Raw genomic sequence first — 56,236 nt, forward strand, 5'->3', positions numbered from 1 at the left:
GGCACGTGGGCAGCGCTGCCCTCCCTGTCTCTGGCACACACACCCTCGTTAAGCCCTTAATCTCCCAGCAGTGACAAGCCGGGGACCGCAGGACGAGCCGTGGGAAGGGCCTGGGAGCTACCCCAGCACCCACAGACCCCCCTAAACACCCCTAAACTCCCCCTAAATACCCCCAAACCCTCTTAACTATCCCACCCCCCCAAATACCCACACCCTCCCCAAGTACACCCTATATACCCCCTAAATGCTCCTAAACCGTAACAGATCCCCGAAATCCCCTTGAGAGTCTCTCAAGACCATCCAAACACCCCCCCCCAGACCTTGTAGGTACCCTCAGAATACCCCAACCCTATCGGACACCCCTAAAATAATCCCTCCCTGACCCCCTTTGATGCCCTACAGGTTTTCCCAGACTTCTGGAAAGACCCCTCACCATGTCGGAGTCGGAAGAGAACGGAGAGGGTGAGTCCGGTGGTGTCTCAGAGGGGATAGCGGGGTCCTTGGGAAGAAGTGCGGGGTCCCCAATGAGATGGGGGGGTCCCCGAGGGTACGGGGAGGTCCCTGATCTACGGGATGTGGTGTTCACAGCTGGTCCCTGTGTGTCCAGGGGGTCCTGGAGTTGGAGGGCTTTGCAGGGGGGAGGGTCCAGGAGGGCTTGGGGAGGTCCAGGAAAGTTGGGGGGGGGTCCTTGCCCCCTCCCTTGACCATCCCCCCCCACCCTCAGGACCCCCCAAGGGGCTGCCATCTTTCGCCGAAGCCATGGGACAGCCCCTGGGGTGGCCGATAGGCGAAGCCAACGGGGGTCCGGCGGGCGGAGGGACCCCCCCGGGTCAGCGTCACCGACGTCCCCCCCACACCAAGCACAAGGGTCAGGGCACCGGGGGGGTCCACCGTTCCCCCCGTGCCCTCTTCTGCCTCCGCCTCAACAACCCCATCCGCCGGGCAGCCATCAGCATCGTTGAGTGGAAGTGAGTGGGGGTTTTTTTGGGGAGGGGGGCGGTCACAGGGAGACACGGCGATGGGGACAGGGTCAGCCATGAGACCATGGGGATGGGGGGCTGCAGGGATGGCGGGGTGTAGGTTTGGGGGGCACCCCCCTCCACCCGCTGCCCACCTTCCTCCCACCCTTACCCCCAGGCCCTTCGACATCCTCATCCTCGCCACCATCTTCGCCAACTGCGTGGCTCTGGGGGTCTACATCCCCTTCCCCGAGGATGACTCCAACGCTGCCAACCACAACCTAGTGAGGACCCCTAATCCCCCCCCCAACCCCCCAAAAATAAAGGGGTGCACCCCCCCACTTTCACTGGGGCCAGCGTCCTCATCTGGTCGCAGTCAGGCACTGGTTTAGCTCGTTAAGGGATAACACCACCGCTTAACGAAGCCGCTTTGGGCGCTGGACAGAATCGGGAATGTGGGGGTCCGCCCCAACAGCAGAGTTCCCCCCCCCGGGTGGGGATGGGGGGGACAGGGAGGGTCTATGGGGGGGATGCCCAGACGCTTTTTGGGGGGGGGGTTAGGTAGGTGTCTGTGGGGTGGCAGAGGGCTGCCCGGACGCCTGGGTCCCCTGAAGCGCGTGCCACACGTGTTCCCTTCGCACACGCGTGTGCCGTTGCCTTAAGCCGCTTACGCGGCGCCTGGGTGGGTGCTAATCCCGGCTTAGCCGTCCCGGACGCCTGGGTCCAGGGAGAAAGGGATGATGGGAAGGGTGGTGGGTTGAGGGGTGGGGGGTGTCCCCCAAATAATACTGTCCCTTGTCCCCCAAGAGAAGGTGGGGGGCCATCTTGGGGGGGTGGGGGTGTCCCCAAATGCCCTTGTTCCCTGGGAGAAGGGGGTGCTGGGCCACCCCACCGAGCCCCTGAGAGGGGGTGTTATGGGGGTGGGACATCCCCGGATGCCTTGTGTCCCCCCAACTTCCCCCCCCACCCCCCCAGGAGCAAGTGGAGTACGTCTTCCTCATCATCTTCACGGTGGAGACCTTCCTGAAGATCATCGCTTACGGGCTGGTCCTGCACCCCAGCGCCTACATCCGCAACGGCTGGAACCTCCTCGATTTCGTCATCGTCATCGTGGGGTGAGGAATTGTCCCCAAGGGAGGGGAACAGGCAAGGGGGGGGGGGGGGCATGTGCAAATAACCCCCCTCCCCAAAATCTCCCTCAGGCTTTTCAGCGTCATCCTGGAGCAGGTGTCCCACAAACCCGGCGAAGCCCACCACATGAGCGGGAAACCGGGGGGCTTCGACGTCAAAGCCCTGCGCGCCTTCCGCGTCCTCCGGCCCCTCCGCCTCGTCTCCGGCGTCCCCAGTGAGATTGGTTTTGGGGCGATAACGTCTGGCGCAGCTTTTTTGGGGATGGGGGGGCAGGTGGCTGCCCCCCATCTCCAGCCTCCTGCCAGCCCCTCCCACCCCCCCCCCCAACTTCTTCCCCGCAGGTCTCCACATCGTCCTCAACTCCATCATGAAGGCCATGGTGCCACTGCTGCACATCGCCCTCCTCGTCCTCTTCGTCATCATCATCTACGCCATCATCGGCCTCGAGCTCTTCATCGGCCGCATGCACAAGACCTGCTTCTTCATCGGATCTGGTAAGGGGGGGGGCGGGCGGGGGGTGTCACTGCACCCACCTCCTGCACCCCAATTTTGCTCCCAGCCTGCCGGGGGGGTTCCCAGCCCTCCTTACTCTGTCGCTCTGCACACCAGTCCCCCGCACCCCCCCATAACACCCTGTGGACCTGCCCAAACACCATTTTGGGGGTGCTAAACCCCCACCTTACCCCCCCCCCAGACCTAGAATCGGAGGAGGACCCCTCCCCTTGCGCTTTTTCGGGCCACGGCCGCGCCTGCCTGCAGAACAACACCGAGTGCCGGGGCCGCTGGGAGGGTCCCAACGGCGGCATCACCAACTTCGACAACTTCTTCTTCGCCATGCTCACCGTCTTCCAGTGCATCACCATGGAGGGTTGGACCGACGTTCTCTACTGGGTAAGCCCCCCCAAAATCCTTACATCCGTCCCCCCCCCCGCCCCCCCTGCACTCCCTGAGCCCCCCAAAATCCTCCACGGGGCCAGGGCAGATCCCACTGACCAGCGCCTGAGTGTCGATCGCATCACTCCCTGCGCCACTGAGGGGTGGATTTGGGGTCCCCCAACCGCCCCCCCTTAACAGTGTGTCACCCCAAAACCTGCCCCCCCGACCCCATCGCCCCCCCCCCTCCAGATGCAGGACGCGATGGGCCATGAGCTACCCTGGATTTACTTCGTCAGCCTCGTCATCTTCGGCTCCTTCTTCGTCCTCAACTTGGTGCTGGGGGTGCTGAGCGGGTGAGGGCATCGTTAGCGTGTCGTTAGCGTGTCGTTAGCGTGTCTGGGGGGGGGTGTCACATATTTCTCCACCTCCAAGGGAATTCTCCAAGGAGCGTGAGAAGGCCAAAGCCCGCGGAGACTTCCAGAAGCTGAGGGAGAAGCAGCAGCTGGAGGAAGATCTCCGGGGTTACATGGACTGGATCACCCAGGCCGAAGACCTGGAGGGTGACGAGGACGAGCACGAGAAGCACCGTAAGTGGGCTTGGGGGTGGGGTTCCCCCCCCCCCCAAATCCTCAGCACCCCAAAAACCTCCGTGGACTACCCCCCACACCCCAACCCGCAGGCCTGACCGCCGAGGACCTGATGGGGAAGCGGAAACCGCGGCTGAAGTGGCTCCGGCACGCCAGTCACTCCACCGACACCCACGGTAACGACGTCCCCCCCTATCCCGGGGTGCTCCCCCCCCCCACGACTTTTCCCCGGATGCCGGGGTCCCCTGCACGCCGCTGACCTTTGACCCCCACCCCAGCCAGCCTTCCCGGCAGCGAGACGACGTCGGTGAACACCGAGACGGTGGGCGAGGAGGAGGCGCAGCCCACCGCCTGCGACCGTTGCCTGTGAGCGCCGAAACGGGGGGGCTCGGGAAGTCTCCTGCAACTCTGCGAGGACCCTCTGGGACCCCCCCCGACCCCTCCTGGCCCCCCCATGGCCCCCCAGTACCTCCCAGAGCCTCTGGGACCCCCCACAGGTTCCTGTGCCCCCCACCCCGGGACCCCAAAACCGACCCCCACAGCTCCTCAAGGCCATCTGGGACCCCCCCCAATAGCCCCAGGGACCCTCTAAGCCCCCCCCCCAGGACCCCAAAACTGACCCTAGCACCCCACCCCCAGGTACCCCATCCCCCCTCCCCCCTTAGTGGCCACAGGGACCCCCCCAAATTTTGGGGTAACTCTGCACTTTTCCCTCCCCAGGGGCAAAATTACGAAAACGAAATTCTGGTGAGTGGGGGGGAAAAGTGGAGGCTCAAAAAAAAGCGAGGGGGGCCACACAGTGGGGCCCCCCCACCTCAACACCTCCCTCCTGACGGGCTGTTCTCTGTAACCCCAACACCTCCCCTCCGTCCCCAAAACGCCACCGCCTCCCACGTCCCCCTGTCCCCTCCCAACCCCCCCCCCCGTACCCCCAAATTCCCCCCCCCAGGCGCCGCCTGCGCCGCCTGAACCGCCTGTGGCGCCGACGGTGCCGCGGGGCGGTGAAATCCGTCTCCTTCTACTGGATGGTCTTACTCTTGGTGTTCCTCAACACCCTCACCATCGCCTCCGAGCACCACGGGCAACCCCCTTGGCTCACCCAAACGCAAGGTACGACCCCCTACCCCGCCAAAAACCCCCAGATTTTTTTTGGGGGGGGCGGGGTATGGGCGTCTCCTCAACCCCCGCCCCCCAAAAAGCTTACGCCAACAAGGCGCTGCTGTCGTTGTTCGCCGCCGAGATGGTGTTGAAGCTGTACGCCTTGGGCCCCGCCTGTTACTTCGCCAGTTTTTTCAACCGGTTCGATTGTTTCGTGGTGTGCGGCGGGGTGTTGGAAACGGCTTTGGTGGAACGAGGGGCCATGGAACCCCTGGGAATCTCCGTCCTCCGCTGCGTCCGTCTCCTCCGCGTCTTTAAAGTCACCAGGTCGAGGAGTTGGGGGGGGACGCGACGACAACGCGCGGCAAACGCGGTTGACGACCCCCCTCCCCCCTCCCGGGGCTCCGTCAGCCGCCCCCCGCCGTGTCGGTGGCGGGGTGGATCTAGTTGAGGCGGGGAAACGGTCCCTTTCCCAGTTCTCCCAGTAACCCCGGCGTCCCGTAGGCACTGGGCGTCGCTGAGCAACCTGGTGGGTTCCTTGCTGAACTCCATGAAGTCCATCGCTTCCCTCCTGCTCCTCCTCTTCCTCTTCATCATCATCTTCGCCCTGTTGGGCATGCAGCTTTTCGGGGGACGCTTCAGCTTCGACGAGACCCAGACCAAGCGCAGCACCTTCGATACCTTCCCTCAGGCGCTGCTCACCGTCTTCCAGGTACCCCCAAAATCCCGGGGGGTGGGGGGGACGCCCCCAAATCCTGGGGGAGGGGAGGGTTGGGGGACAGACACGACCCCCAAAAACCTGTGGGAAGACCCCAAAACCCATGGGATGACCCCAAAACCCATGGGGAAGATCCCAAAACCTTTGGGGAGACCCTGAACCCTCTAGGGGACCCCAAAACCCATGGGGAGATCCCAAAACCTGTGGGGAGACCCTGAACCCCCTAGGGGATCCCAAAACCCATGGGGAGATCCCAAAACCTGTGGGGAGACCCCAAAAACCATGAGGTGACCCCCCCGAACGGGTCCCCTCACCACCCTGTAGTCACTCTGGGGTGACGTTGCGCCCTGACGGAGGAGAACTGGGAGGTGGCAGTGTACTGGGAGCACTGGGAGTACTGGGAGGGGGTGCACTGGGGAGGGATGCCGAGGTTTTGGGGTGACCCCGGTGTTTGGGTCCCAGATCCTGACGGGAGAGGACTGGAACGCGGTGATGTATGACGGGATCATGGCCTACGGTGGCCCCGTCTTCCCCGGAATGCTTGTCTGCGTCTACTTTGTCATCCTCTTCATCTGCGGCAACTGTGCGTGGGCATACTGGGAGCACTGGGACGGGCTGGGAGCGGGGAACCGGCTAACTGGGAGGGACTGGGGAAGGCAGCACGGCCTAACTGGGGAGCTGGTGTGGGAGACACTGGGGTTGGGAAATGAGAGGCAGAGAGCCCGGAGGATGACGACTGGGGAGTGGGAACAAACCCAGTAAGAGCGGCACGTACTGGGAGGATACTGGGAGGACGGGTTTAACCCTTTCCTCCCCACAGACATCCTCCTCAACGTCTTCTTGGCCATCGCGGTCGACAACTTGGCCGACGGTGACAACATCAATTCGGGGGCCGATAAAAAGTGAGTCCGGACCCCTGGGTCCCTTCTTTGGGGGGGGGGGGGGCACCCAGACCCCTGGGTCCCTTCTCAGGGGGGGCACCCAGATCCCTGGGTGCTCTGGCTGAGCACACACCCCCCCCCAAATTCCCCCCCTCCAAAAAAACCCCACAGGGACAAGGCCGGGGAAGTGGAAGCCGGCGCAGGGAGCCAGGACGTGAGCGTGAAGGTGAGTGTGAGCTGAGGGTGAGCCCCCCCCCAAAGTGTGCATGGCCCTCGCACGCTCAGCGTGTGCCCCCCCCCCCCCCCCAGGTTGAGGGGGAGCAGGAGGAGGAAGAAGAGGAGGAGGAGGGCAGCGAGGAAGGTGAGTGTCACCCGCCGGGGGGTGGGTTTTGGGGCGACAGCGTCCGGACGCCTGGGTCCCTTCCAGGTGATGAGGAGGCCGGGGGGGAGCGGGACAGTCTGGGGGGGGCCCGGCTGGAATCCCTGGAGGAGCCCCCCAAATCCAAGGTGGTGCCGATCCCCGAGGGCAGCGCCTTCTTCCTGCTGAGCAGCACCAACCCGTAAGAGAGGAGACTGGGAGCACTGGGGGCACTGGGAGGACTGGGGCTGGGGACACTAAGAACACTGCGGGGCTGGGAGTGGGGGCGCAAAGGACATGGGGGGACTGGGAACACAAACTGGAGGTACTGGGAGCACTGGGGGCACTGGGAGGACTGGGAGCACTGGGACTGGGGACACGAGTGGCATGGGGTCTGGGAATGGGGACACAAACTGGGAGCACTGGGAGAGGGGCTCTGGGAGCACTGGGTGGCATACGGTGAGGACTGGGGACACTTGCGGGGCAACTGGAGGGAATTGGGACTAACTGGAAGGGGGGAACCCGCTGGGGGATGGGCGCCCAGTAAAATGGGACGGGGGGCAGAGGGGGAGCACTGGGAGTAACTGGGAGTAACTGGTGCTGACGCGTGCTCGGCGCAGGCTGCGGGTGCGGTGCCACGCCCTCATCCACCACCACGTCTTCACCAACCTCATCCTCGTCTTCATCATCCTCAGCAGCGTCTCGCTGGCCGCCGAGGACCCCGTCCGCGCCCACTCGCCCCGCAACCACGTGGGATACTGGGCGAACTGGGGGGAACTGGGGGGGCGGGGACTAATTCACCCCATCACCATGTGCAAGACTAGGGATCCGCTCGCCCGGTGTTGGGGGGGGGGGGCAGAAATGTGGGGTGCTGGGAAGAGCTGGGGGGCTTGGGGCAATTTGGGGGGGCCCTGGGGGTGTTTGGGGGGGCCCGGGGGGGGAGAGGGGGCACTGGGGGGGAGGGGTCACCCCATTTCCCCCCCCCCAGATCCTGGGCTACTTCGACTATGCCTTCACCTCCATCTTCACCGTGGAGATCCTGCTCAAGGTACGCCGGGGGGTGTCCCCAGGGTTTCGGGGGGGTCCCAAGGGTTTTGGGGGGGTCCCTAACGTCGGGATTCACGGCCTCCCCCAGATGACGGCCTTCGGCGCCTTCCTGCACAAAGGCTCCTTCTGCCGCAACTGGTTCAACCTCCTCGACCTGCTGGTGGTCGGAGTCTCCCTCATCTCCTTTGGAATCCAGTGAGCTGGGGTGGGAACTGGGAGGCACTGGGAATGCCGCTGGGGGCACCGGGAGGCACTGGGAGCACTGCTGGGGCCACTGGGAGCACCTTTGAGGGCACTGGAGGCACTGGGAGGCACTGGGAGTGCCACTGGGAGGCACTGGGAGCACTGCTGGGGGCATTGGAAAGCACTGGGAGTGCCACTGGATGAAGTGGGGGCACTGGGAATGTCACTGGGGGTACTGGGAGGCACTGGGACCACCATTGGGCAGACTGGGAGTGCCACTGGGAGCACTGCTGGGGCCAGCAGGGAAACTGGGAATGGAGCTGGGGGCACTGGGAGGGTACAAGGAATGCCACTGGGAGTACTGGGAGCAGTGCTGGAAACACTGGGAGGCAGTAGAGGCATTGCTGGGGGCACTGGGAGCATTACTGGGAAGCACTGGGAATGTTAATGGGAGCACTGGTGTCCCCTGACGCCCGCGGCAGCTCCAGCGCCATCTCGGTGGTGAAGATCCTGCGGGTCCTGCGCGTCCTGCGGCCCCTGCGAGCCATCAACCGCGCCAAGGGCCTCAAGGTGTGGCACTGGGAGCACTGGGAGGCACTGGGGGACACCCAGCAGCGCCTGTGGCGTGCCGCAGGCTGTACCGGTGGGACTGGGAGCGCTGGGGCTCCCGTGTGGGGTGTTACTGGTGTCACTGGGGCGATGGGACTGGGAGCACGGGTGTCTCCGGCACACGGTGCTGCTGGTGGCGCGGGTGACGTTGGTGGCACGGGTGTCCCCAGTGTCCCTGGCATCCAGGTGTCCGGCTGTCCCTGACGTCCGGCTGTCCCTGACGTCCCCCTGTCCCGGGTGTCCCCGTTGTCCGGCTGTCCCTGACGTCCCCCTGTCCCTCTGTCCCCAGCACGTGGTGCAGTGCGTCTTCGTGGCCATCCGCACCATCGGGAACATCATGATCGTGACCACGCTGCTCCAGTTCATGTTCGCCTGCATCGGGGTGCAGCTCTTCAAGGTGTGTGTGGGGGGGAACCCCCCCAACCCCCCCACCCCTGGGGGTCCCCCTGACCCCTCCAGGGCCCCGGGGTCTCCCTGACGCCCCCCATTTCCCCAGGGCAAGTTCTACAGCTGCACCGACGAGGCCAAGCACACGCCAGGAGAGTGCAAGTGGGTGCCAGCCCCCCCTTGACTGACCCCCTCCCCCCCAAACTGACACCCCTCCCCCTGAACCCCCCCACTGCCCTGGTGGTCCCCGACCAAGGGTGAGTGCGGGGTGAGTGTGACGTGATTGTGGGCTGGAGGTACACTCTGAGTGTGCAGTGAGAGTGAGTGTGGGCTGAGTGTGCACTGAGTGTGAGTGCAGTTTCAGTGTAACTTGAGTGTGAGTGTTGGCTGAGCGTGAGTGCAAGTGTAGCTTGCGTGCGAGTGTACGCTGAGTGTGAGCGTAGCTTGAGTGTGAGTTTAAATGTGAGCGTAGGCTGAGTGTGAGTGTAGGCTGAGTGAGTGTAAACCTCAGTGGCACGTGAGCGTAGGCTGTGTCAGTGTAAACGTGGGTGTAAGTGGAGTGTGAGGGTATGCTGAGTGTGAGCACAGCTGGAGTGTGAGTGTAGCGTGACTGCGCCTGTAGACGTGTGCGTAGGCTGTGACCTCAGCTTGGGTGCGAGTGTAGGTTGCGCGTACGTGGCGTGTGATTGTAGGGTGTGAACCGAGCGTGAGCACGGGCCGTCCCTGTGTCCGTGTCCCCTGCCCAGCTGACGGCCGCGGGCAGGGGCTCATTCGCGGTGCCGTGGCGGTGTCACCCCCCCTGCGGCGTGGGTGTCCCCTACCCACGGTGTCTGTGTCCCCCCCCCACAGGGGCACCTTCCTGGTGTACAAGGACGGGGACGTCTCCCACCCCTCGGTGCGGGAGCGCCTCTGGCACAACAGCGACTTCAACTTCGACAACGTGCTGGCGGGGATGATGGCGCTCTTCACCGTCTCCACCTTCGAGGGCTGGCCCGCGTGAGTCACCGGGGGCAGGGCTGGGACCATGACACCCGGACCCCGCGCCGGGGGGTACCTTGCGGACGACCGCTGGCTGCTGTTTGTGTGTGTGTGTGTGTCCCCACCCCCAGGCTGCTGTACAAGGCCATCGACGCCAACGCCGAGGACCAAGGTCCCATCTACAACTACCGGGTGGAGATCTCCATCTTCTTCATCGTCTACATCATCGTCATCGCCTTCTTCATGATGAACATCTTCGTCGGCTTCGTCATCATCACCTTCCGGGCGCAGGGGGAGAGCGAGTACCGCAACTGCGAGCTGGACAAGAACCAGGTGCCCCGGGGGACGCCGCGGCGTCGCCTCCTCGCCCCGCTCCCCGCAGGCGGCGGCATCCCCCGTGGCAGCCGGCTGTGTGTGTGTGTGTCCCCCCGCAGCGGCAGTGCGTGGAGTACGCCCTGAAGGCGCAGCCGCTGCGGCGCTACATCCCCAAGAACCGCACCCAGTACCGCGTCTGGGCCATGGTCAACTCCACCGCCTTCGAGTACATCATGTTCGTCCTCATCCTCCTCAACACCATCGCCCTGGCCGTCCAGGTGGGGCACCCGGGGGGGTGGGGGGGTTGGTTGGGGACACTTGGGGACCCTCGGGGGTCTTGAGGGGGGGGCAGCTAAGGACACCCCCCCTCCCTTAAAGCACTATGAGCAGTCCAAGCCCTTCAACTACGTGATGGACCTGCTCAACATGGTGTTCACGGGGCTCTTCACCATCGAGATGGTGCTCAAGATCATCGCCTTCAAACCCCGGGTAGGCTCGTGCGAGGGGTTGGGGCGGGGGGTGTGTGTGCGTCGCACGAGGAGGTGAGGGGTGTCGCACGAGGAGGGGGGACGACCCTCACCATTCCCCCCCCCGCCCCGTATGCAGCACTACTTCTGCGACGCCTGGAACACCTTTGACGCCCTCATCGTGGTGGGCAGCGTGGTGGACATCGCCGTCACCGAGGTCAACGTGAGTCACACACACCCTCCCTTTTTTCCCGGGGGGGGGTCCCTGAATCTGGGATTGGGTTTTTTTTTTGGGGGGGTGGCCAGTCCTGGACACCTGCATCCTGTCGTCCCCCCCGCCATGTCCGTGGTGCTCGCGTACATCTGTCTGTCTCCATCCATCTCCATCTGTGGTTCCTCACGCCTGTGTGCGACAGAACGGGGGTCACGTTGGTGAGGTACGGGGGTGTCCTCCAGCGTGGGGGGGGGGGCGGTGCAGGAGTTTTGGGGTCCCCTCACCCCCCCGCCGCCCTCTCCCCCCCCCCCCCCCCCCCCCCCAGAGCTCGGAGGACAGCTCCCGCATCTCCATCACCTTCTTCCGGCTCTTCCGGGTGATGCGGTTGGTGAAGCTGCTCTCCAAGGGCGAGGGCATCCGCACCCTGCTCTGGACCTTCGTCAAGTCCTTCCAGGTGGGACGTCGCGGTGTGGGGGGGGGGACGGGGACACTGGGGGGGGGGCGGGCATGACACCTCACCCCCCCACTTCGCCCCCCCCTCCTCCAGGCCCTGCCCTACGTCGCCCTCCTCATCGCCATGATCTTCTTCATCTACGCCGTCATCGGCATGCAGGTGAGGGGCCTCCTGCGAAAGACGCGCTCCCCCTGCCCCGGCCCCGCCGTGCGAGGGGGGGGTCCCGCAAGCCCCCAGCCCCCCCCCCCACCATGTCCTCCCCCCCCCCCCCCCCCAAGACCTTCGGGAAGGTGGCGCTGCAGGACGGGACCCAGATCAACCGCAACAACAACTTCCAGACCTTCCCCCAGGCCGTGCTGCTGCTCTTCAGGTGGGGTCGCGCCCTATGGGGTTCCTATGGGATCTGGGGGGGGGGTCTCGACTTCCTATGGGATCTGTGGGGGGCTCTGGGCTTCCTATGGGATCGGGGGGGGCCTCTAAGCTCCCGGCTGGCTCCCTATGGGGTTCCCGTAGGCGCTCCTGGGGCCTGCGCGTCCCTGCAGGGTTGCTCTATAGGGCACCTCTACCCCATCTATAGGGGAGGCGTGGCGGGAGGGCACACCAGGGGTCGGAGGGGGTCCTGCGGGGGCCCTATAGGGTCCGGAGGGGCCCTATAGGGTCACGCCGGGCGTGTGGGGCGCAGGTGCGCCACAGGGGAGGCCTGGCAGGAGATCATGCTGGCCAGCCTGCCGGGCAAGCGCTGCGACCCCGAGTCGGACGCGGGACCGGGCGAGGAGTTCACCTGCGGCAGCAACTTCGCCATCGCCTACTTCATCAGCTTCTTCATGCTCTGCGCCTTCCTGGTGAGCCCCACGGCTCCCCGGTGGGCCGCCACACGGCGCCGCTTGGCCCCTCGCAACGACAACAGCGACAAGAGTCCCTGGGGGGGGGGTCCTGACCGCCTCCCCCCCCCCCAGATCATCAACCTCTTCGTGGCTGTGATCATGGACAACTTTGACTACCTGACGCGCGACTGGTCCATCCTGGGCCCCCACCACCTGGACGAGTTCAAGCGGGTCTGGTCCGAGTACGACCCCGCTGCCAGGTCTGTCACTGTCACAGCGTCACCGTGTCCCCCCCCCACCGAGCCATCCGGGGCTCCCTGTGACCCCCCCCAGTCTCGCAGGGGCCGCATCAAGCACCTGGACGTGGTGACGCTGCTGCGCCGGATCCAGCCCCCCCTGGGCTTTGGGAAGCTCTGCCCCCACCGGGTCGCCTGCAAGGTCAGCCTCCGGAGGGGACTGGGGGGGGGGCTGGATGCCTGGGTCCACATTCCCCCCCCCCCCCATCACCCTCTCCCCCCCCAGCGCCTGGTGGCCATGAACATGCCTCTCAACTCGGATGGGACCGTGACCTTCAACGCCACCCTCTTTGCCCTGGTGCGCACTTCCCTCAAGATCAAGACGGAAGGTTGGGAACTGGGGGGGGCCCGAGGTCCCCCATGGGACAGTGGGGTGTGACGAGTCAGGGTGGGGGCACCCCTGGATTCCCCGCTGTGTGTTGTCGTCTCCCCCTCCCCATCCCCCTCCCCGCCAGGGAACCTGGACGTGGCCAACAAAGAGCTGCGCGCTGTCATCAAGAAGATTTGGAAGAGGACGAAGCCCAAGCTGCTGGACGAGGTCATCCCCCCGCCCGAGGGTGAGCGAGTGTCCCCGTGTGTGTGTGTATCCCAGACACCCTTGGGGGGGGGGTGTCACCCCTGACGCTGCCCTGCCTCCCCCCTCCGCTCCCCCAGAGGAAGAGGTCACCGTGGGCAAGTTCTACGCCACCTTCCTGATCCAGGACTATTTCCGCAAATTCCGTCGGCGGAAGGAGCGGGGGATGCTGGGCCCCAACGCTGGCCCCAGCAACGAGTGTGCGCTCCAGGTGTGGGGGGCACCCCCCTGGGGGTGGGGCCGTGGGGAGGGGTGGGGGTGGTCGCGGTGACACCCCCCCCCCCATTCCTCCCCCCCAGGCCGGGCTGCAGACGCTGCAGGCGCTGGGCCCCGAAATGCGGCGGGCGCTGAGCTGCGACCTCGAGGGCGACGACGACGAGGGACCGGCCGCCACCGAGGAGGAGCAGCTGACCTACGCCGTAAGCCCCGCCCCCGGCCTCCGGGCCACGCCCACCGACCCCACCCCTGCCTCGGTGGCCACGCCCGCCAAGACTAAGCTCCGCCCCTCTGCCCGCAGGCTCCTGAGACCCTGTACGGCTCCGCCCCCAGCCCCCCCCTCCTGGGGGAGCCCCCCCCCCCGGCCGGCAGCCCGGCCCCCACCGAGGGGGAGGACCCCGCGCCCCTTCCCCACATCGTCCCCAATCGCCTCGGCGGCAGGTAGGGCAGCGGTGGGGCAGAGGGACCCTGGGGGTCCCCGTGGGGAAGGGAGAAGGGGGTCCCCGGGGGGGCAACAGGGGTCCTGACGGCCCTGCGTGGCAGGCGGCGCTCGGAGGCGGGGGGCCAGGAAGAGCCAGCCCCCCCCGAGGACGGGGAAGAGCCGGGGGGGGAACCGGGCGACATCAGCCACGAAGAGGACCTGGAGGGCGCGGCCCCCCGCCACCGGTGGGGCGGGGACAGGTATCGCCACGCCCGAGTCCCCCGAAACACCTGGGGGGGACACCCCCCCCCCAACTCCCCAACCCTTGGGGAGGGGGGTCCCTATAACTTGGGGAAATGCCCCCAACCTCCTCCTGTGTCCCCGTCCCCAGACCGCTGGGGACCGTTCCCGCCCCCCTGCCCCCGCGCTGGGCGGGAGAGGGGCCGCGGGGGGGGTCGCTGCCGCTGCCCTCCCGGCACTTCGCCCTCCGCAACGGGACCCTCGAAGGGCAGCAGCTCAAGCGGCGCCGGCTCCTGCCTCCCACCCCCGCAGGTAAGGGCGGGGCCGGGCCGGGCGGGGGCGGGGCTTCCCGCGAGGGGGGCGGGGTCTCCACCGAGACGCCCCGCCCCCCTTCCCCAGGCCGGAAGCCCTCCTTCACCATCCAGTGCCTGCGGCGCCAGGGCAGCTGCGAGGACGAGCCCATCCCGGGCACCTACAACCCCTCGGGCCCCCCCGGCCCCGCGCGGCCCCAGGTACCACCACGCGTGACGCGCACACACGCGTGTCACGCACAGAGCACCGACCTCCTCCTCCTCCTCTCCCCGCCAGGGCTACGGCAGCTCCGAGACTTGGCGCCTGGGGGGCTCCTCGCACGCCTGGGCCACGGCCCCCACCCGCGGCCACGTCCTCTACGCGCCCCTCATCCTGGTGGAGGGAGGACCGGCGCCGGCGGGAGGAGGCGGGGGGAGCCTCCCGCCGCTCTCCCGCTGGTTCGTGGGGGACCGCGGTCCCCCCGGCCCCCTCCGCCTGCGACCCTGCGGACCTCGGGACGGGCTGGGCCGCGGCTCCGCGGACAGCCTGGTGGAAGCCGTGAGTGCGGGGTGGAAGAGGGGAGCTGGGAAGGGACGACGGACGGGAAGGGGATCCCGCCACCAGCAGCCCCGCCGCCCCGCTGCCAGCTCTGCCTCCCGCCCCGCAGGTGCTCATCTCGGAGGGGTTGGGGCTGTTCGCCCGCGACCCCAAATTCGTGGCGGTGGCCAAACGAGAGATCGCCGACGCTTGCGACATGACGATGGACGAGATGGAAAGCGCCGCCACCGACCTCCTCACCCGCCGCCGTCCCACGCCCCCCGCCGCCGCCACCGCCGCCGTTTACAGCGACGAGGAGCCGCTGCGGCCGCCGGCGGAGGAGGAGCTGGCCGACGAGATGGCGTGTGTGGGCGGCGGGCTCTAGGACGCCGCAGCTGCCGGACGGAGGCGCTTGCGAGGGGTCACTGGGGACGGGACGCGGGGTTTACCTCGAAAAGAGGAGGGTTTTCCTCCAAAAAGAGGACTGTTCTCCTCAAAAGAAGAGATTTACCTCAAAAAAAGGAGGGGTTTACCTCAAAAAAGGGAGGGTTTCCTCAAATAAAGGAGGGGTTTACCTCCAAAAAAAGGAGGGTTTTCCTCAAAAAAAGGAGGGTTTTACCTCAAAAAGAGGGTTTTACCTCAGAAAAAAGGAGGGATTTGCCTCAGAAAAAAAGGAGGGCTTTCCTCAAAAAAAAGGATGGTTTTTACCTCAAAAGGAGGGGGTTCCTCAAAAAAAGGAGGGGTTTACGTCAAAAAAGGGGAAGGTTTTCCTCAAAAAAGGAGGGGGTTACCTAAAAAAAAGTTTTCCTCAAAAAAAGGGAGGGTTTTTCACTCAAAAGGGGGAGGAGTTTACATTAAAAAAAAAGGGGGTTTACTTCAAAAAAGGGAGGGGCTTTCCTCAGGAAAAGGGATATTTACCTCAGGGTGGGGATCCTCAAAAGAGGAGGGGTTTTCCTCAAAAAAAGGCATATTTACCTCACAGAGGGGGATTTTACCTCAGAAAAGGGGTTTTTACCTCAGAAAAGGTACACTTTACCCCACAGAGGAGCATTTTACCTCAAAAAAATAAGGGTTTTACCTCAAAAAAAAAACACAAAATGGTGTATTTACCTCAGGGAAGGGGATTTTACCTCACCGAGTATAGTTTTACCTCAGGAAATGTAGATTTTTACCTCACAGAGGAGGGTTTTACCTCAGGGAGGTGATCTTACCTCAGAAAAGGGGATTTTTACCTCAGGAAAGGTAGAGTTTACCTCACAGAAGAGATTTTTACCTCGGTGCCCGGGCCCTCGCCCTTCCTCGTTCGCCCATTGGCGGAGACCGCGGCCAATGGGAAAGCGCCTCAGCTCCCACCGCCAGCCCACCCGCCCCGGCGCATGCGCAGTGCGAATTCTCCCCACGTGTCCCCGCAGGCACTTCTTGGGGGGGGGCCAAACCCGCCGCCCCCCCCCCCAAAACACCCAAATGCCTTTTAGCCTCCAAAGTTTAATAATAATAAAAAAAATCATAATACAATAAAATAAGGCCCCCCGTCCCCGTCCCGCTACAAAGAGCCCAAGACTGTTAGTGTCGGCGGGGGGGGGCAGGGGGGCCCCAAATCCGCCCCCCCCCCCTCTCCCCCACCCCCCCCCAACCCTATAAAAAACCCGGTGCGAGGAGGGGGGGGGGCTGGCCCTGCTGTGCTGGTTGGGGTCCCCCCCCCGGTTTGGGGGGGGGGGAAACCCCCGGACCCCCATCTGTGTGTGTGGCCCCCCCCCGGGGCTTAAGGATACAAAAGAAATCAACTCAAATAATTACATCGCGGGGGGGGGGAGGGGGGGAAGGGAGGAAGGGGGGGGAGCCCCCCCCCCAGTCCGAGGGGGGGGTGGGGGGCCCCAGGGTGGGGTGGGGGGGCCCAGTATGGCCCCCCCCAATCCCTCCCGGCCGCTGGCAGGTGTGTCCGTCCGAGCTGGGGGCTCCACGTCACGAGTCCTGGGGGGGGGGGGGGGCAAAAGGGGGGGGTTTGTTGGGGAGGGGGGAGAGGGGTCACCCCATAACTGCACCCTGAAATGCCATGGGGAGACCACCCCCCCCTTGGTTGTGGGGGGGGTGCCTTGCCCTGCGCCCCATAACCCCACACCCCGTCACTCACCTCCCAGGACACGGGGGTCCCGCACCCCTAAGACCCCCATGACACTGTGCCCCCCCCCCCATAACCCCTCCCACGCTCCCCCTGGGAGCCCCCCACCCCATAACCCACCCCCCCATGTACCCCTACAAGTCCCTCACCCCATAACTCCCCCCGCTTCACCCCACAACCCGCCCCCAGCCCGAATTCGGAGTTGTTCCCCACCCCGGCACTGCCTCCCCTACTCACCCCCGGGGCATGGGGGCCAGGCGGGGGGCTGTCCCGGGGGGTCCCCCCCTCGGGACCCCGACTCCTCTTTGGCTCCAGCTCCTCCTTGGCCAGGGGGGGGAGGTCGCCCCGTTCCGCCCGGCGTTTCCGACGTCTTTCGGGGTCCCGGCCACGGGCGCGAGCACCCCGCCGCTCCGCCTGCTCCAGCTGGGAAGAGAAAGGGGGGGGGGGGACACACACCCACCCCATCGGTCACACACAGCCCCCCTCCCCAAAATTGGGGGGGGGAAACACCCCTGGAAGGGGAGTTTGGGGTCCCCAGGGAGCTCTGAGGTCATTTTGAGGACCCCCATCTTGAGGAGAAGGTGGAAGAGGGCAAGGGGACCAATGTAGGGATGGTTTTGGGGTCCCCGGGGTGATTTTGGGGTCCCCAGAGGAATTTCAGGGTCCCGGGGAGGGGGTTTGGGGACGCTAACTTGAGGAGGAGGTGGAAGAGGGTCACGGGAGGAGTGTGGGGCCGGTTTTGGGGTGCCCGGGACAGTTTGGGGGGGTCACCAGCAGACTTAAGAGATGGTTGGGAGGGTTTCTGGGATAAAAGGGGATGGTTTGGGGTGGCTGTAAGGTGAGGGGGCACTTCTGGGGTGCCAAGAGTGGTTTGGGGCAGTTTTGGGGTCCTGGGGATGCTTTAGGGTTTTTTTTGGGGGGGGGGGGGGTTCAAGTATGGTTTGGGGCAGTTTTGGGGTCCTGAGAACACTTTGGGGTGGTTTTAAGGTCCTGACAGTGGTCGGAGTGAGTTTTTGGGTCCTGGGGAGACTTTGGGTTTGTTCCAGGATCCCGAGAGTAGTTTTGGACAGTTTTTGGGATGCTTTGAGGTAGTTCTAGGGTCCTGAATATGATTTAGGGTAGTTTTGGGGTCCTGGGGATGCTTTGGTGTGGGGTGGGGGTCCCAAGCATGGTTTGGGGCAGTTTTGGGATCCCGGGGAGAATTTGGGGTAGTTCTGGAGTCCTAAGAACGGTTTGTGGGTTTTGTGGATGCCTTGAGGAGGTTCTGTGGTCCCTGAGAATGGTCTGGGGCAATTTTGGGGTCCTGGGGACACTTTAGTGTGGGTTTGGGGTCCTGAGATTGGTTAGAGGCAGTTTTGGGGACCTGGGGAGACTTTGGGGGTGTTCTGGGATCCCAAGAGAGGATTGGGGCAGTTTTGGAGATGCTTCGATGTGGTTCTGTGGTCCTGAGTGTAATTCAGGGTAGTTTTGGGGTCCTGGGGACCTTTTGGAATGGTTTTAGGGTTCCAAGGATGGTTTGGGGCAGTTTTGGGGTCCTCAGGAGACTTTGGGGGGGGATGTTGGCATCCCAAGAATGGTTTGGGGCAGTTTTGGCATTCTGAGAAAACTTTATTGTGGTTCTGGGGTCCTGAGAGTGGTTTGGGGAAGTTTTGGGGTCCTGGGGGACACTTTGAGGTGGGTTTGGGGTCCTGAGATTGGTTAGAGGAAGTTTGGGGTCTTAGGGAGAATTTGGTCTTGTTCTGGCGTCCTGAGAGTAATTTAGAGTACTTTTGGGGTCCTGGAAACACTTTGGGATCCAAAGGACAGTTTATTGCAATTTTGGGGATGCTTTGAAGTGGGTCTGGGTCCCAAGGGTGGGTTGACAGTTTTGGTATCCTAGGGACAATTTAGGGTTTTTTTTCGGGGGTTCCAATGGTATTTTGGGGAAGTTCTGGGGTCCTGAGGATGCTTTGCAGTGGTTTTGGGATCCCAAGGATGGTTTGGGGCAGTTTTGGGGATGCTTTCAGATGGTTCTGGGGTCCTGAGCGCAGTTTAGGACAGTTTTGCGGTCCGAGGTATGCTCTGGTTTGGTTTGGGGGTCCCGAGAGTGGTTTGGGGCAGTTCTGATGTCCTGGGGACACTTTAGGCATTTCTGGGGAGTTCCAAGGATGGTTTGGGGCAGTTTTGGGGTCCTGGGCAAACTCTGGGGTGGTTTTGGGGTCCTGAGAGTGGTTTGAGGCAGTTTTGGATACTGGGGAAGACTTTGGAGTGTTTTTAGGGACCCAGGGATGGTTCGGGGCAATTTTGGGGATGCTTTCAGAGGGTTCTGTGATCCTGACAGCAGTTTACGGTAGTTTTGGGGTCCTGGGGAGACTTTGGGCTGGTTTTAGGGTCTCAAGGGTGGTTTAGTGCAGTTTGGGGGTCCTGAGGATGTTTTGGGGTGGACTTGGTGTCCAGAGAGTGCTTTGACGCAGTTTTTGGCTCCTCAGGAGACTTTGAGGTCGTTCTGGGGTTCCAAGAGTGGTTAAGGGCAGTTTTGGGGTCCTCAGGAGACTTTGGGGGGGTTCCGGGGTCTTGAGAGTGGTTTGGGGCAGTTCAGGTGTCCTGGGGACTCTCTAGGGTTTTTTTGGAATTTCCAAGGATGGTTTGCAGCAGTTTTGGGGTACTTGCATATCTTGGATGGTTTTCATGGCCTAAGTGTGGTTAGAGACAGTTTGGGGGATGCTCTGAGGTGGTTCTAGGGTTTCAAGAGTGGCTTGGGGCACTTTTGGGGTCCTGGGGAGACTCTGCGGTCTTTCTGGTGTCCCAAGAATTGTTTGCAGCATTTTTGGGGAAGCTTTAAGGTGGTTCTGGGGTCCCCAAGAGTGTTTTAGGCTGTTCTGGGGTGCTGTGGAGACTTTGGGGTGGTTTGGGGGTCCCAAGGATTGTTTGGGGCAGTTTTGGGGTCCTTACATTAGTTTGGGACAGTTTTGTGGTCTAGTGGACATGCTTTGGGGGGAGTTGCGGGCGCTCTGCGTTTCTCTGGGGATGTTTTGGGGTCCTGGGAACGCTCTGCAGCCCTGGACAAGGTTTGGGAGGGGTTCTGGGTCTGCGCTGGTCATTGAGGGGAGTTTTGGGGTTCAGGGGTTTCCCCCGTACCTCAAGGAGGAGGCGGAAGAGGGGGAGGGGGGGCGGGCGGGCAGCCTGCAGCAGACGCCAGATGCTCTGGGCCTCGTCCAGCGTCACCTCCAGCAGGTCCCCCTCCATCATCAGCTCCTCCAGCGGCCGCCGCGCCCCCTCCGCCAGCTCCAGCACCGGGCCCTGCAGCCGCGGCAGCACCGCGCTCAGCGCTTCCAGCTCTGCGGGGACACCGCGTCACCAGGGGAGGGGGGGGGAAAAACACACACCACAGCGTGGGGATGTGCTGGACCCACGCCCCCCCAGGACACCCACAGGGCTCCCAGGGGAGCTGTACAGGCCCTCCCGCACTCACACGGGATCCACAGGGTCCCCACTGTACCCCCGTGGGATCCCCAGGGCTGCCGCCGGGGGATCCACCGGATCCCAGCACCACAGGGGAATCCAGAGGGTTCACGTGGGATTCCTGGAGCCCCATGTAGTCCTAGGGCTCCCGGGGGAGCGCACTCACACGGGATCCCTGGAGTCCCGCACTATCCCTGCGACTCACATGGGATCCACAGGGTCCCGCAGCATCACCGCGCTCACACGAGATCTACTGGGTCCCACTGTGCTCCCACGGGATCCACTGGGACCCAGGGACATACGGGATCCCTGGAATCCCACAATGGCCCCTGTACTCAGGTGGGATCTACAGGACTCACACAAGGATCCCTAGAGACCCAGTGTCCCCTGCACTGATACGGGATCCGATGGATCCCAGCGTTACACTGGATCTACAGGGCTCACATAGGATCTCTGGAGTCCCACAGTGCCTCCCACACTGAAAGGGGAGCCACTGGATCCCACAGCATCCCCTGTGCTCACACAGGATCCACAGGGCTCATGTGGGATCCACTAGGTCCCCCAGAATCACATGGGATCCACAGGGCTGGCAGAGGATCCCTCAAGTCCCACAGCGTCCCCTGCATTCCCATGGAATCCCTGCAGTTGCACCTTGTCCCTATACTCACAGGGATCTTATGTGAGTCCTATAGATCCAGAGTCCTGCAACAGCCCCTGTACTCCCACGTTATCCACAGGGCTCACACAGGATCCCTAGAGTCCCACAGGATCCACCGGGCTCACACGGACTCCTTAGAGTCCTGCAGTGTCACCCATGCTCAGATGGGATCCATAGGATCCGCGCGGGATCCAGTTGATCCCCTAGTGACCCCTGTGCTCATCCTGGATCTATAGGGCTAGCGCAGGATCCCTGGTGTCCCATACTGTGCCCTGCACTCAGACGGGATCCCCAGAATCCCACATTTTCCCTGTACTCACAGAGGATCCTACAGGAACCCTATAGATCAGAGTCCCACAGGATCCCCTGTATTCACAAAGGATCCTCTGGATCTTGCTGTCTCCCCTGCGCTCACATGGGATCCCTGGAGTCCAACAGCTTTCCCCGGGGCTCACAGGGAAGCCATAGGGCCCACGTGGGATCCAATAGATCCCAACATCCCTGCTGCTCACAGGGAATCCTAGGGGATCCACCAAAGCCCCTAAAAGCCCCCCAAGATCCCACTCACCTGAGGGCAGGGGGCCGTTCTTCTCCGGGCTGGGGGCATCGCCGTTCTCCACCGACACCTGGAGGTGGGAGGACACGGTGTTGGGGGGGAGGGCGGGACACAGCCTCCCCCAGCCCCAAAATCTGCCCCACGCCTCCCTCAGCCCCAATACCCACCCCATAGCGCTGCCCTACATCTCTTCCAGCCCCAATAACTGCCCCCCAACCCCCAAAATACCCACCCGAGCCAGCCCCACACCCCCCTCCAGCCCCAATACCCACCCCACAACCCCGAAACCTTCCCCTCCAGCCCCACATCCAGCCCCCCCAAACCCTCCAGCCCCCATTGCACCCCCTCCCCACCCCTCCTCAACCTTGGTCTGCTCGTTGCGGCTGGCCTCCCGCAAGGCGCCGGCCCCGTCCCCGTGCAGGCGATGCCGCAGAGCCGCCAACCGCTCCAAAGGCCCGGCTACGTCGGGAGAAGCGAGGAGCTGACGGGCACGATCCTGCCAAGTGATGGCTCGTTCGGTCAAACACTGCAAGGCTTCGCCCTCCGGCAACCGCACCGGCAGCTTCTGCAGAGCCACCAGCAACGCCAAGATGGTTTCCAACCGGGGACGCCGCGATCGTTGGCAAAGAGGGCAGAGAAATTTGGCGTCCCACTCCCACCAAGCCGGAGAGGGCTTTTGAGAGCCTAAGCGGGGCCAGGCGACGCAAGCACCATGAAACCAGTCCCGGCAGAGCTGGCACTGCAGCATGCCGAGGCTCGCCGGTTGCCCACAGACGCAGGAGGGTGGTCCGGGACCCGGGAGGGGCGGCGCAGCTTTTTGAGCGTTGGCGTGGCGTAGCCGGAGCATCCCCTCTTTTTCTTTCTGCTCTCCTTCTTTAAACGCCACGATCTGGGGGGGTGGAAGAGGGAAGTGAGTGGTGGGGGGGATGCAGGGTGCCCCACAGCTCTGCTCCCCTACCCCCAGCCAAAAAAACCCTGCTCACCACAGCACCGGGGTCACGGAGATCCTGCGCCGAGAGCCCCAAGCTCTCGGCATCCAGTTTGTAAAGCCCCGGCTCCTGCCGCCATTTGAGCCGCTTGCTGCTATCGGAGCCGGCGTCGGCACAGGGACACAGCACCTACAGGGATGTAAAGGGGGTCACAGCACGGTCCCCGGGACCCGCACCCCCCCCGCCACGTCCTCGTCACCCACCTCCAACAAGGTGTAGCAGGAATTTTTCTTCAGGAAGGTACGGGAAGCTTTATCCCGCCAGGAATGAGCTGTGCCAACCTGCACCTCCAGCTGCCGCAGCTCCTCTAGCCGCACCGGTAGATCCCGGCCCACCGCCACCAGCCCCTCCAGGTCATCCAGGCAGGGGTAGTGGTCACCGTTCTGGGGTGGGGGGGGGGAAGAGGGGACAGAGGTGAAGTGGGGGGGGTTTAAGAGACCCCCCACTCCAGCCCAGGGCAAAAAGGGCGTCCCCAGAGCCAACCTGGATCTCCTCCACGTCGGCGATCCAGGCACGGGCCTTGGCCAGGGCTTCTTTCAGTGCTTGGATGTTGGGCAGGAGAGCCGGGATGTTTTCTGCTTCTTTGATGATGGCAGCCAACGTGGCCGGGGGGTGTTTCTGCCTGCAGGAAGGGGGTGAGAATCCAGGCGTCCGACCGCTCGACTCCCCCACCCCTGAGATCCCAGAGACCCCCAAAAACCCAGGTCTGGTCCCCACAAGGGTCTGGCCCCAGCCTGGCTCCCCTTGGGAAGAGAGGCAGCCAAACCCCAACCCTTTATCCCACCTCCTCACGGGGGGCAGCCCCAAGCCCCTTTATCCGCACCTAGAGATAAAACAAGCAACCCGCAGCCCCTTTTCCCCACGGGGCCGCATCCTGACCTGGCCTCCAGGCACATCTGAGCTTTCTCCTCCCAACGCTGAGCGATTGTGAGCAACTCCTGCAGCTCTGCCATGGCCACATCGACGGCCGGACTGGGAGCGACGGTACGACCGGCCCGGATGAGACCCCTCATGACGGGGAGGGGGACACGAGCGCGAGGGGACCGCAGGGTGGCCGTCACCTCCTCTAACCAAGCGGCCTGGGCCAACTGCCGTTCCAACCGACGGCTCTCCGGCACCTCTACACCCAACCGGGTCCCTCGTTCCAGCAGCCCCCGCAGAACCGATGGCCCCGGGGGGGCCGACTCCAGTGCTGCCCGTGCTTCTGCTTGGAAAGCCTCCACACGCTCCAGCAAGGCCTGGAAGGGGCAAGGACAGCATCAGTAACACCGTGTCCCCCTCACGAAAGAGGTGGGGGGGATAAGGAAGGGCCCCCCCCAGCTCACCTGGACCTCCCCGATCTGGTGCATGACGCAGGGCAGCTGGTTCATCTGCTCCAGGAAGGCACGGAGCTCCTCCACAGTCAGCGAGGGTGCTGGTACCCTGCCGTCCCAAGGTGGGGGGGTACGTCACTCCCGGGGTGACCACGGGGACAGGGTTGGGGATATGGGGGTGGCTGGGACCCAGGGGGACAGAGGAGGACCGGGACAGGGACATGGGGGTCGATGGGGTCCACAGGGGATGGGAGGGGGACACGGGGGTGGCTGGAGTACAAAGGGGACAGGACGGGGTCCATGCGGGATGGGACAGGGACACGAAGGTGGCTGGGGGGCATAGGGGACAGGATGGGACAGGGGTGGCTGGGGTCTACGAGGACAGGACGGAGACACGGGGCACGGGATGGTGACACGGGGGTGGCTGGGGCCCACGGGGGACAGGATGGGGACATGGGGAAGCAGAAGAGGGACACGGAACTGGCAGTAGACCAAGACAACGGAACAGGGGCACGGGGAAGAGGAGGAAGAACGAGTACGGTGACATGGAGCTGCCAGGGACACAGAGGGAAGGCTGGGGACACTGTGGGGGGACACGGGGGACACTCACCCCGTCTCCTGGGAGCTGATGAGCCCCAGGGCCTCGGAGACGCAACGCTCGGCCTGACTCAGGCAGCCCTTGAGCCGATGCAGCAGCTCGTTCTCAGGGAACTTGCGCTCCCGTGCCTCTGACTCCAACGCCCGCAGCTCCTCCAGCGCTGGCCGGGAACAGCCGGGGAGGGTCAGGGCTGCGCCCCAAAACCTCCCTGAGCCACCCCCCCGCCCCCAATCCTCCCGGCCCCCCAACTCACTCCGCTTGCGGCCGTCTTCCACCTCCAGGGCGATGCGGACTTTGTTGGCCCAGGTGTCGAAGGACTCGGCTCGCACCTTCAGCTTGTGCAGCATGGCTGGCAGCTCGTCCAGCGTGTAGCGGTACCTGGGGGGCAGTCAGCAAGAGTTTTTGGGGGGGGTCAGCAAGGGTTTTGGGGCGATCGTCACCACCCTACGGGCATTAGAAGGTCATTGGGAGCCCCTGGTTGTGCCCATGGCCTACCCCAAGGGTACGGTAGAAGCAAATAGGACCCCCAAACGGTGCCCATGTCCTCCCCACAGGGTACGGTGGGGCTGCTGGGGTGGCTGGGGGCCTCCATGTCCCCCCCTCCACCAACAAGAGGTGGGGGGGGCAATCGAATCCCCAGGCCATGCCCTTGTAACCCCCCCAGAGACACACCAAGGCCTGCAACACCCCCAAACCATCCCCATGTGTCCCCCCAGGGGTACACCAAGACCCCCAGCACCCCCAAATGACACCTACATTCCCCCCAGGGGCACATCAAGGTCCACAGTCCCCCCAAACTTTACCCACACCCCCCCAGGAGTAAACCAAGACGACCAGCACCCCCAAACCCTACCCACATGTCCCCACCAGGGGCACACTAAGACTGTCAGCATGCCCAAACCCTACCCAAGTCCCCTTCCAGGGGCACACCAAGGCCCAGGGCACCCCCAAACCCTACCCCCAATCCCCCCCAGGGGCACATCAAGGCCCCCAGCACCCCCAAACCCTACCCCCAATCCCCCCCAGGGGCACATCAAGGCCCCCAGCACCCCCAAACCCTAACCACATCCCCTCTTGCAGAGCCACCGAGTCCCAAAGCACCCCAAGACCGTGCCCACATCCCCCCCAAATCACGGGGGACCCCCCCCTCCACACCTGAGGTACTGCTTGCTGCGGGGGCACTTGCAGAGATCGTCCATGTGGTAGAGGCAGACGAGGCACTGGGGACAGTCGTAACAAGCCAGCGCCGAGAGGAAACATGTCGTCTTGCATTTATCGCACTGCCGCTCGTCGTCCGGCAGCAGCTCGAAAGCCTCCCGCTCCGCCTCCGTGATACCCTGGGGCGGGGAGAAGCCATAAAACATGATCATTGGCCCCCATGTAGCCCCCCCCCCCAATTTTTGCGGGGTTCCACCGATGTTCCCCCACCTTTTCCAGCAGCGCTTTGCGGAGTTTACGCTCCTCCTGCACCAGCACGAACATCTCTTTGTGAACGGCGGCCGCCAAGTTGAGGTCCAGCTTTTCGGGGCAAGCCGCCATCTTGCAGATGAGTTCCTCGTGGGAGAAGACGCAGTAACGTCGCAAACGTCGGTAGTGCTCGATGCACTGCCTGCCAGCGGGCAGCTGCGGGTGATACCGGGTGTTACGGGGGACCCCCAAATTCGGGGGAACCCCAAAACGCATTCCCCAATGGAGCCAGGCATCCCCAGCTCAAACCGTGGCGATGGATCCCCCAAAATCCCAGCTCAACACTCCGAGCTCCCCAAGCATCCTCCCCGAGGAGCACCCAGACCAAATTCAGGGTTCTCACCCCAGATTCTGGGGTTTGTCCTGGATTTTTGGGTTCACCCCCAGGTTTTTGGGGGTGCAGGGGCTCACCCAGTCAGCGGTACAGAAGTTCACGGCCTCGGCAAAGTTGTAACCCTGGTTGAAACCGCTGTGGTATGCCCGGGGGAAGGTGATGACAAATTCGCCGGCGCACTGGTTGGTCCTTACGACCTAAAAGAGACACAAAATTCGGGGTAAGGGGGGGAGATAAGGAGTTTTGGGGGGGCTCTGAGGGGATCCTGATACTCACGGGCACACCGTGGGCCATGAGAGTGTTGGGGTTCATGAGGGTGACGAGTTGGTGGAGCAGGTCGGGCTGGCTCTCGAAGAGCTCCGGCGTCAGCTTCTTCATCACCTCTTCCAGGTGCTCGGCCGCGAAGGAGGGGACCCCGTACCACGTCTTGGGCTCACCCCTGGAGGGGGAGCAGTACGGGGTCAGGGGCACCCCAAAAACCCTCCTCCCACCCCATACCATGGCTTGGGGGCACCCTAAAGGCTTCCCTCCCACCCTGTACCATGTATAGGGCTTGCCTCTGGAGCGAGGAATAAGGTCGGGGGCACCCCAAAAACCCTCTCCCCTGCCCCATACCACATCTTGGGCTTGCAGCACCCCAAAAACCTCTTCTCATTCCATACTGCAGCTTCAGCTTGCCCCAGGTGGGGGATGAGGTCAGGGCACCCCAAAAAACCTCCACCTGCCCCAAACCACATCTCCTTGCCCCGAGGAAGTTGTGACACCCCAAAAAAACCCCTCCTGCCCCATACCACATCGTCTGCCTGCCCCTGAGTAGGGGGGCAAGGTCGGGGCACCCCAAAACCTCTCCTTCCACCTCCTACGATCACCCCCCCCACCCAAACACCCCCCCCCAAGCTTCCCACCAGTGGAGGTAGTTGATGGAGTAGCTCCAGTGGTCCTCGATGTGCCAGCAGAAGGCGGAGAAGACCATCCCCACGTAGAGCCAGGGCACCTTCATTCCCGAAATATCAGCGTTGATGTGGCACAGCACCGACTGCTTCAACACCGGCATCACGTTCAGGTTCCAACCGCTGCCGGCGTACTCCTTCGAGGGACGTAAAGACAATGTCACCCCCGCCACGGGTGACGGTGACACCCCCGTGTTGTTGGGGTCTCCCTCACCTCTTCCTCTGGCGAGAGCTTCCTTTTGCCGTCGCTGATGGGGAAACCGCTGCCGAATTCCTTGGAGTGGATGTCGGCGCCATACTCCACCGTCACGTCCTCCTCGATGCTGTTCACCAGCCGCCAAAATTCCTTCTCTACCAGCTCTGTGGGGACCATCTGGGGAGAAAGTGGGAGGGATGTTAGAGACCTGGAGGGGCTCACGGGGGTCCCAGCAGGGTCCCAAGAATACTCACATGGACGGGCATGTTGAAATAGTCGGCTTTGAAGGAGTCGGCCATCTCCCCGAAGCTCTGCAGGGTGTATTCCCGCGTCGCCTGCTCGAAACCAAAAGCCTCCGGCGGTCGCTTGCATTCCTGAAGAAGAAGGATGGGGGGGGGGGGGCGGTCAGGGTGGGGGTCCCCAGCCCCACAGACATGACGTGGCGGTCCCTAACAACATAGATGGGATGGGATGTGAGGCACTGGGTTGGTGTGCAGGTCCCCAGCCCCACAGATCGGATAAGATATTGAGTCGGGGGTCCCTAACCCCACAGACAGGGGTCCCCAGCCCCACAGACAGGACTGGATGCAATTCAGGGGGGTCCCAGTCCCTCAGATAGGACAGGCCACGAGTTGGGGGTCCCCATCTCCACAGCTAAGACGAGACATGACACAGGGGGTCCCCAGCCCTGCAGCCAGGACACAATGCAAAACGGGGGTGTGCAGGGCACGACGTGGGTGTTTGGGGAGGGGTCCCCACGTCCCTCCCAACATCCTCACCGCCATGACGCATTTGGGGCAGCGCCAGATGCCCTTGGGGATTTCGGGCAGGGGCGGGAGGAGGCAGAAAATGTGGTAGTTGTCGTCGCAGCCGTCGCAGAGCAGCAGCTTGTCATCCTCGTCCCCTCGCGAGCAGATCCGACAGATGTAAGAATCGACCTGGAGAGAAGCAGAAGGGGTTGGGGTGAGGCTCTGCCCCACGGCGTTGTGTCCTCCCCGGCCCCATGGCACGGGGTACTTACGAACTGGCTGTTGCTGTGGCTGCGGCGCAGACGCATGGTCATTTTGGTGCAGGGCTCGGGGCTGTGCCGCAGCTCCTCCTTCCCCTCCAGGTAAGCACGGGGAGACGCTGGCTCCACCTTGGCCTCGGGTCCCACCGGTTCCTCCTTCACCACCACCGTGGGGGGACACTCGGGACCATCTTTATCTGGGGAGCAAAGAATTAGGAGGGGGGAGTGTCACAGCTACTCTCCTGTGCCCCCCAAGTCACCCCAGAGAGGTTCCCCCCATACCTTTCTTACGTAGGGTCTTGTCTTTGGCCACCAGCCCCAACCCCAACATTTTGGGGCCAGCCCCATAGATCTGCAGCTTTTTCAGCTCCGGGTTTTTCTCAATGTCTTCCTCCGTTGGCTCCGGCTGCAGGATGGCAGAGTCACGGGGCGGGGGGGGTCCCCTAAAAACATGGGGGGGGGGCGGGGGGGGGATATTTTTTGGGGGTGCTCACCTCCTGCTGCAGGCGTTTAGCCCGACGGCCATAGCTGTTGAACTTGGAGGGCTGGACGGACTGGCGCAGCGGGATGCTGTGGGGTTTGTACTCCCGGTCCTTCTCCTCGCTCTCAAAGGGCCGCGTGTTGCACTGCTGAAGGGAAGAGACCCTCAGAGTGGTGGGCGGCACCCCATAGCCCCCCCCATCCCATTTTCCCCACTAAATCACCCCGTTTTCTCACCACCAGGTTGGCCCCCGACTGGTACATCTCGTAGGGATAGATGATGCGCTCGTAGTGGGCGCGCAGCAGCGAGCCGATGTTCTTTCCCGAGGGGTAAGCGAGGCGTTGGGCCACCCGAGCCCACCGCCGGTCCTTACAGATGGCCTCGTACCCCCCTTCCTCCATTACCACCTGAGAGGAGAACATACATGAAGGACCCCCAAACCAGTTGCAGCCCCCACCCCCAGTACCCTCCCGTGCCCCCCCAGACCTTGCTGAGGCTGTAGAGGTCAAGGATGCGTCGCTCGACGTTGGGGATCTTGAGCGAGGAACCCTGGATTTCCCAAAATTTGGCGATCTGGTCCAGGTAGTTCAGCTTCACCCGGGTCTGCGCCTGCCAGGGGTGGGGGGGAAGAAAAGGGGGGAGGATGAGCCCTGTGCACACCCCAAAAGCAGCTGGGGAGGGGAGGAAAAGGGGGCCGCCCCCCACTCACCTCCAGTTCATTGAGCCGCTGGATGCGGGGGGTGAATCTGAAGTTGTCCACCTCCACGGCAAAGGGGGGCTGCCAGTCCTGGGGAGATGGGGGGGGGGGGGGTTAGCAGCGACAGCCCCCCCATTCCCATGCAGGCAGGGACAGGCAGAGAAGCCCTGAGGGCTCTGCAGGGGGAAGGGGGGGGGGGGGGGCAAACACAGCCATCTAAATTTGGAGGGGGAAGGGCAGGCACCTCGGCTGTGTACCCCCCTCATCACGAGGGACAGCCTCGCAGCGTGCACCCCATTTTGGAGGGGGGGGCCCACGCGGGGAGGTGGTGACGCCAGCATGGCCAGGCCCAGCCCTCCCCGGAAGCTGTTCTCCACCTCACCAAGCTGGGGGGACCAGATCGGCCTGTCGTGTGTCCCCCCCACCCCCAAACCAATGGCGCCAGGGCCCCCCCAAACTGGGAAAGAGGACAAAGGGACACCCCCCCCCCCCCAGCAGGGACACGACACGGCCACCCCATCCCCCCCCAAAAACAAGATACAAGCCCATGAAGGGGGGACTGCAAGCAGGAACGAGGTTGGTGAGGATGGGGGGGGGCTCAGCCCCCCACTTGCCCCCCCCCCATTCCAGGGGACCCTCCCTCCAAGGGGCGCTGCCCAACCTGGGGACCCCCCTGGCTTCGGCCGGGTTCCCCCCTGCCGCTCGCCAGACAAAGGCTCGGCGGTGGCAGCCATATTGGCCGTGTCACTGTTGTTGTTGTGAGGGCCAGCGTGGGGGGACACACACACGCAGACCACCCCCCTCCCCAAGGAACCTCCCCCCCCTCGCCAAACCCCAGGGCGGGGCAGCACCCCAAATTCCTTTGGGTCCGTTCCCCCCACCCAGCACAAGGCAGGTGGGTGAGGGGCCTTGCTAGGGGGAAACGAGGGGCCCTTGCCCCCCCTCCCCCCAGGGTCTGGCCTGTGTAGCACCCCCAAAATCCAGCCCCAGCGGGGACCCCCCGGCTCATGGGCACCCCCGCGGCCGGGGGGGCTATTTACCCCATGTCGGGGGGGTATTTACTCCTCCCCAGCCCGTGCATTTACCCCCCAAACCAGGTGGGTATTTACCCCCCCAGCCAAGCTGGTACGGATCCCTATAGCTCAGGTATTTATCCCAAAACAAGGGGGTATTTCCCCCCCCACGCAGAGCAGCGTTGGGGTTATTTACCCACCCTGAGTGGGTATTTACATCCAGGATGCAGCAGGAGTGGGAGGAGGAATTACTCCCCCAGAGGGGGGCAATTAACCCCCCCCAAGTGGGCAGATACCACGGGGGAGGAGGGGAGCAATTACCCCCCCTAAATGGGGCAGATACCCCCACCCTGGGGGGCAATTAACCCCCCCTAAATGGGAAATTACCCCCACGGGGGGGTGGGGGCAATTACCCTCCCCCAAATAGGAGCTTATCCCCCTTAAATGGGAAGTTACCCCCACGAGGGGGGGGGCAACTACTCCCCCAAGTGGGAACGTACCCCCACGGGGGGCAGGGGGGGGGGGGGCTGCCTACCCCACAGCAAACCCCCAACCCCACACCTCAAGGGACGCTCACCCCAGCGGGGCAAAGACCCCCAGCTGCGGCCCTCTCCCCCTCCCAAACCCACGCAGCAGCCCCCTCCCCGCCTCCCCCCCCCCTTCCACACTCACAGCTGGGGGTCGGATCTTGCAGATGCCGCTTTTCTCGGCGATGGGGCGGATCTTGGCGATGTAACCCAGGGGGTCGCTGAACTCGGCCCAGCTGGGCTCGAAGACGGGACATTCGGGGGGGGGTAAAAAGTCCTCGGGGGGCTCCAGTTCACCGGCAACCGATAGCCACGGTGTCCCCCACTCGCCCCGCTGATCCCCACCGCTCGGGGGACCCCGGGGGGCTTCCCCCCCGCTGCGGGGACCCCCAAAGGGTCTCCGGGCCTTGTCCTCAGGGCCTGGGCGATCCCCGCTTCGGGCCCCCCGTTCTTCGGGGGTCTTGCGGGGGCTTCGCTCATCGCCCGGGGGACGCCCACCGGGTCCCTTGCCGGTCCCCCCTCCTTTTCCCCGCGGCTCCCCACCGGCTTTAGGGGGGCGAGGGGCCGCCGCGGCCCTCTCCTCCCCCGCGGCTTTAGGGGGGGCGGCAGCCGACCGGGGGGGAGCCGCGTCTCCGATGGGCTCCGTCCCCCCCCATTCCCCGCCACGGCCCCGTTTGGCCTCCTCATCCCCCTCCGGCGGCGAGGGGGTGCCCCAAGGCGGGGAACCCCCCGGGGCGGGCCCCCACTCGGCCCAACCGCCCCCTCCGCGCTGCTGCTCCCCCTCTTCCATCCTCCCCGCCGAGGGGAGGGGGTACCGTCGCTGCCCGCGGGGGACCCCCTCAGGGGGCCATAGAGGCCCCCGCCGCCCCCTCACAGGCCCTGGGCCGCCCCCCCCTCCCCAAGCCCCGGGGAAAGGGGGGGGAGGAGAGTGCCCAGGTGCCTCCGCCGACCTGCTCCGCTTGTCCCCCCCGGCCCCGCCGCCTCCTGGCCGCGGGAAGCGGCCCCCACCGGCCCCGCAATCCGCCCGCCTCAAGCCCGAGGCCTGCCCGGTCCCCCCAGCCGGGCCGCCGCCGCCATCTTGAGTTCCCTCCTCCTCTCGCTCCCCCCCTCCCCCCGCCCCGCGCGCACGCCCCCACTGCGCAGGCGCGGCCGCGCACGCCGCCCCGCGCGGTGCTGCGGCTCTCGCTCCCTTCACGGCGCCGTCTCCTTCCGCCGCGGGAAGGGGAGGGCGCTGAGAGCGGCGACGCCGCCGCCACCGGCGACGAGGGCTCGAAAACGGAGGAGGGGAACGCGCCCGCCCCCGGCACCCCCACCCCCGCGGCTCGGCCGGCGGGAGGCGGTGCGGCGGGAGGAGCGAGGGGAGAAAAATAGTCCCCAGGCTCCGCCCCCTCCCCGCGGCGGAGGGATCCCCGCCGCCGGCTTGCGCCTCCGCCGCTGGGTCAGCGGAGGAGCCGGGGCTTCTTGTGCACGTTTAAAGGGGCGCAGCGCGCATGCGCCGCCCGCCCGCCCGCGGGGTGGGAGGGCGGAGCGCGGGGCGGGGACTAACGCCGTCCCGAGGGGCGGGGCTAAGGGGAGCTCCGCCCCCCCAGCCGGCGCCCCGCCCCGCCGCGCCTTCGCAGCCGCTCCTGCCCCACCCAGCGGCACCTATAGCCCCTATAGCCATAGGGTCCCTATTATAGCCCCTATAGCCCCCAGGCACCTGTAGCTATAGGGTCCCTCTTGCTGTCCCTATAGCCCCAGGCCCCTATAGTCATAGGGTCCCTGTTATAGCCCCTATAGCCCCCAGGCCCCTATAGCCATAGCGTCCGTCTTGTGACCCCTATAGCCCCCAGGCACCTATAGCTATAGGGTCCCTCTTGTGGCCCCTATAGCCCCCAGGCACCTATAGCCATAGGGTCCCTATTATAGCCCCTATAGCCCCCAGGCACCTGTAGCTATAGGGTCCCTCTTGCTGTCCCTATAGCCCCAGGCCCCTATAGTCATAGGGTCCCTGTTATAGACCCTATAGCCCCCAGGCCCCTTTAGTCATAGGGTCCCTGTTATAGCCCCTATAGCCCCCAGGCCCCTATAGCCATAGCGTCCGTCTTGTGACCCCTATAGCCCCCAGGCACCTATAGCTATAGGGTCCCTCTTGCTGTCCCTATAGCCCCAGGCCCCTATAGTCATAGGGTCCCTGTTATGGCCCCTATAGTCATAGGGTCCCTGTTATAGCCCCTATAGCCCCCAGGTCCCTACAGCCCCCAGGCACGTATAGCCATAGGGTCCCTATTATAGCCCCTATAGCTCCCAGGGTCCCTATTATGGCCCCTATAGCCTCTAAGCACCTATAGCCACAGGATCCCTATTATAGTTCCTATAGCCCCATGGTCCCTATTAGGGCCCATATAGCCCCCAGGCCCCTCTATCTCTCAGGCTCCTATAGCCCCAGCCCCCTAACTGTATAAGGGGCCCTATAGCCCTCTCAAGACCCCTATAGCCTCCAGACCCATATAGCCCCAGGACCCTATATCCCCAGGGTCCCTCTAACTCCCGCTGTGGCCCCCCCCCCCATATAGCCCCCCCACCTCCCTATAGCCCTTAAAGCCCTCCTGCCCACCGCCCCAAGACCCTATAGCCCCTATAGGTGTGTGTCATGTGTCCGTCCCCCCCCCCAAAAAAAGGGGTGCAGGTGGTTCACACGCCAAGGGCCGGCCGGTCCGTTTATGAAGCATCAAATATACAGTCTCTTATATACAGGGCCCGGCGCGGGCACATGCGGGCCCGGACGCCTGGGTCCTCCCCGGGAGGGGGGGGGGGCTGGTGGGATGGGGGGGGCCCGGACCCCTGGGTCTCACCCAGGGAGGGGGGACCCAGGCGTTCGGGGTGGGAGGGGGGGGGGATTTGGGGAGGGGGGAGGTTAAAGTGCCATGTGACATTCAGCCTGAGCCGGGGGTGGGGGGGGGGCCATCCTCGACGCCGGACCCCCGGGATGGCGAGGAGGGGGGGGGGGAACCCAGGCATCCGGGTGCCCCCCCACCCCCGCGGGGGCGAGGCGTGAGCAGCCAAACACGAGCCACGTGCAGGGTTTTTTTTGGGGGGGGGGATCGGGATAAAGGGGGGGGGTTACAAAAATAACCACCGCATCCAGCATGCCGGCACCGTCCATCGCTGCCATGAGTTGTGTCCATCCTCTGCTTGGGGAGGTGGGAGGGGGGGGAACGGGGGGCGGTGTTCGGTCAGACCACGGTGCTGATGCGGTTCCCCCCCTTGGGTTTGGGGGGGCCCTGGCCGGCTTGGGCCAGGGGCGAGGTGGGGCCGGCGGGAGAGTGGGGGCTGAGGGGGGTGTGGGGCGAGGGGGGGGGCAAAGGGGGGTAAGAAGGGTGGGGGGGGATCGGGGAGTGGGGGGGCGGGTGGTGGTGATGATGATGATGATGGTGGTGATGGGGCGGGGGGGCTGCCCCGCCGCCACCCCCCCGGAGGGCCCCCCCGGCCGGGCCCCCCCCACCGCCGCCCCCGCCAAAAACAAAGTGTTTGGCGGCGGCGGGGGCGGGGGGCGGCGGGGGGTGATGGTGCGGGGGGGGGCCGGGGGGGTAAGCGTGGGGCAGCCCGTGGTGGGGGGGTGCGGGGCTGTAGAGGGGGAGGGGGGAGAGAGGCTGGCGGGGGGGCCCGGGGGGGGCACCCCCCCTCTTGCCAGGCCGGTGTAAGGTGTAATGGGGGTGCGGCGGGGGGAACCCCCCGCCGGGGGGGCCGTGCTGCTGGGGGGGCGCCGACAACGGGGGTTGGGGTCCCCCGTGAAAGCGGGGGGGGGCTCCGGCGGCGATGGCGGGGAGCGGCGGGGGGGGCGCGGGGCGGGCGGGAGGGGGGGGCTGCTGGGGGTACGGGGGTGGCGGGGGGGGGCCGGGACCCCCCCCCGCCGCCACCGCCGCCGCCGCCGCCGCCCCCCCGCCGGCCCCGTGACAGTACTGGGCGTGCAGCGCTTGGAGCTTGGAGGGACCCTCGGGGGCTTGGGGGGGCGCGGGGGGGGGGTGATGGTGATGGGAGGAGGAAGCCGAGGAAGAGGAGGCTGAGGCCGAAGCGGGGCCCCCCACCCCAGGGGGGGGGCCGGGGGGCCCTTTGCCTCGCCGGCTGCCGAAGAGGGACCCCAAAAAGGAGGAGGAGTTGGAAACGGGCCGGGGGGGGGGCTTGTAGCCTTCGGGGGCTCCCCCCGGCCCCCCCGGAGGGCCCCGCGCCTGCGGCCGGGGGCTGCTGATGATGGAGCCCTGCGGGAGGGGGCGGAGTCAGCCCGGCTGGGGCCACGCCCCCTCCCAGCAGGCCTCGTCCCATTGGTGGGGAAAGCCTGGCAGCTAGGGCCCCCTAGAGATAGGCCCCGCCCCCTCCCTGATAAGCCCCGCCCCTTGGCCCCAGCCTTGCCCCCATTGGCCTGCCACCGAGGGATAGGCCCCACCCCTGCACCAGATCACATGACATTAGGGAACAAGCCCCGCCTCCCGGCTACCCCGCCCCCCGTTGGTGGTTGTGCCCCATCTCTGGCAAACAAGCCCCGCCCCTTCCCTGAGGTTGCTCCACCCCCTAATCAAGCCCCTCCCCTTTGCCAGTTAGGGCTTACCCATGGGAACAGCCCCGCCCCTTCCCCAGACAAGCCCCGCCTTCCCTGGACCAAGCCCCTCCCCTTGGTCAGCAAACCCCTCCCTTGCATGCCCAAGCCCCGCCCTTCGCACAAACCCCGCCCCTTTCCCCAGAGCAGAGGGGACACTAGGAACCTGGGGGTGGGGTTTAAATGGGTGGGGCGCTTAGGGGGCGGGGCTTTAAGAGGCGGGGCCTGCTGGGGGGCCCTCCCACTCACCTCGATAGTGCTGTCGAGGGACCCCACGCTGTTGCGCCGGCCCCGTTTGCCTGGGGCGGGGGGGGGGAACAGACAGTTAGGGGGGGCAGCAGCGGGGGGGCATCCCCTTGGCTTCCCCCCCCCAGCGACCCCAATGTCCGTCCCCCCTCCAGGGACTTCAGCTGCCCCCCCCAGGGCACCCCAACTTCCCCTTAAGGGTCCCCAAATGCCCCCCAGGGACATCAGTGCCTCCCCAGGGGACCCCGAAACCCCCCCCGAGACCCCAACTGCCCCCCAGGGCACCCCAACCCCCCCTAGAGACCCCTAAATACCCTCCCAGGGGACCTCAAACGACGCCAAGGGGACCCCAACTGCCCACTGAGAGACCCCAACTGCCCCCCAGGGGACCCCAACACCCCCCCAGAGACCCCAACTGCCCCTCAGGGGACCCCAAACAACTGCCAGGGGACCCCAACCCCCCCCAGAGACCCCAACTGCCCCCCAGGGGACCCCAACTTCCCCTTAAGGGTCTCCAAATGCCCCCCAGGGACGTCGGTGCCTCCCCAGGGGACCCCGAAAGCCCCCCAGAGACCCCAACTGCCCGCCGAGAGACCCCAAATGCCCTCCCAGGGGACCCCAACCCCCCCCAGAGACCCCAACTGCCCCCCAGAAACCTCAGTCCCCCCCCTCAGACCACCCTATCTGCGTCATCCCCCCACCCCGGGCACCCCAAACGCCTGCCGGGGGACCCCCAAAAGCCCTCCTAGGGTGACCCTAACCCCCCCCCCCCACCAGAGGACCCCCCCCAGGGTGGGGGTGCCCCCCTCCCCGCCATCTCACCGCCGTCGGAGAGGTCCCGCAGGGAGCTGCTGAGGGCGCTGCGCTTGAGCCCCTCGCCGGCCCCGAACGCCTCCTCCAGGCTGCTGCGGCTGAGGCCGTTGAGGGTCTCGCGGGGGGGCCCCCCACCCCGCGCCCCCGACACCCCCTTCTGCTTCTCCAGCTCCGCTGCGGGGGGACACGCACACGCCCACGGCGGCCCCAGTCATCCCAGTGTCCCCCCGGTGAGCCGGTCCCCATCGAAATGCCCCCATTGACCATCCCAGTGTTCCCAGTGACCCCCCCCCGCGACCACCCCAGTGTACCCGGTGCCAGCCCCGGTGCCCACAGGTCCCATCCCAGCGCTCCCAGTGCTCCCATTTTCCACCCAAGGACCCCAACACCCCCATCCCAGTGCTCATCCAAGCATTCCCAGTGCCCCTCCCAGTGCTCCCAGCACCCATCCCTGTACACCCAATCCTCACCCAAGCCCCCCCAGCACCCATCCCAGTGCTCCCAGTGCCTCTCCCAGTGCTCCCAGCACCCATCCCACTACCCCAGCGCCCATCCCACTACACCAGCGCCCATCCCCGTAGCCCCAGTCCCCAACCAAGCCCCCCCAGCACCCATCCCAGTGCTCCCAGTGCCTCTCCCAGTGCTCCCAGTGCCCCTCCCAGTGCTCACAGCACCCATCCCAGTGCTCCCAGCGCCCATCCCACTACACCAGCGCCCATCCCCGTAGCCCCAGTCCCCAACCAAGCCCCCCCAGCACCCATCCCAGTGCTCCCAGTGCCTCTCCCAGTGCTCCCAGTGCCCCTCCCAGTGCTCCCAGCACCCATCCCAGTGCTCCCAGCGCCCATTCCACTACCCCAGCGCCCATCCCACTGCTCCCAGCATCCATCCCCATACCCCCAGTCCCCACCCAAGCCCCCCCAGCACCCATCCCAGTGCTCCCAGTGCCCCTCCCAGTGCTCCCAGCACCCATCCCAGTGCTCCCAGCACCCATCCCACTACCCCAGCGCCCATCCCACTACACCAGCGCCCATCCCCGTAGCCCCAGTCCCCACCCAAGCCCCCCCAGCACCCATCCCAGTGCTCCCAGTGCCCCTCCCAGTGCTCCCAGCACCCATCCCAGTGCTCCCAGCACCCATCCCACTACCCCAGCGCCCATCCCACTACACCAGCGCCCATCCCCGTAGCCCCAGTCCCCACCCAAGCCCCCCCAGCACCCATCCCAGTGCTCCCAGTGCCCCTCCCAGTGCTCCCAGCACCCATCCCAGTGCTCCCAGCACCCATCCCACTACCCCAGCGCCCATCCCACTACACCAGCGCCCATCCCCGTAGCCCCAGTCCCCACCCAAGCCCCCCCAGCACCCATCCCAGTGCTCCCAGTGCCCCTCCCAGTGCTCCCAGCACCCATCCCAGTGCTCCCAGCACCCATTCCACTACCCCAGTGCCCATCCCACTACCCCAGCGCCCATTCCACTACCCCAGCACCCATCCCACTGCTCCCAGCATCCATCCCCATACCTCCAGTCCCCACCCAAGCCCCCCCAGCACCCATCCCAGTGCTCCCAGTGCCCCTCCCAGTGCTCCCAGCACCCATCCCAGTGCTCCCAGCACCCATTCCACTGCTCCCAGCATCCATCCCCATACCCCCAGTCCCCACCCAAGCCCCCCCAGCACCCATCCCAGTGCTCCCAGTGCCCCTCCCAGTGCTCCCAGCACCCATCCCAGTGCTCCCAGCACCCATCCCACTACCCCAGCGCCCATCCCACTACACCAGCGCCCATCCCCGTAGCCCCAGTCCCCACCCAAGCCCCCCCAGCACCCATCCCAGTGCTCCCAGTGCCCCTTCCAGTGCTCCCAGCACCCTCCCAGTGCTCCCAGTGCCCCGCTCACCCTCCACACGGTACTTCTCCATCTCCTGCACCTCGGCCACGGACTCGCGGAGGTCGCTGGCGAAGCGCAGCCGGTCCTGCGGGCTCGGGGCATTGAAGACGATGAGGACCTTTCTCTCCCCACCCGGCGCCGCTGACAGCAGCTTGATGCCAAACTGGTAATCTGGGGGATGGGGGGGGCGGTAGAGGGCACGGGGTCAGAGGTCATGGGGTTTGGGGGCACCCAGGGGAGGGGGTATCCCCCAGTAGGTGCTGTGGGGTAGGGGAGCATCCCATGGAGGACATCATGGGAAAACCTATGGGGGACACCATGGGACAATCCATGGGTGACACCATGGGACAACCTATGGGGGACACCATGGGTGGGGAGCATCCTATGGGGGACACTATGGGACATCCTATGGGGGACACCATGGGACGTCCCATGGGGGACACCATGGGTGGGGAGCATCCTATGGGGGACACCATGGGAAAACCTATGGGGACACCACGGGACAATCCATGGGTGACACCACGGGACAACCTATGGGGGACACCATGGGTGGGGAGCATCCTATGGGGGACACTATGGGACATCCTAAGGGGGACACCATGGGACAATCCATGAGGGACACCATGGGACATCCCATGGGGGACACCATGGGAAAACCTATGGGGACACCATGGGACAACCTATGGGGGACACCATGGGTGGGGAGCATCCTATGGGGGACACTATGGGACATCCTATGGGGGACACCATGGGACAAGCCATGGGTGACACCATGGGACAACCCATGGGGGACACCATGGGACATCCAATGGGGGACACTCCATGGTGGACCCCATAGGGCAAAGGGGTATCTGGTGGTGGACCCCGTGGGACATAGGGGCAGGGGAGCATCCTGTGAAGGTGCTGTGGGGCAGAGGGCCATGCCATGGGGTGCCGTGGGGCGCCGTGGGGCTCACAGGCGTTCTGGAAGAGCTGCATGTGCATCTCAACGAGGGGGAAGCTCTGGCGGAAGCTGTAGGTCACCAGGATCTTCTTCTTCTGGAAGATCTTCGTCACCTGCCGGGGCCACCAGGTCACCGGGGACCCAGGCATCTGGGAGAGCCCCTGACTCCCCACAGGTGACCCCCACCCCAGGGACACCCCGGCTCTCCAGGGGACCCAGGCATCCGGCTCACCACCAGCAGGTCGTTGAAGAGGAAGACCTCGCGCTGGTGCAGCCCCAGGCGCTGGGGCCGGTTGGGGTCGGGGACCTCGTAGAGCTGGCAGCAGCACACCAGGCGCCGGTGGGGCAGGGACAGCACCTGGGGACAGGGGTGGGCTCAGCGCCGGGGCTGGGCCTGAGCGGAACACACCCACCAGCCCTCCAGGCCCACCCCTTGATGGTGACGGCACCCTCGACGTTGGCCTATCCCATCCCTGGGGTCACCTAGAGCATCCCCCCATAGTGTCACCTACAATATCCCCCATTGGATCACCTAGAACGTCCCCCATTGGTCACCTTGAGCGTCCCCCATAGGTCACATAGAACATCCCCCACGGGGTCACCTAGGACTTCTCCCATAGGGTCACCGAGAACATCCTCCATGGGTCACCTAGAGCATCCCTCCATAGGGTCACCTAGAACCTGTCCCATCCCTCGAGTGAACCCACCGGCTTCTTGCCGACGATCATGCGCTCGACGGCCTGGACCTGGGAGACGTGGTCGTCGTTGGTACGCAGCTCCCGGCTCTGGATGCGCTGGTAGATGCCCACCAGCATGTCCCGGGGGATGTCCTCCCCGTTGTCCACCCCTGCGCAACACCCGGCCCCCGCTCTAGAACCCGCGTTCCCGAGCAGGGGGCGGGGACACGAGTGGGGACAAGATGGGACCGCGGTTCTCACCTCGAAGGTTCTTGATGAAGTCCTCCAGCTTCATCTTGCGCTCAGCCTTGACGCTGGGGCTGTACATGTCGGTGTTGAGGAGGATGATGGCGAAGGCCAGGATGAAGATGGTGTCCGGGTTGCGGAACTGGCGCAGCAGGGCCGCGTTACACACGCAGTAGCGCTGGCTGCGGGGCGGACAATCCCCACGGCCCATGGGGTCAGGTTGCCCCACGGCCATCCCCACGTGGCCGGGATGGCCTCTGCACCCCACAGCAGCCCTTGGCGTGGTCCAGGTCCCCTCGCATGTGGGGCACTACCTCTAATGTCCTCCCCGTCTATAAAGTCACCTAGAAAATCGCCTGGTCCCACGTGTGGGGCACCACCCCCATGTCCCCCTGCTTGGTCCATAGGGTCACCTAGAACATTGCCTGGCCCCGTGTGGGCCACCACCCCTAATGTCCCCCTGCTTGGTCCACAGGGTCACCTAGAACATCACCCCATGGCACGTGGGCCACCGCCCCTATTGTCTCCCTCGATCCACAGGGTCACCTAGAACATCACCCCGTGGTGACCATGCAACCGCGTGCCGTGGCCTGGTGGCCTTCCCGGCGCCGGGGAGATGGGGACAGGGACCCATCGCCGTCCCTCACCTGAAGGCCTCGATCAAGCGCTCGACCTTCTGGGCCTCCCCCTGCACCCGAATGTGGGACTGGAACTTGCGCAGGGCCTCATCTAGCTCCATGCCGGAGAAGTCCATCTCATCTACCACGCAGCTGTAGGAGACCCCCACAGACAAGAGATGGCCTCGGTCCTGGGGGGGGGGAGCCCCCAAATCCCTGCGTGTCCCACCCCGTTCCAGTTCGTTCCCCCGCCACTTACTCAAGGACGTCACGGTTGAATTGCTTCTGGCGATTGCCGAGGAACTCGCCGATCATCTGCCGGCTCAACCCCTTCCTCTCCAGGATGAAGTGGGCCACCCCCACGGGGGTGTCCGAGAGGAAGCCCCTCTCGATCAGATACTGGATCCCCTTCTCTGGTTTCCTACAGAGGTGATGGGCGCACGGTCACCCCGACTGCCGTGGGGCTCATCGTTTCGCGCTGGCTATAGGGTGACCTAGAACGTCACCTTCTCCTGGCTATAGGGTCACTTTGCCATCTATGGAGTCACCTAAACATCACCTTGGTTTGGTTGTAGGGTCACCTAGGATGACAATCTGTCTTCCCTATAGGGTCACCTAGAACGCCATCATGTCTTGACTACTGGGTCACCTAGAATAACGCCATGTCCATCCTATAGGGTTATCTAGAACATTAGTATGCTTTTCTGTAGGACGACCTAGGACATCACCCTATTCTTTCCATAGGACCACATAAAATCTCACCCTGTCCTTTCTATAGGGCCACCAAGGTCATCCTGTCCTCGCTATAGGGTCATTTAGAACATCACCTTGGCTTCACCATAGAGCCACCAGGAACACCACCCTGTCCTTGCCATAGGACCACCAAGAACGCCACGCGGTCCCGCTATAGGGCCCCCAGACCCCATCCCACGCCCGACATGGGGCTGCCGCCCCCGCCCCCAACCCCCTCATCCCCCCCCCCCCCCCCCATTTCCCACGGCCCCCTCACTTGTTGAAGAGGTTGAGGCCGATGCGGTACTGCCGGCGTTGCACCACGTCGTTGTTGAGGGCCGGCGAGTCCCAGCTCTGCCGCGGTTCCCGTTGGTACGTGGCTTTGCCGGGGGGTCCGGAGGGACCAGGGGGTTGCGGGGGGGCGGCGGGAGGCGGGGGGGGCGGCGGGGGGGGTCGCCGCAGGCTGTCGCGGGATGAAGAACCCGAGGAGCAGTTGAGGGTCTCGTTGGAGTTGGAGCTGCTCCCCAAGCTCTCGTTGTCCCCCTCCGAGCCCTCCTCGGCGGCGGGGGGGGGCGGGGGGCCGGTGGGGGGGGCGGGGGGGGCTTCGGGGTGGAAGCAGCGATGGGGGGGGCCGGTACGGGGCAACGTGCCCCCCCCGCCCCCTTCGGGTTCGTAGGGACCCCCCCGGTTAAGGGAGCCGCGGTCGGAGCGGTCGCTGAGGTCGGCCGAGCTGTCGCTGGGGGGCTCGACCGTCAGCAAAGGGGGGTGCCCCCCCCCGCCGCCCCCACGACCCCGGCACTCCAAGCACGGGGGGCCGCGGCGCGGGGGTTCCTCGGGACCCCCCCAGCGTTCGGCTGAGCCGGGGGGGTTGGCGGGAGGCGGGGGGGGTGGCGGAGGGGCTGGGGGGGGCTGGGGACCCCCGCTTTCGGGGGGGGGCTCGGGGCTGGGGGGCCGCTCGGGTGAGCGGGGGGAACCGGGGAGCCCCTCGTCCAGGTAGAGGGTGACGTCGCTGGTGGAGGTGGCGGCGCTGTCACCCGCGGGGGGGGCCGGGGCCCCGGGGGGGACCCCCCGGCCGCCCCCCAGCGCCTCGTCGATGGAGGCGGCCAAGGACTTCACCTGCAGGAACGGACACCCCCCCCCGTCAGCCCCCCCGCCTCCATCGTCATCCCCCCCCACCCCCCGCACCCCTCACGGCCCCCCAACTCCCCGTGACCCCCTCCACGATCCCCGTGCCCCCCCCCAGCTTCTCGCGGCCCCTGTGGCCCCCAGCTCCTGTGAACTCTCGCCCCCCCCGTGACCCCCTTTGTCAGCTGGGACCCCCCCATGGCCTTATGACCACATGACCCCTCATGTCCCTCTGACCCCTATGACCCCCCCCATGGCCTCTGTGACCCTCGGGACCCCCATGACCCCTGTGACCTCCGGGACCCCTACGAGCCCCCACATCCCCTGTGACTCCCATGACCTCCCGTGGCCCTGCGACCCCCACGGCCCCTGTGACCCCCACGACCCCTCACGTCCCCTATGACCCCCCATGGCCCTGTGACCCCCATGACCCCCTATGGCCCTGTGACCCCCATGACCCCTCACGTCCCCTATGACCCCCCATGGCCCTGTGACCCCCATGACCCCCCACGGCCCTTCGACCCCCATGACCTCTATGACCCCCATGACCCCCCACAGCCCTTGGGACCCCCATGACCTCTATGACCCCCACGACCCCCCACAGCCCTTGGGACCCCCATGACCTCTATGACCCCCATGACCTCTATGACCTCCACGACCCCCCACAGCCCTTGGGACGCCCATGACCTCCCACGACCCCGTGACCCCCACATCCCCTATGACAACCCCACTCCCCCATAGCCCCTGGGACCCCCCCGACCCCCCCCATCCCCTGCGACCCCCCCCGACCCCCGTGACCCCTACCTGCTGCGCAAAGGCCTCCTCCAAGTCGGCTCCGCCGGGCCCGAAGTCGGCGGAGGCCGAGAGCTGCCGAGGGGGGCTGCCGGCCCCCCCGGCCCCGGCCCCCCCCGGCCCCCCCACCGCCGCCGCCGTCGCCCCTTCGGAGGGACCACCCCCCCCATCCAAACCAGCCCGGCAAGACCCCCCGTATCGGGGAGCCCTTCGAGGTCCCCCCAACACCCCCTCGTCCAGCGAGGCGGGTTTGCCTTGAAAATAAGGGGGGGGCGGCGGAGGGGGTCCCGGAGCGGGAGCCGGGGGTCCGCGATCGTATTCCTCGAAGGAAAATTGGAGGCGAAGGCCGGGGAGGGCCAAGCGACGGGCGCGTCCCCCCTCGCTGCGCAGCCGCTCGAATTTTTGGGCCATGCGGTAGCGGCGGAAGGCGGCCTGGATGGTGCGGGCGGCGCGGCGGGTGCGGAAGTAACCCCCGTATTTGCGTTCCAGCATCTCCACCTGGGGGGGGGGGACGGGGATGGGGGGGGGGGGACGTGGGGATGGGGACGGGGATGGAGGTAGGGGGGACGTGGGGGAGGTGGGGACACGGAGGGGGGCGTGGGGACGTGGGGATGGGGACATGGGGATGAAGAAAGGGATGGGGATGTGGGGGCACGGATGGGGACATGGGGATAGGGACGGGGATGGGGATAAGGGGACATGGGGATGGGGACAGGGATGGGGACAGGGATGGGGACATGGGGATGGGGACGGGGATGGGGACATGGGGATGGGGACGGGGACATGGCGATGGGGTTGGGGACATGGCGATGGGGACGGGGTTGGGGACAGGGATGGGGACATGGCGATGGGGATGGGGTTGGGGACATGGGGTGGGGACAGAGATGAGGACATGGGGATGGGGACAGGGATGGGGACAGGGATGGGGACATGGGGATGGGGACAGGGATGAGGACATGGGGATGGGGACGGGGACAGGGACGGAGATGAGGACATGGGGATGAGGACATGGGGATGGGGATGGAGATGAGGATGGGGATGGGGACATGGGGATAGGGATGGGGACATGGGGATAGGGATGGGGACATGGGGATGGGGATGGGGACATGGGGATGGGGACATGGGGATGGGGACAGGGATGGGGACAGGGATGAGGACATGGGGATGGGGACAGGGATGGGGACATGGGGATGGGGAGGGGGACAGGGATGGAGATGAGGACATGGGGATGGGGATGGAGATGAGGATGGGGATGGGGACATGGGGATGGGGACATGGGGGAGGTGGGAACATGGATGGGGGCATGGGGATGTTGATGGGGATAAGGGGACATGGGGATGGGGACAGGGATGGGGACAGGGGGATGGGGACGTGGATGGGGACATGGGGATGGGGACATGGGGATGGGGACATGGGGATGGGGACATGGGGGCACAGATGGGGACATGGGGATAGGGACGTTGATGGGGATAAGGGGACATGGGGATGGGGACAGAGATGGGGACAGGGATGGGGACATGGAGATAGGGACAGGGATGAGGACATGGGGATGGGGACGGGGACAGGGATGGAGATGAGGACATGGGGATGGGGACATGGGGATGGGGATGGAGATGAGGATGGGGATGGGGACATGGGGATGGGGATGGGGACATGGGGATGGGGACATGGGGATGGGGACATGGGGATGGGGACAGGGATGAGGACATGGGGATGGGGACAGGGATGGGGACATGGGGATGGGGACGGGGACAGGGATGGAGATGAGGACATGGGGATGGGGATGGAGATGAGGATGGGGATGGGGACATGGGGATGGGGACACGGGGGAGGTGGGAACATGGATGGGGGCATGGGGATGTTGATGGGGATAAGGGGACATGGGGATGGGGACAGGGATGGGGACAGGGGGATGGGGACGTGGATGGGGACATGGGGATGGGGACATGGGGATGGGGACATGGGGATGGGGACATGGGGATGGGGATGTGGGGGCACAGATGGGGACATGGGGATAGGGACGTTGATGGGGATAAGGGGACATGGGGATGGGGACAGAGATGGGGACAGGGATGGGGACATGGAGATAGGGACAGGGATGAGGACATGGGGATGGGGGCGGCGATGGAGGTAGGGGGGACGTGGGGGATGCGGGGACACAGATGGGGACATGGGGATGTTGATGAGGAGAAGGGGACGTGGGGATGGGGACAGGGATGGGGACATGGGGATGGGGATGGGGATGGGGACATGGGGATGAAGGAAGGTATGGGGATATGGGGTTAAGGGGACATGGGGACAAGGATGGGAACATGGGGGCATAGGATGGGGACGCGGGGATGGGGATATGGGGATGGGGACATGGATGGGGATAAGAGGACATTGGGATGGGGACAGGGATGGGGACAAGGGGACGTGGGGACAGGGATGGGGACATGGGAGCATAGGATGGGGACACGGGGATGGGGATGTTGATGGGGATGGGGACATGGGGATGGGGACAAGGATGGGGACATGAGGATGAAGAAAGGGATGGGGATGTGGGGGCATGGATGTGGACACAGGGATTGGGACGGGGATGGGGACACGGGGATGGGGATGTGGGGACAGGGACGTGGGGGATGTGGGGACATGGATGGGGATAAGGGGACATGAGGATGTGGGGATGGGGACATGGGGGCATGGGTGGGGATGTGGGGATGGGGACATGGGGGCATGGGTGGGGATGTGGGGATGGGGACACGGGTGGAGATACGGCAACACAGGGATGGTGACATGGATGGGGACATTCGGGGACATGGGGATGGGGACATGAACAGGGACATGGGGACACACCAGGGTGCCAGAGGTGGCCATGGGGACAGACAGGGGGACAGACAGGGGGACAGGCAGGGCAGGAGAAGGACACAGGTGAGGCAACACCCGGGGAAAGAGGGTTGGCAGCGGGGTGGGGGCACGGTGGCCTTGCACGGGGATGGGGCCTCGCATGGGGACAGTGACCATCGCACGGGGACAGTGACCATCACACGGGGTCGGTGACCATCACAGATGGGTGGTGACCATCGCACGAGGCTGGGGACCATCACACATGGGGTTGGTGACCATCACACGTGCCTGGTGACCATCACACATGGCTGGTGACCATCGCATGGGGCTGGGGACCATCACACGGGGCTGGGGACCATCACACAAGGCTGAGGACTGTCACACATGACTGGTGACCATCACACATGGGTGGTGACCATCACACGTGTCTGGGAACCATCACACATGGGGTTGGTGACCATCGTGCAAGGCTGGGGACTGTCACACGTGGCTGGTGACCATCACACATGGGGTTGGCGACCATCGCACAAGGCTGGGGACTGTCACACGTGGCTGGTGACCATCACACATGGGGTTGGCGACCATCGCACAAGGCTGGGGACTGTCACACGTGTCTGGTGACCATCGCACGAGGCTGGGGACCATCACACGTGGCTGGGGACCGTCACACGTGGCTGGGGACCGTCACATATGACCGGTGACCATCACACAGGGGTAGTGACCATCACACGGGGCCGGGGACCGTCGCACGAGGCTGGGGACCGTCACACGTGGCCGGTGACCACCACACACGGGTGGTGACCATCCCACGGGGCTGGGGACTGTCACACATGGCTGGGGACCGTCACACGTGGCCGGGGACCGTCACGGGGGGGTGGGGGGTGTCAGGGGGTGTCACCGGGTGTCCCCGGGGTACCTTCTTGTCCTGCAGGTCGGTGGAGAGCTCGTAGCTGTCGCTCAGAGCCTTCGGCCTCTTGCTCTCCTCCTCCTCCTCCTGCTTGCGCAGGGCCACGCTGGCGGGCTGGGGTGGCAGCCGGGGCCAGGCCAACCCCGGGGAGCCCCCCCCGGGGCCTCCCCCGGACCCCCCTGGTCCCTGGGGGGCCGGTTGAGGGAGGCCACGGTACGGGGGGGGTCGCCCGGGGCTGTCGGGCACCGGACCCCCACCCTCGCTGCCCGGCGCCTCGCCGTCCACGCTGTGGGGACATCGCGTCACCCCCACGTCGGGACCCCAGCTGAATCCCCCTGAGACCCCCCCCCATGCCACCCCAAGACCCCCCCCAAACCCCCTCAGCAGCCTGGAGCCACCTGAGCGGGGACCCTGGGGACACGGGGGCGTGGGGACCCCCAGACACGTGGACATGGGACGTAGGGACAAGGGGACACACGGACACGGGACACGTGGACACAGACATGGGGACGCGCGGACATGAGGACACGTGGACGTGACCAAGGTGGGGACGTGGAGACACACAGAGGTGGGACACACGGACATGGGGACACATGGACATGAGGACACGGGGACATGGAGGCACAGGGACACAACCCCAACATGGGGACACACGGACATGGGGACACATGGACATGGGGACACGGGGACATGGAGGCACAGGGACACAACCAACATGGGGACACACGGACATGGGGACACTTGGACAGGGGGACACGGGGACCCACGGACATGGGACATGGGGACACATGGACATGAGGACACGGGGACATGGAGACACAGGGACACAACCAACATGGGGACACACGGACATGGGGACACTTGGACAGGGGGACACGGGGACATGGAGACACAGGGACACAACCAACATGGGGACACACGGACATGGGGACACTTGGACATGAGGACATGGGGACATGGAGACACAGGGACACAACCAACATGGGGACACACGGACATGGGGACACGTGGACATGACTAGCGTGGGGACATGGAGACACACAGAGGTGGGACGCATGGACATGGGGACACATGGACACAGTCGTGGGGACACACGGACGTGGGGACACCTGGACACAGACGTGGAGATGCATGGGGACACGCGGGTATGGGACACGCGGACATGGGACACGGGGACACATGGACATGACCAACATGGGGTCAGGGACATGGGATGCATGGATGTGTGGACACACGGACATGGGGACACATGGACATGAGGACACGGGGACACGGAGGCACAGGGACACAACCCCAACATGGGGACACACGGACATGGGGACACTTGGACAGGGGGACACGGGGACACACGGACATGGGACATGGGGGCACATGGACGTGACCAACATGGGGACACACGGACATGACAGACATGGGGTCAGGGACACGGGACGCATGGATGTGTGGACACACGGACATGGGGTCACTTGGACAGGGGGACACGGGGACACACGGACATGGGACACGGAGACACAGGGACATGACCAACATGGGGACACATGGACATACGGACATGATGGACATGGGGACACGTGGACATACGGATATGGGACATACATGGACACATGGACATGGGGACACACGGACATGACAGACATGGGGTCAGGGACATGGGACACATGGACATGGGGACACGTGGACATACGGACATGGGACATACATGGACACATGGACACGGGGACACTTGGACAGGGGAGACACAGGGACACACGGACATGGGACACAGGGACACGTGGATGTGACCAACATGGGGACACACGGACATGGGACACATGGACATGGGGACACGTGGACATCCGGACATGGGACGTACATGGACACACAGACAGGGGGACACGTGGATGTGGGGACACATGGACACGGGGACACGTGGACGTCGGGACACACGGACATGGGACGTCCATGGACACGTGGACATGGGGACACACCAGACACGGGGGGGGGGGGACACAGACACGGGGACAGACGGACATGGGACATCCGTGGACACACGGACTCAGGGGGACACGGACACACCAGAGATGGGGACACACGGACATGGGGACACACGGACACAGGCAGCCCCCCCCCCCCAGCCCTGGGGGGTCCCAGACATCCGCCCCCCCCCCCCGCATTGCTGGGGACCCAGGCGTCCAGGAAAGGGGGGGAGACAGGGAAGATGGGGGGGTCCCCCAAAAGTCGGGGGGGGGGCCAAGGAAGGTGCACAGGACCTGGGGGGGGGTGTCCCCGCGGGTTTGGGGGGGGGGGGAGAGGAATGATGATGGGGGGGTGTTAAAGGGGTTGGGGGGGGGTCAGATGGGGGGGGTCAGGTTTGGGGGGGTCTGAGGTTTTGGGGAGGGTCTCAGGTTTGTGGGGGGGTGTCTCAGGTTGGGGAGGGGTCTCAGGTTTGGGGGGGTCTCAGGTTTGGGAAGGGGGTCTCAGGTTTGGGGGGGGGTCAGGTTTTGGAGAGGGGTCTCAGGTTTGGGGGGGTCTCAGGTTTGGGGGGGGTCTCAGGTCTTGGAGGGGGGTCTCAGGTTTGGGGGGGGTCTCAGGTTTGGGAGGGGGAGTTCAGGTTTGGGGGGGTTCTCAGGTTTGGGGGGGTCTCAAGTTTGGGGAGGGGTGTCAGGTTTGGGGGGGGTGTCAGGTTTGGGGGGGGTCTCAGGTTTGGGAGGGGGGTTTCATGTTTGGGGGGGGTCTCGGGTTTTGGAGGGGGGTCTCAGGTTTGGGAAGGGGGTCTCAGGTTTGGGGGGGGTCTCGGGTTTGGGAGGGGGGTCTCAGGTTTTGGGGGGGGGTCTCAGGTTTAGGGGGGGGTCCCCAACTCACCCGTGCAGCAGGCGCTGCCGGAGCGGCCCCCGCCGCCGGTCGGCGGTGCACTGCAGGCACCACATCGGGGGGGGGGACACGGACACGGGGGGGGGGGGGGGGACACGACACCCCCACGAGTGGGGGGGGTCGTGGGGTGGGGGGGGGACCCCCGTCTCCTCCTCCTCCGCACCCAAGGCCCGATCGGCCGGTGAAGGAGAAGGGGGGGGGGGCTGAAGGGGGGGGGGGGGGAGGAGCCGGAGGAGCGACCGGGTCTTGCCCCCCCCCCCCCCCCAAAAAAAAATAGAACAAACTGGAGTGGGGGGGTGGGGGGGGGAGTCCGGACGCCTGGGGTCCCTGATGGGGGGGGGGCGCGCAATATTTGGGTGGGTGGGCGGGTGCCTGGGGGTCCCTTTTTGAGATGGGGGGGGGCTTGCACCCCCCCCAAAATGTGTGTTGGGGGGGGGGAGGTGGGCTTGGACCCCTGGGGGTGCCGAGTTATGTGTCTCCCCCCCCCCCCCCAAAAAAGACCCCTATGGGGGGGGTGCAGTGGTCTCGCCTGGTTTCCGGCGCATGCGCAGAGCGCCCCCCCCGGCGGGCTGGCGGTTGCCATGGAGACGCGGCGGGCGGGGGCGGGGCCGGCGGGTTGCCGGGGTTGCCGTTACCATGGAGACACGGCGGGGGAGGGGGGGGAGGCCGGATGCCTGGATTCCCCATGGGGGGGGGGAGGGGAAAAGGGGGGGGGGGGGTGTGTGTTTTTTTTGGGGGGGTGGTCCCGGACGCCTGGGTCCCCGGCGCGAGCCCCGCCCCCCCCTACGTCACCGCCCTCCCCCCCCCCCCCCAAAAATAGCGCGAGGAGGCGCCATGATGGAGGCGTCGCCATGGTAACCGCCCCCAAACAGCCCCTCCCCCCCCCCCCCAAAAAAAAACCCGAACCCCATCCCAGGCCCATAGGGGCAGCTATAGGTCCCTGGGGAACCTATAGGGGCTCCTAGAGGTCCCTACGGCTCCTGTACGGCCCTGGGATCTATAGGGGGCCCTATAGGTCCCCCCGAGGGTTCTACGAGGGGGCCTGTAGGACCCTGGGGTCCATATGGGCCCCTATAGGGCCCAGGGGGCCTATATGGCCCCTATGGGGCCCAGGGGATCCACACAGTCCCTAGGGAGCTACAAAGAGCCCCTATACATCCCCTAGGTCCGTGCAACACCTATAGGGCCCAAGGGATCTCTATGGCCCCCACAGGGCTACAGGGATCCATATGGCCCCTATAGGGCTACAGGGATCCATAAGGTCCCTAGGGAGCTTCAAGGAGCCCCTATACATCCCCTAGGTCCATACGGCCCCTATAGGGCCCAGGGGATCTCTATGGGCCCTATAGGGCTACAGGGATCCATACAGTCCCTAGGGACCTACAAGGAGCCCCTATACATCCCCTAGGTCCATACAGCCTCTATAGGGCCCAGGGGGTCTATATGGCCCCTATAGGGCTGCGGGGATCCACATGGTCCCTAGGGAGCTACAAGGAGCCCCTATACATCCCCTAGGTCCATGTGATACCTATAGGGCCCTGGGGATCTATATGGCCTCTATAGGGCTACAGGGATCCATATGGTCCCTATAGGGCCCAGAGATCCACACGGTCCCTAGGGAGCTACAAGGAGCCCCGATACATCCCGGGGTCCATGCAACACCTATAGGACCCAAGGGATCCCTATGGCCCCTATAGGGCTACAGGGATCCATACGATCCCTAGGGAGCTTCAAGGAGCCCCTATACATCCCCTAGGTCCATACGGCCCCTATAGGGCCCAGGGGATCTCTATGGGCCCTATAGGGCTACGGGGATCCATATGGTCCCTAGGGAGCTACAAGGAGCCCCTATATATCCCCTAGATCCATGCAACACTTATAGGGCCCAGGGGATCTATATGGCCCCTATAGGGCTACAGGGATCCACATGGTCCCTAGGGAGCTACAAGGAGCCCCTATACATCCCCTAGGTCCATACGACACCTATAGGGCCCAGGCAACCCATACAGTTCCTATACATAGGAGCCATACAGCCCCCGGCGAACCCATACAGTCCCCACATGTCCCTGGGGGCCATACGGCCCCTACAGTATCCATAGGGTCTCTATGACCCCTCTACAGCCCAGGGGTCTCTGCAGCCCATACGACAGCCGGGGGTCCATAGGGTCCCTATAGCTCCCGGAGGGCCCCCACGGCACGCCACAAGGTCCATACAGCCCCTATACTGCCCCGTAGGGCTCTGTGCACACCACACAGCACCATATAGCCCCTACACCGCCCTGTGGGTCTCTATGCAGCCCATATAGCACTTACACCGCCCCACGGGGCTCTGTACAGACCATATAGCCCCTCTACTGCCCCATGGGCTTGGTGTAGCTTGTATAGCACCATATAGCCCCTATAGTAGCCTGTGGCGCTCTGTACAGCCCCTATAGCACTGTAGAGCCCCTATAGCGCCCCATAGGGCTCTATGCAGCCCCTGTACCACCGTATAGCCCCTCTACTGCCCTGCAGGGCTCTGTGCAGCCCATATAGCACCGTATAGCCCCTATACTGCCCCATGGGGCACTGTGTGGCTTGTATAGCACCATATAGCCCCTATAGTAGCCTGTGGGGCTCTGTACAGCCCATATAGCACTGTATAGCCCCTCTACTGCCCCTCAGGGCTCTGTGCAACCCCTATACTGCCCTATAGGGCTCTGTACAGCCCCTACAGCACCGTATAGCCCCTATATGGCCCCATAGGGCTCTGTGCAGCCCCTCTACTGCCCCATGGGGCTCTGTGCAGCCCATATAGCACTGTATAGCCCCTATACTGCCCATAGGGCTCTATGCAGCCCCTATAGCACCGTATAGCCCCTATATGGCCCCATAGGGCTCAGTACATCCCCTATAGCACCATATAGCCCCTCTACTGCCCCATAGGGCTCTATGCAGCCCCTATAGTACCATATAGCCCCTATACTGCCCCATAGGGCTCTGTGCAGCCCCTATAGCACCGTATAGCCCCTATATGGCCCCATAGGGCTCTGTGCAGCCTATATAGCACCCCGGGGGGCCGTATAGGCCCCTATAGGGCCTGGCGTGGGGGGGGGCACCCCTGGGGTAACCCAGGCATCCGGGGGGGGGGGGGGGGGGGCTCTTACCTGTGGGTGGGGGGGAGGTTGAAGCCGGCCGAGAGGACCCATGGGTGGCACCTGGAGGGGGGGACGGACGGACGGATGGACAGACGGGGGTGATGGACGGGTGGGGGGGGACAGATGGACGGACGGACGGACGGACGGCTACTCCTCCCTACGGCGGGACGGATGGATGGACGGGGGGGGTGGATGGATGGGGGGGGGTGTGAGTGGACGGACGGACGGAGCGGGATGGGGACGGACGGACAGTGGAATGGGGGGGGGGGACGGACGGACAGGAGAGAAAGAGGAGAGAAAACACGAGTCAAGAGCTGGAGGGGGGGGGGACACACGGGACAGACACACGGACATGGGGGGGGGACGGGACACGAGTGGGGGGGGGTGGGACATGGGGGGGGCGGTGGGATCCAGTAGATCCCCGGGGATTTTTTTTTTTTTTTTTTTGGGGGGGGGGGATCAGCCCACGGCGGCGGGTCCCGGCCCTCCCCCCCCCCCCAAACAGGGACACCCCCTCCCCCCCCATGTGCCCCCCCCCCAAAGGTGGGGGGGGGGGTCCCCCGCCGCCCGCGCGCCCACACTCACGTCATGACGGATCCAAAATTAATATTTTTTTTTTTTGGGGGGGGGGGAATATTTCACGCCGGGGACCGAGCTCTCAGGCCGGACAAACTCATCACAGGCCATGCCCCCCCCCCACCCTCTTCCTGCCCCCCCCCCCCAAGCTCCAGGATTCGGAAACCAGAGGCCGGAATTCCTCCGGACGCCTCGGTCCCTTGGGGGGGGGTGGGAAGGAGGGGGGAGCACGGCCTCGCACGAGGACGGCGTGCGAGGCCCACGTGCGCACGGGGCGGGAGGGGTCGCTCCTCGTCCGGCGTGGCGCGGCGCACGCCCGCGCACGGGGGTCGCACGCCCACGCACGGGGGTCGCGCGGCGTCGCACGCCCTTGCACGGGGTTGCACGGGGTCGCACGGCATCGCACACCCTTGCACGGGGTTGCACACCCGTGCACAGGGTCGCACGGCATCGCACACCCTTGCACGGGGTTGCACGCCCGTGCACAGGGTCGCACGGCATCGCACACCCTTGCACGGGGTCGCATGGGGTTGCACGTTGTTGCACGCCCGTGCATGGGGTAGCACGCCCGTGCACAGGGTCGCGCGGCATCACATACCCTTGCACGGGGTTGCACGCCCGTGCACAGGGTTGCACGTCATCATACAACCTCGCACGGGGTTGCACAAGGTTGCACACCCGCGCACAGGGTCGCACGGCATCGCACACCCTTGCACGGGGTCACACGGGGTTGCACGTTGTTGCACGCCCGTGCACGGGGTCGCGCGGCGTCACACACCCTTGCACGGGGTTGCACGGCATCATACAACCTCGCATGGGGTTGCACAAGGTTGCACACCCGTGCACAGGGTCGCACAGCATCACACACCCTCGCACTGGGTTGCACGTCATTGCACACCCTTGCACGGGGTTGCACACCCGTGCACAGGGTCGCACGTCATCGCACACCCTTGCACGGGGGTTGCACACCCGTGCACAGGGTCGCACGGCATCGCACACCCTTGCACGGGGTCGCACGGGGTTGCGCACCCGTGCACAGCATTGCGCAGGGCCGCAGAGCTCCGCACACGCTCGCACGGGGTTGCACGGCGTTGCACGCCCGTCCGCCGGGCTGCACCGCTTTGCACGCCCATGCACAGGGTTGCACGGCGTCGCGCACCCTCGCACGGCCTCACACAGCATTGCACGCCCTCGCACGGGGCTCCGCAGCGTTGCACACCCGTGCGGGAGGCCGCGCGGCGTTGCGCGGCTTCGCACGCCCTTGCACGGGGGTCGCACGCCATCACACACAGCCTTGCACGGGGTCGCACGGGGTCGCACGCCCGTGCACGGGGCCGCGCGGCATCGCCCGCCCTTGCACGGTTGCCGCACAGCTTTGCACGCCCCACCGCGCGGGATTTCACGGCGTCGCACGCCCTCGCACGAGGCCGCGCGGCGCCGCGCGCCCACGCACGGGGGTCGCGCGCCCTCGCGCGCCCCTCGCACGGCGGGGCTGGACGTCCGCCCCTCCCCCCTCCCAGATTTTGGGGGGGCACCCGGGTGGGGGGGGGGGAAGAAGACGGGGCGGGGGCGGGTCCCCGGTTGCCATGGCGACGGTCCCCCCCCCGCTGTCACGCCTCCCCCGGCGCTGTCATCGCTGTCACCCGCCGCCCGCGCCGTCGCCTGGCAACCGCCCCGCGTGCGCCGCCGCCCCGGCAACGCGCACCCCCCCCCCGTACCCCGTCACGACACGACGGGGCCCGTCACGACATAACGGGGCCCGTCGTGATATATTGGGCCCGTCGCGGCACCTCGGGCCCGTCGCGACGCGGCGGGCCCCGCCCATTGCCGACGCAGGAGCCCTGCTGCCACATGTCACGTCGGCCCCGTCGCAATACGTCAGCCCTATCGCGACGGGCCAGGGCCCTGTCGCCACAGGTCAGCCCCGTTGCAATACATCGGCCCCGTCGTGACACACCACCACTATTGCAAGGGGCTGGGGCAGCCCTATCGCAACGAGCTGGGGCCTGTCGCGACAGGTCAGCCCCGTTGCAATACATCGGCCCCGTCGTGACATGCCAACCCTATTGCAACGGGCTGGGGCAGCCCTATCGCAACGAGCTGGGGCCTGTCGCGACAGGTCAGCCCCGTTGCAATACATTGGCCCCGTTGTGACATGCCAACCCTATTGCAGTGGGCTGGGCCCCGTCGCGACGGGCCGGCCCCGTCGCAACACGTCGGCCTCGGTCGTGACACAGCAGCCCTATTGCAACACGCCGGGTCCTGTCGCGATAGGCCATCCCCGTTGCA

At 65.2% G+C, this 56,236-nt stretch overlaps 4 protein-coding genes across 5 annotated transcripts; 1 reads left to right on the forward strand and 3 right to left on the reverse strand.

Moving 5' to 3' along the window:
• Window positions 1–407: 407 nt before the first annotated feature.
• CACNA1F (calcium voltage-gated channel subunit alpha1 F) lies at window positions 408–15,269 on the forward strand. Its single transcript, XM_075022277.1, has 48 exons — window positions 408–462; window positions 725–968; window positions 1,138–1,243; window positions 1,935–2,074; window positions 2,162–2,304; window positions 2,432–2,584; window positions 2,785–2,981; window positions 3,216–3,319; window positions 3,399–3,553; window positions 3,646–3,729; window positions 3,832–3,919; window positions 4,274–4,300; window positions 4,503–4,663; window positions 4,753–4,978; window positions 5,156–5,363; window positions 5,832–5,952; window positions 6,190–6,271; window positions 6,422–6,476; window positions 6,560–6,611; window positions 6,678–6,810; window positions 7,229–7,358; window positions 7,597–7,656; window positions 7,744–7,850; window positions 8,321–8,408; window positions 8,737–8,844; window positions 8,944–8,996; window positions 9,684–9,830; window positions 9,944–10,145; window positions 10,247–10,405; window positions 10,506–10,616; window positions 10,734–10,817; window positions 11,011–11,031; window positions 11,134–11,262; window positions 11,356–11,421; window positions 11,541–11,632; window positions 11,945–12,104; window positions 12,219–12,346; window positions 12,428–12,524; window positions 12,609–12,711; window positions 12,838–12,939; window positions 13,037–13,167; window positions 13,256–13,375; window positions 13,474–13,613; window positions 13,716–13,853; window positions 13,985–14,145; window positions 14,233–14,345; window positions 14,422–14,682; window positions 14,792–15,269. Exons 1-48 carry the CDS (start codon window positions 435–437, stop codon window positions 15,044–15,046), a joined length of 5,973 nt encoding a protein of 1,990 aa, XP_074878378.1. The 5' UTR covers window positions 408–434; the 3' UTR covers window positions 15,047–15,269.
• An 850-nt stretch (window positions 15,270–16,119) lies between these two features.
• KDM5C (lysine demethylase 5C) lies at window positions 16,120–32,088 on the reverse strand. Of its 2 annotated transcripts, none has more exons than XM_075022276.1 (27): window positions 31,155–32,088; window positions 29,482–29,559; window positions 29,259–29,381; window positions 29,009–29,179; window positions 28,786–28,917; window positions 28,574–28,697; window positions 28,304–28,488; window positions 28,062–28,220; window positions 27,537–27,656; window positions 27,301–27,459; window positions 27,042–27,223; window positions 26,413–26,575; window positions 26,214–26,333; window positions 25,764–25,958; window positions 25,491–25,672; window positions 24,589–24,713; window positions 24,348–24,495; window positions 23,750–23,846; window positions 23,304–23,662; window positions 22,908–23,046; window positions 22,628–22,807; window positions 22,419–22,553; window positions 21,800–22,324; window positions 21,448–21,505; window positions 19,898–20,097; window positions 17,018–17,203; window positions 16,120–16,632 (listed from the first exon to the last, which is right to left on the reverse strand). In XM_075022276.1, exons 1-27 carry the CDS (start codon window positions 31,797–31,799, stop codon window positions 16,624–16,626), a joined length of 4,899 nt encoding a protein of 1,632 aa, XP_074878377.1. In that variant the 5' UTR covers window positions 31,800–32,088; the 3' UTR covers window positions 16,120–16,623. The 2 variants fall into 2 exon arrangements, with proteins under 2 accessions (XP_074878377.1, XP_074878376.1); XM_075022275.1 differs by having other exon boundaries at window positions 28,786–28,920; window positions 31,155–32,087.
• Window positions 32,089–34,224: 2,136 nt separating this feature from the next.
• IQSEC2 (IQ motif and Sec7 domain ArfGEF 2) lies at window positions 34,225–54,055 on the reverse strand. Its single transcript, XM_075022274.1, has 15 exons — window positions 53,957–54,055; window positions 47,394–47,670; window positions 43,664–44,149; window positions 42,012–42,850; window positions 41,262–41,423; window positions 41,033–41,155; window positions 40,401–40,567; window positions 40,170–40,309; window positions 39,695–39,820; window positions 39,476–39,575; window positions 38,529–38,690; window positions 36,651–36,815; window positions 35,832–35,881; window positions 34,868–35,247; window positions 34,225–34,321 (listed from the first exon to the last, which is right to left on the reverse strand). Exons 1-15 carry the CDS (start codon window positions 53,959–53,961, stop codon window positions 34,225–34,227), a joined length of 3,279 nt encoding a protein of 1,092 aa, XP_074878375.1. The 5' UTR covers window positions 53,962–54,055.
• Window positions 47,765–48,991, reverse strand: LOC142028398 (uncharacterized). Its single transcript, XM_075022272.1, has 3 exons — window positions 48,408–48,991; window positions 47,851–48,317; window positions 47,765–47,795 (listed from the first exon to the last, which is right to left on the reverse strand). The coding sequence occupies exons 1-3, from the start codon at window positions 48,546–48,548 to the stop codon at window positions 47,765–47,767; spliced, it is 639 nt and encodes a 212-aa protein (XP_074878373.1). The 5' UTR covers window positions 48,549–48,991.
• Window positions 54,056–56,236: the final 2,181 nt, after the last annotated feature.

The sequence above is a fragment of the Buteo buteo genome, unplaced genomic scaffold, assembly GCF_964188355.1.
Source record: "Buteo buteo unplaced genomic scaffold, bButBut1.hap1.1 HAP1_SCAFFOLD_337, whole genome shotgun sequence".
NCBI classification, from domain to species: Eukaryota; Metazoa; Chordata; class Aves; order Accipitriformes; family Accipitridae; genus Buteo; species Buteo buteo.

Excerpts from the sequence above, each read along its gene's own strand:
- CACNA1F (XM_075022277.1), top strand. The coding sequence starts at position 435 with ATGTCGGAGTCGGAAGAGAACGGAGAGG. Across the intron at positions 6,612-6,677 it reads GGAGGAGGGCAGCGAGGAAG|GTGATGAGGAGGCCGGGGGG; the intron begins GTGAGTGTCACC and ends GGTCCCTTCCAG. Across the intron at positions 11,263-11,355 it reads CCTTCGTCAAGTCCTTCCAG|GCCCTGCCCTACGTCGCCCT; the intron begins GTGGGACGTCGC and ends CCCCTCCTCCAG.
- KDM5C (XM_075022275.1), bottom strand. The coding sequence starts at position 31,799 with ATGGAAGAGGGGGAGCAGCAGCGCGGAGGGGGCGGTTGGGCCGAGTGG. Across the intron at positions 29,560-31,154 it reads GCAAGATCCGACCCCCAGCT|GACTGGCAGCCCCCCTTTGC; the intron begins GTGAGTGTGGAA and ends CCATCTCCCCAG. Across the intron at positions 25,673-25,763 it reads GCAAAGCGCTGCTGGAAAAG|GGTATCACGGAGGCGGAGCG; the intron begins GTGGGGGAACAT and ends TCCCCGCCCCAG.
- LOC142028398 (XM_075022272.1), bottom strand. The coding sequence starts at position 48,548 with ATGTCCGCGTGTCCCATACCCGCGTGTCCCCATGCATCTCCACGTCTG. Across the intron at positions 48,318-48,407 it reads TGTGTGTCTCCATGTCCCCA|TGTCCCCATGTCCGTGTGTC; the intron begins CGCTAGTCATGT and ends CTCATGTCCAAG. Across the intron at positions 47,796-47,850 it reads CCGTGTCCGTGTGTCCCCTT|GGTCCCCGCTCAGGTGGCTC; the intron begins GTCCCTACGTCC and ends CCGTGTCCCCAG.
- IQSEC2 (XM_075022274.1), bottom strand. Across the intron at positions 41,424-42,011 it reads GGCCTCAACCTCTTCAACAA|GAAACCAGAGAAGGGGATCC; the intron begins GTGAGGGGGCCG and ends TCACCTCTGTAG. Across the intron at positions 41,156-41,261 it reads TTCAACCGTGACGTCCTTGA|CTGCGTGGTAGATGAGATGG; the intron begins GTAAGTGGCGGG and ends GGTCTCCTACAG.